This window comes from Euleptes europaea, chromosome 6, assembly GCF_029931775.1.
Source record: "Euleptes europaea isolate rEulEur1 chromosome 6, rEulEur1.hap1, whole genome shotgun sequence".
Lineage (NCBI taxonomy): Eukaryota > Metazoa > Chordata > Lepidosauria > Squamata > Sphaerodactylidae > Euleptes > Euleptes europaea.
The window spans coordinates 35,675,680-35,736,627 of NC_079317.1; the positions used below are offsets into that span (position 1 = coordinate 35,675,680).

Genomic DNA, 60,948 nt, shown 5'->3' on the forward strand with positions numbered 1-60,948 from the left:
TAAAATGCTCACAACATTACAGGAACTGACCCTTTTCAGCCAAGTATGTATTTTCCTTTTGTCCCAGTTACAGGAAATCACAGGAGTACTGTGCTTCTGGGAACCACAAGGGGAGCTTTCAATACAGTGTTGTAAGATCAGATAGCAAGTAAACCTAAGCTTATTTTCACTCCCAAAGGCACTTAATATAGAGCCAGGCTGGTTGTTCCCAATATGCCTCTCATCTATGAACTTTTATTAATGACCACTGGATAAAAGGTAATTCAAGGTGCCTGCTATTCGCATGTCTCGTTTCTCACCTTCCAATCAGATGCATAAATGTATTAATATTAATGTCTCTGTGTGTGTAAAAAACACATATTTTGTAGACTCAGTCCTGTAATTGTAGATGGCCCTTCCAATGGTCCCCATGGTCAGTAGTCACAGCTGTTCAGGCTGCCATGATTAAGAATACTTTCCTGGAAATAAGCCCTGTTGAATAAAATGGGATTTACATCTGAGCAGACCTATTTAGGATTGCTCCACTAAGCATTGGATCTCTCTTCCACCAAGGCCTCTTACTCAGGGCCATGACCATTTCCCAAGCTACCTCACTCTTATACTTCAACCATGCAGGGAATCAGCCAGCATACAGCTGTACAAGATATGCTTCTTTAAAACACATGATTAATTCTCATGCACAAGCACAATGGAAATGAACAGGAGCTGCCCAAGAAATCACAAGGGTTTGTCAAACAAGAGACCCTGACTGTTGATTGTGCCCTATCTTCATTAGTGTGCATGCAGCAGGTATTACTGTCTCGTCCAGCGCCAATTACCATCTATATTTTCTGCTTCAGGCACCAGGATGTCTTGGGCTAATCTTGCCCATGCTCCTTGTTGCTGTAGGGCAGAGGTTCCCAAACATTTTGAGTCATGGAGCACATTTTAGGAGAGAAATTAATCACGGAGCACTAATTTTCACCTAGCACCTATATACTAAACCAAATAACAGTACTATTTTTCTTTCCAGTCTCTTCACAGAGCACTAAGAGATGTTTCGCGGAGCACCAAGTGCTCCATGGAGCACAGTTTGGGAACCTCTGCTCTAGGGCATGCAATTATTATTATTATTATTATTATTATTATTATTATTATTGCAGGACACTGCTGCACTCATTGTGAAAAGACAGCTGAGTTAACTACATGGACTATACTGGTCTTGCTCTGGTCTCTGTGCACTATGTCGACTATACAGAATGAACAACATGGCGGGACTAAAGGGACTGGAAACAATGTCATTCAATAGCCCTTTGATAACCCAGCATTAGGATGGTTTTTGCTCAAGAACACATTCACTCTTTAGCTGAGCGCCATCTCTGTTTCTAATTCTGTACTCTCCTGGCCACAGAAACAATAGCTGTGTCACAAGGATCTGAAAGAGGCTCAATCTCGTTCATTTCAGAACCCAGCATGAAAATACACTGATAATGGCATACATCTGTTGTAGCTAAAAAGAAACAGATTGGAATGCAAGATGTTGGCTGTTCATTTCAGATACGATTACAAACAGCAATGGATAGCAAAACGCCTGAATGTAATCCAGAGCCAGAAGAAGTCATCTGTTGTCTGTGGGAGAAAATCTGCCACAACACGAATAAAGATCTCAGCACGGCGTATGATACGGGTTGTTAACTGTGCAGACCAGAACAGATTTACACTCTTCTAAATCTGTTGAAATCAATGGGTTTAGATGGGTCTAATTCTGCATAGCATAAGAGTATAAATGTCTTTTCTCATCTGTTTTTACAGTGTTAGAAACCTCTTGAACCTTTTGCAGCTAAGTTTTGTACGGTTGTACCATGTTAACGGGAAAGCGAAGATCATTTCCCTGTAATAAGCAGCCACAAAATAAACTAAGTTTCTGCTTGGTCATTATTCTAACATTCAGCCTTCAGCTGCAGCTTATATTCCCATTCAAACTATCAACACTACCAAGGAAATTACTTTACTGTATTAAATATTATAAAGAAGTAAGCACTGGAAACACTTTAATTTTCATAATTTTGGTACAGTTGCCACTTAACTTGCGGGGTCAAGATGCTCAAAATTTGGGAATGGCTGGAGAAAAATAATTGGTGGGGGGGTAATGTTTACCCCTCTCCATGTAATGCCCTTCTGTTGCCACTTGATCACACTCACCCAAGCGGAGCTTGTGATCCTCTTGATCAACCCTGTTTGGGAGCCAAGGGGCTTGTGTTCATACTTGAGAATCTACAAGTGTAGTTGGAGGAAGAACAATTACCCATGTCAACACAGGCAAGGAGTGTATTATGGCAGCAGATTAAGATATAAAGGAGGAGGTAACACTTCCTAAATTACTTTCCTCTCCAGTCACGGTTCGCTCTTTCCCTAGGGCCACCTGCAGATTAACAGCTTAAGTAAAATACTGCTGGATCAGAACAAGGGAGGCCTTTGCTTTCAGTTTTTCAAGCAGATACCTCTGGGAAGCTTGCCAGCAGGCCACAATTTTACTCTGTGCTCAGCATCTGGTATTTAGAAGTACACTGCCTCTACACTTAGATGTTCGTTTAGCTATCACTGTTAACAGCCACAGTCCAGTAGCACTTTAAAGACTAACAAAATTTCTGGCAAGGTATGAGCTTTCATGAGTCATAACTCACTTCTTCAGAAGCCAGAAATGTTGTTAGTCTTTAAGATGCTACTGGACTCTTGCTCTTTTCTACTGCTACAGACAAACACGGCTATCCATCATGGTTAATAGCCAGTAATATATTCTGAATTAAATAATTATATCACTTAAAAACAACAACCTAAATTTGATTTTTAACCGCCATCACCACCCATTGGAAGACAAATTTATTAGACCCCCCCACCCTACGTACATAAGTGCTGTCAAGTCGCAACTGACTTATGGCAACCCCAGCAAGGTGCTTTTAAGGCAAGTGAGAAGCAGAGGTGTTTTGCCATTGTCTTCCTCTGAAGAGTCTTCCTTGGTGGTCTCCCATCCAAGTACCCACCCTCTTTACCTTCAGGCAGGGAGGAAGAATTTCTTGCATTGGCTAATCACTTTTCCAACGGCCTAGAAAGGGGTAACTCTGTTTAGGACGACCCTGTAAAGATCTTAATGCTCATGTCCTCCTTTATGACTGACACTCCCAGCACCATACTTTGGGAAAGTGACAGAACACTATTATTGGCTCACACCACAACAGTTGTTGCTTAAACTCACCTTGAACTAAACATCTGTATACTGTATACACATATACCTGATTCATTTAAATAGAGGGACCTCTTTTATAAGAACAAACTTTTTTTTTAATTTTCAAAGTTTATACTCTGCCTTTTTGCCCTCACAAGGACCACCAAGGCAGTTTAGGTTTTACTGTTGAACTGACTGAGGAAATTATTGCAGACTGAAGACCTGAGCCTTTCTTCCAGAGCTCCTGTGCTTGTAAGACATCCTTGGAGAGTGGAGGAATTAAGTTTTGAGGACATTAACCATGGACTGGTTATTTGTTCCCATGATGTGGTAGGCCACAGATGCCCCTGGTATTGTGGCATAAGCTTTGTGGGCTGAAGTCCATCAGATTCTCATAGTAAATTACCTTTAGCCACAAAAGCTTGAAATTAAAGATAAACACTGTAGATACCTCCTGTTTCACTGACAAAGGGATAATACATAAAGTCTATGCTGAAGATCTTAGTGTTTGCCATTTCCCGCTGATTCATCTGACAAACAACATTCTAAACATATAGGGTATGGCAGTTTCCAGATGGGAACTGGGGATCCCCTGGAATTACAGCTCAATCTCCAGCCTTCAGAGATCAGTTCCCCTGGAGAAAATGGATGCTTTGGAAGCTTGACTCTATGTACTCCACCGAGGTCTCTGTTCTCCCCAGGCTTCACCCCCAAATCTCCAGGAGTTTCCCAATCTGGATCTGGCAACCCTACCCCCCATCCCCCACCAGTGGCCATGGGGGACCTGGCAACCCTATAAACCTGTGTTAATGACATATTCAGATTAAATATTTTCTATTTACAAATGCAAAGGGCCAGTCACAGTGTCGTGACTTTCAGTGCCATCATAAGTACAGTTACATCCTTCTAAGACCATTGACTTCAACTCTACTAAAGAAGGCACTGATAAGCCATAAAAATACATCACGGCTCAAAATGTTATCACCTGCCTAATAACCGACTAAACTTTAAATCAAAAACATATTTTGCAGGACTTGAGCAGGACTCTGAAGAAGTGGCATAGAAACATTTCATATAAATTAAATAAATTAATGAATGTACAGCCTTAACACTTTTTTGGGCAAAGGTTGATTTTACAAATGTATATTTAATGGCATAAAACAGCAGGCGTAAGCTGTTGGACTCTGGCTGTTAAGATAAGAATTAGCTCCTGTTACATTTCCTGTAGTTTTTGTAGCTGAGCACTACTTTTATCTTAAGCTAATATTGAAATTGTTCAAGACTTTCTATTCCTTGGCTCCACCATCAACCAAAAGGGAGACTGCAGCCAAGAAATTAGAAGGAGATTGAGACTGGGAAGGGCAGCCATGAAGGAGCTAGAAAAGATTTTGAAGTGTAAGGATGTGACTCTGGCCACCAAGACTAGATTAATTCATGCCATCATATTCCCTATTACTATGTATGGGTGTGAAAGCTGGACAATGAAGAAAGCTGATAGGAAGAAAATAGATTCCTTTGAAATGTGGTGTTGGAGGAGAGTGTTACAGATTCCGTGTACTGCCAAAAAAACAAATCAGTGGGTCATAGATCAAATCAAGCCTGAACTGACCCTGGAAGCTAAAATGACTAAACTGAGGCTGTCGTATTTTGGTCACGTCATAAGACGACAAGAGTCACTGGAAAAGACCGTCATGATAGGAAAAGTTGAGGGCAGCAGGAAAAGAGGAAGACCCAACAAGAGATGGATTGACTCAATAAAGGAAGCCACAGCCTTCAATTTGCAAGATCTGAGCAAGACTGTCAAAGATAGGACATTTTGGAAGACTTTCATTCATAGGGTCGCCATGAGTTGGAAGCGACTTGATGGCACTTAACACACACACAATATTGAATGATAAAAATTGATTTTGTCATGCTATCAAGCACAGCCCTTCTGGCATTCATATTTCCTACAGAATATAGGTGACAGTCCTCAGACACGTTAACAGTTTATTTATTTCGAAACTGGATTTTATCCTCATTTTTGCCTCCTAAAAATGATTCTGCATCATTGAAAATGACAAGAAGTTCTTTCTACAAGGAACAGTAGAAAATTATTAGATTCAAGTTATATTCTGTTTTTTACCATTTTGGAGAGTGATAAGAGAACACCCTTTTGTCGTATTTATGTTACGGCTGCAGTGGACAATTCAATTCAAGATGTACAAAATAATTTATTCATTCATACAGTGCACAAGCAAGATATACAAAGTAATTTGTGGCTTATTTCTATCAACCAAACTCCTTTAGAAATGCAGGAAAGTATTAATCTGTAATGATCATGCTATTATCACACAAACACACAGGATATGCCTTCTCCAGTCCGCTTGAATTGGTGCCATTAACACAGTTGCTGAACATATTTCAAAGCCATATATCGAGTGCTTTTTCATTCCACCCTTCCATCAAGGTGCTGAGGGTGGCCAACATGGCTCTCTCTTCTGTCCTCACAACAACTCTGTGAAGTAGGTGAGGCTGAGGGAAAGGGACTGGCCCAAGGTCATCCAGAAAACTTCACTGCACAACATTGAGTTGAACTCAGGTCTGCCAGATCTGAGCCTGACACTCTAAACACAAGACCACATTGGCTACTGGAGCTGATATTGTCTGTGTAGCCAAGTGGGCTACATCAAGACCCTCATTCTTGTCCGCTCCCCACAACTCTTTAATGTATTAACTTGCTCGCTAATCCAGAGCTTTAATCCTTCAAGGAAGGTTGTGCAGTTTACCCTTGATGCTAGCACACTACCCACTGAAATGAACCAGCCTGATTTGGTATTTCCCCCCAAAAGGAAATTCTGCACTTCTTTTAGGACTAAATTTCAGCAATCTATAAATTGTTCTACTAAAATTGTGAACAATTAGTACTACAGTATGGGCCTTAATTAAATGCACATTGTAACTAAGGTAGGAAGAAGGGCCAAACCTTAATTGCAGGATATGCCTAATTGGGGGGGGGGGAACAATTTTTTACCAGTTCAGCAACAGAACATCCTTTGTTTATTCCTATCTTTTGACTTTCTCCTCAACTATGAAACTTGAACTGACAATGATTCCTACTTTAAAAAAAATTCTGGCCAACTATCCACATCCTGTGGGTACGATGTCAATGGGGAATCTGTGCACGTGCTGTTGGTATCCCATGTGCTGGGTGTTCCTAGAGATTCCAATTCAAGGAAAGCCCAATTATACCTTTGAAAAGGTCTAGGTCCTGTGCACAATGAGGCAAGTTAAACCTGCTCTGCAACTCCACTTTCCTGACTGGTGTCTAATCCAGTGAAGGCAATATCCTGCTCTTTTGCTGGCTGCCTATTATTTGGGAGATCCTGTGTTGTTGTTTTCTCCCTGTGGTGAAAAACTGGCAGATGGGGAATGATTCTGAGCAGGGAAATGGAAGGGAGGGAAAAGATTTGCCCCTACCAATCCTCTGCTTTCAATTTCAGCCTTTGATGGCTGTTCTATATTTTTTTAAAAAGTTGAGAAAAACCATGGTGTTGCCTTTCATATGTAGTATGGTCCTAAGACAGAGCCTTTTCAGGTACTCTCTTTTCACATTCCATTAGCATGCTTCCCTCCCTCCTTTCTGAACATTTCCAAATACTAATTCTCTCAAGACAGATAAAACATGTCTGTGAAAGAAACATGATAATGTGTTCCCATCCCCTCAAAAGTGGCACTACATACTGACTGTCCTTGTACATGAAGGTGGCCTCGCAATGTTCCTTATTCTTTCTTTTTTTACACCTCTTATCATAAGATATGGTAAACACATGAAGCTGCCTTGTACTAAATCAGACCCTTGGTCCATCAAAGTCAGTATTGTCTACTCAGACCGGCAGCGGCTCTCCAGGGTCTCAAGCAGAGGTCTTTCACATCACCTACTGCCTGGTCCTTTTAACTGGAGATTCTGGGGATCAAACCTGGGACCTTCCGCAAGGCAAGCAGAGGCTTTTCCTCTGAGCCACAGCCCCTCCCCAAACATAAGAACACTGCTGTGCATTCATTCTAGTCAATTTTAGTGCAATATCCCATCTCCATCATCGTTTTGATTGCAGTGTACATGCTGCAACTGGGAAATAACTGGGAAATAGTCTTTTTCTCACTGTTAAAAAAGATTCACAAGACTTGTAATGTGTAGATGTGTGTGGGACTGCTGCCATACAGGTGTAGCTCTACCCAAGATTAAAATCTCCCTTCCCCAAGGGGAGGCTGTAGGTGAGTTGGAGTTTGTCCATTTAATGCTTGTTCAGGCTATCACTCATTATTTTTGCTCTATGCTTTACAACAACTGATCATCAGAAGGGATAGATTAGCATTACGATACTTTAGTACTAGTCACTGTAGCTTGTGAGATTGTTCTGAGACCCTTATTTGGAAGATCAAGTGAATAAGGCCATTTATGCATGGCTATTTCCTCGCGATCACTCTGCCAACTACTTCAGGGCTTTGCTTTGATTATGCATGCATTTTCCGACCATTAGAGGTAACCTCGCTTTCCCCAGGCATCTTCCCCACATTTTCTGGATGTTGGCTAAACACAAATCCATACAACACTGGCAAAACACACAGAAACTCGTGGGGAAAGCAAGGTGAACTCTGACAGTCGTAAAATGCAAGCATAATCAAAGCAAAGCCCCAAAGTAGTTGGCAGGGTGATAGCGAGGAAACAGCCATGCATAAATGGCCTAAGATTATTTCTGTGTCTGATGGCACTGTTGAGGTTAGACTCTGGAGAGCACAAGCACTTGAAGTATAAGCACATAAGCTCCCCTACAAAAAAGTGAGTCTGTTGTGACATTTGGAGCAAAGGTAAACATGAAGCTATATGGTGGAGCCAGAAGTGTACTGTCACAGATGCCACAAAGCACACCCACAAATACATACATATGCCATGTGTGTGTTGTGTGTTAAGTGCTGTCAAGTCGTTTCCGACTCATGGCGACCCTATGAATGAAAGTCCTCCAAAATGTCCTGTCATTAACAGCCTTGCTCAGATCTTGCAAATTGAGGGCTGTGGCTTCCTTTATTGAGTCCATCCATCTCTTGTTGGGTCTTCCTCTTTTCCTGCTGCCCTCAACTTTTCCTAGCATGACTGTCTTTTCCAGTGACTCTTGTCGTCTCATGATGTGACCAAAATACTATAGCCTCAGTTTAGTCATTTTAGCTTCCAGGGTCAGTTCAAGCTTGATTTGATCTATAACCCACTGATTTGTTTTTTTGGCAGTCCATGGTATCCGTAACACTCTCCTCTAACACCACATTTCAAAGGAATCTATTTTCTTCCTATCAGCTTTTTTCAATGTCCAGCTTTCTCACCCATACATAGTAATAGGGAATACGATGGCATGAATTAATCTAATCTTGGTGGCCAGTGACATATCCTTACACTTCAAAAACATTTCTAGCTCCTTCATGGCTGCCCTTCCCAGTCTCATTCTCCTTCTGATTTCTTGCTGCATTTCTATGCCATACCACATAACAATTCCATGTTCAATGTATCTCAAATGGATGTGATGGGCTAGTAACGGAAGTGCCCCTTTAAGAAAAGCTGTCTGGATCTCACAATAGGTGAGTAACAAGTGCATGTTCATTGTGAGTGGGGAGAAAAATATTCTGGCAACATCCTCAGCCATAATCAGGTGAATGCCCATCCCTGGGCCAGGCAGGAAACAGATCTACTGCCAAGAACTGGGCTCCACCCATACAGTAGCAAGGAACAGAACATGTAATGACATTGACCTATCCCTGTAAGTTTCTTTAAGTCTTCTTAGGCTGATGTATTGTTTACACATAGTATGTGGCAAAGTTCAAAGTTATTAGTGTCAATGGGCAAAAGACGTAATCAAACACAGCTGTCTCTGAAAAGAACACTGGGCAGAACCAAAAGAAGAAGAAAAAAGCAGGAAGGCCAGGAGGATATTGCAGGAAAAAGACAGTCTGAGTACGGTATTATCTTTTTAATGAGAAAATGAATTCATATTGACGTATGTATAGATGATTTCATATTCATACATATTGAAAGCCATGAACCACTTGCAGGTGAGTGGCTACACACGAACCTGTATCAATACATAGCAACACAGAGATGTTTATAGAAATACAGATGTTCATACATATGTTGTACATGCCCTCCACACAAAGCACACATGATGTATGATTACACAAATGTTACCACACACATAGCAGAGTTCTTCAGCCCTTGTATAATTCCTTCACAAACTTCTATTAGCATACAATCTGCACAAAGATTGTCACAATCATCTTACTCACTTGGTTGTTTGCTCGCAACAAATTTACTTGCTTGGTTGTACAGGTGCCAGGGACCAACAACTGGCAACTACACTACACACAGAAAAAGAAAACCAACCCAACAACATGTATGTATTATTAAACATGATAATGTACTCACAGGTTCCATATTAATATCAACACAGAATCTTCTACACCCCCCATAATTCATGAGATAATATATGAATGGTATACAATGCATGTGTGCATATAAAAGATACCCATAATAACAAATGGCAGCAAACGTATCAGACCGTATGTAAGCACATAAAGCTATGGAATTGTTGTAGCCTACTGTCTTAACACAAGGTGTACATATTGGTCAGTGTGTATGCATAGTGCACATGAGTACTCTATGTGTATATGAAATCATATATGCATGAACATGCAAAACTGCACTATTTGATCGATATATGAGTGCAAGCCCCATCCTCATCCCTTCACGTAGTTTCTCCTCTCTTCTCACACCAAAGAAGTTCCGGACTAGCTAAAAATGCTTTTCGCTATTAAAAGAGGGGACAAGCCGAGAGCCTTCACTCTTACAAAAACATCGTGTACAGATATTGAAACGATTCCATCCTGTCCTGCTGCACGAACCCCCTCTCCAGCCTCATTGCTAGGTGGGCTCACCTGCTCAGCCCGGAGTGAAAGCTACCCCCACTAAAGTTCTGCGCCAGCTCCTGCTCGGCCAATCCCGGCTCTGTTGCCGAGGCTTAGCCGGCTCGCTGACGTTGCTATGGAGACGACGGAACGTTGGGCGCTCACAAACCCATTGACGTCAGTACGTCGTATCCACTGAAACCAGCTCGCGACGTCACTGCTCCTTCTCCCTTCCCCTTCAGAAATCGGTGAGCGACGCAGACTGAAGCGTCATCAAACTGGGAGGAGGAGGAGGAGGAGAAGGCGGCCCTGGTTGTCATAGCGGCGCTAGGGGGTGGGGCTCGGTCACCAAAGCAGTGAGAAGGGTAGGGCCCAGTTGCCTTGGCAACGGGAGCGCCTGTTTTGTTTTGGGTGGAGAGGTGCGATTAAGCAAAGTGCGGGCGCAGGGCAACGGGGGCGTTTGCGGGGTCAGGGACCCCATAGCGAGCGGGGAACGAGTTTGTTTTATAAGCTTTTAATCTGTTTGTGGCCGGGCGTGTTTCGGGTTTACTCCCCAGGCAACAACTGGTGAAAAGGGAGTCTTAATCCCCTTTTTCTCTCTAGGGCAAGGGTGAATATCGACAGCCTTCGCAACAAAACAGGGCAGGGGATGTCTGTATCTCTTCTACGACTAAATTTGGAGTGTGGGGTGATCCTGTTGCGTGCCCCCCCCCCCGCAAGAGAAACAGAAGGAAATATAGATGTACACAAAAGAGGGAACCCCCAACTCCGGCACAATCCTCAGTAACCACTCACCTTCGGGAGACTCGACACATTTCTCCTGTTGTTTCTTATGTAAGGCTGTAACTATAAGAATATGTTTCAGGAACTAAGCCCTACTGAGAAAAACGAGACTGACTTCCAAGTAGTCCTGCTTAGGCTTGCTCTCAACCAGCAGAATCTACTCTCCTAAAGTTTTAGAATCTCTCATTCAAAAAGATGAAGCAACAGGATTCAAAGCTGTGTATTGTACATATACTGATGTGTGATAAGGTAAGGTGTCCACATGAACATGCACTGTTTTCTAACATGTTGATTTTTATTTATTTAAAATATTTCTATGCGGACTTCTCGCCCAAATAGGGTCCCCAAGGTAGCAAACATCTAAACATTAAAACAGCATTTAAAATAAAGTATATATAAAATACTTAATTCAGTAAAAACATATAGACATACAAACACAACAAGGGAGGAGGGCCAATAAGAGTCACTGGGGATACGCCAAATTTAAAAAGCCTTCACCTGCCTGCAGAATGCAAGGATAGAGGGAAACAGACAAAGCTCCTTATGGAGGGAGTTGCAAAGTCTTGGTGCCATGACTGAGAAGGCCCTGTCTCTGTTGCCACCTGTCTAGTCTCAAATGACAGGAACACCTGAAGCAAGCCCTCCAAAGATCATGAGTGGATGGGTGGGGTTATATGGTAGGAGGTCCTTAAAGAATTTTACCTGATTGTAATAAATTTCAAGCTGTCTTTGTTAATTGAGATCAAAGCAACTTACAAGTACTAAAAGCAACCCTCATGAAATCTAAATTTAAAAAATGCATAGTATTTTTAATACATTCTTGTTTGCAAGTTGCTTCATTCTGTATAACTATTCTGCTGTATGTAGAACACATGGATAGTAGTTACCTCACTTATGAGAACATCTTGGTTTTTTAATGTCCAGTAGACTAGTCATACATTGCATAGCATAGTAGTAAAAGTTCTAGAATGCATTTTTTATGTGCCATAATTATCTTATTGTAATCCCACAATAAATTCTTCCTTAAACCTCCAGCCCTTCGAATCATGATAATTTCAGAATGCTTATGAGTGCAGAGAAAGACTTCAGAATCAGACACTTTAAAAAGTTCATAAGGCAGGTAGCAAATAATATGCATTTACGATCTTTTAAAACAACCTTTTATTTCAGAGTTGTGTTAGTTGAGGAGCTGACTCATAGTATGGGAACAGTTGGAGCTGGCAACACCGCATGTCTGCCACACACATACGGAACAGTCTCTAGCCAGATCAGGGAAGACCCACCTACAGGTAGTTCCCAGGATGACGCTACCAAGGGTGGTTGAAAGCACATATGTTAAGTGAGCTATGACAATTTAGAATGCCTGACAAACTTGGAAATGAATACTGCCTAGTACAAAGGGACTGAAGGTGTGGTTTTGAGATAGAAGCACCTGGGCACTGACCCAGTTTGGTAACTTTATGTATCTTATTCTTTCTTCACCCTGCAGGTGCCAGCATATTTTTTCAGATTGCTGTTGTGATTGTTGCTATATGTTTTATTCCAACTTTGTTTGATTTGGCAAGTAAATGAATGCAGAGTCAGTTTAAACTTGTTCCTGTACCACACCTAAGTACTTGTTCACACATCTTACATATGGGTTTTCCTTTACCCTGGATCTCTGGGTTGGCTGGGAATTAACACCAGCTTTTCATAGCAAACCACGAGTTCCCTAAGCTGTGAATATGCGACAGAATCAAATAATAGCAATCTGTAAGATGCATGATGATAAGTCTCTACTGATCCAATTTATTTAGAAGTTTGCCTGATCCTATAGTTTCTGGTCCACTCCTCCAGGGAAGACAGAGTAAGATTATAATATGGACTGCTAAGTAAATCCTCAGCCTCTTCCTACACTCCCACATGTTCTCCCTTAACACCGTGGCAAGTAAGACCACATCCAAATCCAAAATTTTCTCTATAATTTTCTATTCCACCAGCTTCTGTTCCTTAGCTCTTACCAGTCCCTGCTACTGTGCCTTTACCACCCTCTTGATCTGCAGACTTCATGTATTTATTAGATATTTATACCCTGTTTTTCCCCCCAATGGGAACTCAAAGCTGCTTACAACATTGTCCTCCCGTATTTTCATGCTGCAAAATGTGTCACCTGCTGATTTTTACAGGTCATGTTGTTAAAAGGTTTAAAAAGCAGGCCAACTGAAACCAGCTCCATTTTACTGTAGATCTTTCAGACTTCTTGGGGAAGATTAGTATGAACTCTCTTCCCCTCCCCCCACTGGTACAGAAAGTTCCCATTGGGTGATTATGTGAGTTTCTTATCTGGGCAACTTACTGTGTGGTCCTCCAGGCATCTAGAATGATGTTCTTGTGGGCTTAGAAATGTGCTAGAGAAGGCAGGGAACGGTGATGTGAATGATGCACACAACATCACTGTGTTTCCTTGCACAACAGACTTGCCCAATATGTAGCTGAATCCAGATAAAAGCACTTTGCTGGTTAGTTTGAGCAAAACGAGAAGTGGTAAAGATGTTGGATCCTGCGATTTAAGAGTTGTTTGACCTCTTTGTTCTGACTCTGTCACGCCAAAGGAATATGAATCTTTCAAAAATCGCTGCTTTTAATGTGTTTCTCTGAAACCAAATTACTTTTTAGGGCACATTTGTAAGTTTTTTTCTCAGTTATAGCACTTGATATACAATTAACTCAGCAGGGTAGAATTAGCAAACTACTTGAACAATGTAAACTTTAAATTTCCTAAGTGCAGTTTTTCTGCAATGTGCCTATTTGGTAAATCTGATCACTTTAAAAAAATTATAGAACTCAGATTGAACTGTAGATCTGAATCACAAATCACTATACTACTTGCATCATGCCTACTATAGAGAGAACTGCTCTTTTAGTGGATAACCTTTCATCTTTCCTACTTACAGGTAGATTGATGGTCCCAATGAGTGTTATTTGCACTGTTTGGGAGCTGCATGTGCAGCCTTTCTCTCATAGAGCAAATACAGTGTAGAGGAAAGGAGGATAGCCAGGCCACAGGGTGCAGAGTACAATTGTCTTCACAACACTGCTTGTACACCAACTGACCAAACCAAAGGGGGGAGGGGATGGGGTCATCTGGATTTAGGAAATTTGGATATGGCAACCTATGTCTGATCAGCATGTAGCCAGGCATTAATGGTTCGGTGCATGTGTGTGTATATATACATCTGTCCTGGTTATGTTGCTACAAGCTGCATTTGAATGAGAAGATAAGGGACGTGAATGCGATGGAAGGAAGGAGGGCTGCTGAGCCAAACAAGTGACAACAAGAAGTCTGGCTACACATATTCAACTCCTTCCAGAATTGTCATAATTATTAACAGATAGTTATCAAAGTGGAATGAAACAATAGATGGAGATCAGCACGAGCTGTCCCTGGATCTTATTTTGTTCAACATGTAATGAAAGGTCAACATGTAATTTTGTTTAACATGTAATGTCAGATTAACACTTGATAGAAAACTGGGAAGACTATAAAAAATAAAGCATTTTAGAGGTTAAGCTAAAATTAAAGCAAAACTAATCTGAACTGGTGAGCTGGATTGATAAGAAAATGAAAATCAAGAAAATGAAAATCAGAACTGGCAATTTGAAAAAAATAATCATATGTATATAAACAGTACAAAAAATTAATAAGATGGGGTGGATAACTGGCTAAACCGGAGCACTGCCAAGAAAGATTTAAGGCTGCTACTCAGTAGGGAGGGTCTGTTGTGGGCTTCTGTCTCTACGTCTCGGCGCCTCCTTTTCAGAGAGTTTCATAAGCTCTGCAGACCTTGCCCCCCTGTTTCTTAATTATATTGCATTGCATGCTTAGTTTTTCAAAAATGGCCCCTATACAAAGGCAAATGTGATAGAACAGGCCATTTTTTGTGTCTGGAAGCCATTTTTAAAACTGTGTGGCAGCACAGAGAGCTCTGGTGTTCCAGTGGTTAGAAATAATTATTATTCTTCCAAGAAGACTCACTATATGGCTTCTTCCAGTAATTGCCTAGATAGCTTCCCAGAGCTCACTGCCTCCTAGCCATTCCTTGGTAAGTTTCTTCCCAGCAGCTGGTTGCATATGACATAACCTTCCAAAGGTAACAATTCCAGAAGAGTTGTCCCAGAAAAAAATAAACAATTTGGATTATTCTAGCCTGAGCTTTCTGTGACATAAGTGACTAGAAGCCTTTCTCATAAATTAGGCGTTTCACAAGAATAAATTCCCGTGTTTTAACAACCTTTACCATAATTTGTACGGAGAATGTGATATTCCAGTTCCTGCCCCTTTAAAAATACCCAGGCGATATTAAATTATGTACCCTTAAATATCTCATGAGGAAATATGGGTTTTGCCTGGGAAATTACTGGAACTGTAATCAGGACAAGAGTGATCTTTGCCAGAGGTGAAATCCAAGAAGCCCCTGTGCTCAGAGGAAAAGCGCATTGACAGGATTAAAGCTTATAAAAAAATACATTCGGCATTTTGTTTGTAACACACTTGTTTTAGCTTCAGAGGAGCTGCTGGGTTTTAACATGTATAGAATATGGCTCATTCACTCCTAGCATTAAAGCAACATCGTACTATTGTCACTGATTAATGTAATTATTCCTTTACTGTGATTTGCCAAGGTTGTTTGATACCATAGAAACCATTTTGAACCATAATGGTGTTTTGTGTATGGGAAATTTATTCAATGAAGATTTGTAAATTGTGTTTTTGGTAGCTGGGCAGAACCCGAGCTTCCTTTAGAAACACAGTAAGATCTTTCTGTTTGGTGGTTCTTGTGGGTTATCTGGGCTGTGTGACCATGGTCTTGGTATTTTCTTTCCTGACGTTTCGCCAGCAGCTGTGGCAGGCACCTTCAGAGGAGTAACACTGAGGGACAGTGTCTCTCAGTGTCAAGTGACTACCATATTTTTCGCTCCATAGGACGCACCTTTCCATAAGACGCACCTAGTTTTTAGAGGAGGAAAACAAAAAAAATCTTGTTTTCCTCCTCTAAAAACTTGTCTTATGGAGCGAATGCCAGCTGGGCGTGTGCGTGTTGGGACGGCATGAGCCGGTGTTCCCCACCCCGACGGCCAGCTGGGAGCCGGGCGCGGTGCACAGAGCAGGCTGGGCACGTGCGCCGGCTCGCTCTGTGCGGCCCCACCCACCTCCCAGCTGGCCGTCGGGGTGGGGAACGCTGGCTCGCGCCGTCCCAACATGCACGCGCCAAGCTGGCATTCGCTCCATAAGACGCACGGACATTTCTACTCACTTTTGAGGAGGAAAAAAGTGTGTCTTATGGAGCGAAAAATACGGTATATATTACTCTTCCTACACACTTGACACTGAGAGACACTGTCCCCCAGTGTTACTCCTCTGAAGATACCTGCCACAGCTGCTGGCGAAACGTCAGGAAAGAAAATACCAAGACCACGGTTACACAGCCCGGATAACCCACAAGAACCAATGAACTCTGACCGTGAAAGCCTTCGACAATACTTTCTGTTTGGGTTGGTATGAAAAAATCTGTCTATTTCAGATGTTGTTGGAGATTTCACTGTGGAAATTATTGGTCTTTTACAGAACCTGGTGTTAAATATCTTGTCTTGTTTGCTTGTGAAAGCTCGGAGATTTGGCTTGTGCTCCTTGCACATGTGTCTGCATGGTTGCACATAGGCTCACAAAGGCCCATAAGCCATATTCATGAAGTATTTTTTAGATTTACATATTTATGTGCTTCTTTGGTCTGAGTAGCAGATTGATTCTTTGTGCAATTTGTGGAGCTTTGTCTTGTTATGATATGACTTCTATATAGCTTCATTTTAATTGACATGCTATTATGTGCAAATGTTTTGTATTTATGCTAACTGCCATGAGCCCCAATTACTGGGGAAGGGGTGGGATAAAAATTGAAATAAATAAATAGTGCTGTAGCTTGCTCAAAAAATGTATGGATGGGAGTAGATTGCACCTAACAAAAAGCCAGGATGCAAGACCCATCTGTAAAATGCTGCTTTTCTGTGTCTGTAAAAGAGAATGGCATCATCCAAATGATACGCACTCAGCACTCCGGTGTGCGCACACGCACAGAGTACTGTTCAGCCTCTGTGAGAAAAAGCATGTGGAAATATTTGATGCTGATTAACTATATTTGAGCCAAAGAGAGAAAGCATACAGAGCAATGTGGGTCATGGCTAGATGCTTTATATAACCCAGAGCCACAGAGAAAACCAAAATAGCTGCCTCCCTGCTGCTCAGCTAGTCTCCTCCATCAAATGTGGATAAAATTAGAGCAGGCAGTGACGCTCACCTACGTCTACACAGGGACTCCAGGGAGATAGAGAGAAAGCCAGCCTCAGAGCTCTGCCATCAGTGGCAGAGGCTGCCAGAGTATTCAAGCAGAACCTGTCACTAGGGCAAATGTATGCAAACCTTTACGGTGGGGAATGTTAAGAGTAAATGGCTGCTTGCTATTTATGTCAGAGCAATCCAGGAGATGTACTCAATTCATATAAAATTATATCTATTTAATGTTTGCTTCCAGAAATACTTTTGAATTACTGTTGTAATTTTTTTAATTAAACCTACATTTGCAGTATTGGTCTCTGTACATCATATAGGTTTCTCAGATGGTGAAGACAGCAGGGAAGTAGCTAGTTTAAATTAGTAAAGGCCCTTCTCATCTATGCTCCAGAAAAGTGATCCCTGGAATTGGGTAAAGGTTCTGTCTAGTTCAGGCCTTTAGACTTTCAATTGCATAATTTTGAAAAAGGTAAGTATGCAATGAATATAAAAGAGAACAAAACGCCCAGGCTAGAGCGAGCATTAGATATTCAGATCCATATTTAGGCACATAAATAAGCTTAAGGCTGATTTCTCAGAGATGCTGGCCACGCTTCTCATAGCCTTGAAAAGGGCAATGATCAGTACTTTGGAAAATCAGGTCAAAGCTTATTTCAGTGCCTATATATGGCTTGAAATGTCTAACACCAAGCTTATACTTTGCACATTTTGACATTAGTGTCCTTTGAATAGACTAGTAGTCACAGAATGGAATGTGAATCATAGAGTTGGAAGGGACCACCAGGGTCATCTAGTCCAACCCCCTGCTGAATGCAGGAAATTCACAACTACCTCCCCTGGATCTGAATTACAGATATTATTTCTGGGGAGAGGGGGGGACCAACAAGTCTCCCTCTGGTTCTACCACATTTTTAACCATCTCTCCCTCCTTTAATCTTGGATGTGAGCATCCCTTATTTCTGACCCTGGCAATGTACCTTTGGCTCTATGAGTCACCCCCAAAATTTAGGAGCCAGACTGTTATCAACCTTCAGAGTTTTGTATTTTAATTACCATATTTTCAAATTATTGTTACCACAAAATCTATCCTAAACTCTTCGCATTTTCTCATAATTTTATTAAAATTATGACAGAGAGTTATAGTATATAAATAAATAAAGCGAATCCCCGGTTGTCATCACCACAACAAAACGTGAACCTCTAACCCCAATGTCTCCCCAAATTCTCATAATTTTGTTATTGCTTTAAAAAACTATTTAATGGGACATTAGAACCAGTCTAGAAAGCAGCTGTTTCAGAAATGAATTCGTGTATGACCCTTGAATAACGTCAAGTTCACACGTAAACAAGCATGGATTGTGGACAAGAACAAGTGAGGAACAGCTTTGCTATGGCTCTGTGCTTGGAACCAGGATGGGGTTGTCCCTATGCTTGCAAGCCCATAACAAGTGCTCCGAAGATTTTACCAGTTGCTGCTTATTTTATTTATTTATTTATTTGGAAAATTTATCTGCCAACCTGCCTGGGAATGTAGCTATTAAACATTTATTTGTTTGGTTCTTGTAGGTTATCCTGGCTGTGTAACCGTGGTCTTGGTTACTTATGAGAAAAGATGGAATGGTTCCTGTGTCTCTGCATCGCAGTAGAAAAGTTAAAGAACAAAGTAGATGTGCTTTCTTGTTCCAAAGTGTTTCCAATCTCCGGGTCTGTTGAAATATTTCCTCCCCGTAGAGGCGTTCAAAATATTGTCGAAGGCTTTCACGGTCAGAGTTCATTGGTTCTTGTAGGTTATCCGGGCTGTGTAACCGTTTATTTGTTTATTAAGAGAGACAGAGAAAGAAGCAATTACAAGAACTTCATGTATGACATAAAAACACAATAAGGCATATTCTGATGTGGAATGATAGATAAGTTTTGTATTTCTACTGAGGTTAGCTAAGAGACACTACAATAAAATAATTGCTGAAAATTCTAGGCAGCACCACGAAAATTTCTAGGCACTGTGGCAACCCAACATCTGGGATTTGCCAAGCCTCACCTTATCAATTACATCTGGCTGGAACTCTTAAGGATGGCTGAGATAACTGCAACCAGCTTGTTGACTGGACTGGGCCAGCTGGGGCCTCTACTGTATTTATCTGTTTGGTTTAACACTCCTGTTGGTAGACAACTAGATACTCCATAGGAAACTCACAAAGTTTGATGAAGATGAAATGAAAGTTGTGGTTTTCAGTTACATTATTTGTTTGTTAGTTTATACCTTGCCTTTCTTCCCAGTGAGGACTCTAAGCAGCTTTCAGTATTGTTCTTCCCTCCCCCATTTTATGCTCACAACAATCGCCTTACAAAGTAGGTGGCGTTAAAGAACAAGCCTAACTGGTCCAAAGTCACCCAGTGGGCTTCCATGGCAGACTAGGGATTCAGTCATGGATCTTCCAGATCCTAGTCCAACGTTCCTCAACAGCATACCACCCTGGCTTTGACGATGAAGTGGAGGCCTGATAGAGACATAAAGTTATGAAACACTCTCTTCTGACACACACATGAGAACCTGGAGTAATCCCTGCTTGCATTCCCAGCACCTAGCAATCTATGGAGCTGCTGAATAAAGAGTTTTTGTTCTTAGGTATCCGTCCCATACCACTTTCATTAAAGTTGGTAAGATGGTGACCATAGAGACCATGCACCATGCAAGCTTTATCCCAGTGTGGGGTCTGTCAGTGGCAGCATGGTCATTTCCCAAGCCAATATTGCAGATAGGGTTGCCAACTCCAGACTGTGAAATTGGAAGTGGTGCCTGGGGAGGGGAGGGAGCTCAGAGTGGATGTGATGCCATAGAGTCTACCCTCCATAGCTGCCATTTCCTTGGGAGGAAATGATCTCTGGGTTCTGGAGATCACATGTAATTTCAGGAGAACTGGCCCCACCTAGAGGTTGGCAACCCTAGTTGCTGCCCCTTACTGTAGGATAGCATTGAAGCAGAAATAGGGATGATAGTTTCCAGGTAGGACCTGCATTTCATCTGGAATTTCACCTGATCCCTAGACTACAGAGATCAGTTCCACTGGAGAAAATGGCAGCTCTGGAGGGTAGACTCTACAGGCATCACACCCCTGCTGAGCTCCTTCCCCTCCCCAAATTCCAGCATCCTCAGACTGTGCCCCCAAATCTCCAGGAATTTCCCAACCAGGAGTTGGCAGCCCTATGTGGAAACTATCTCACCCGCCACATCTATTTGAATGCTGTTGACAACATTCCAAGATGCAGCAGCCATGACCCGAGAGCCCATGTGGTAAAATGGTTAGAGGAGAGACCCAAATTAAAATCAGCCCAAACTACCTCACAGGGTTGTTGTGAGGATGAAATGGATTAGGGGGGAATCATGTACACTGCCCCAATCTCCTTGGAGGAATGGTGAGGCTGTAGCTAATAGCTATTGATAAACCCTATCCTCCATTACTTTTCTTTTTGTATACTGAACCCATTGCACCTTGGTGCTGTCAAGTGGATGAGTCCATGTTCTCATGTCTGTGAGAGAAGAGTTCTTTTTCCTCACGGTATTCACAACTGTAAAAACTTCTTTTTATTTCCCCACCTTGTCTCTTTTAAAAAAAAAACAGAAAGCCCCCACATTTTTAATTGAAGAAAAGGGGCTTGGGAAGAGATATTGATTCCCATGGCCAACTAATTTTCTTTAGACCCACAGTCTGCTGGCTCTGGTCAAGTAGGTTTTGCAAGTTTTTCAGATAATACAAAAACCTCTCAAATCTTTTTTTTTTTTTTTTTTTTTTACCAGAGGTGAAAGTTGGATGAGTTTATATTCTACAAGCAGCAACTCCTCTTTCAAACAGCCATCAATTCTCTGGGGCAAACCCCCCAAAAACTCTCATGTCCATCTTCAAACCCAAGAAAGTACTCTGACTAGTTCCTATGACTAGTTCTAAGTGCTCAGCTATATTTGTTGGTGGAAAAAGAAGCAAGATGATTATTCATACAGTACAGCCTAATTTAGTGGAGGGTCTTTCCAGACAATGTGGTTTTCTGCGGGGGGGGGGAGGGGGAGAAAATGCCACCCAGCATGTTCTTCCATTTTGGAGGGATTGCTGTTACCTTGCATTCAATCCACAAAATGCAGTTGCTTAGAAACAGCTATTCTTGTTAAAGTGTGAAAATCACACTTGTTTTCCTGTGAGGATGGTAGCTGAACCTATTTATTTATTTTAGGAACGTATCCTTCTCCACAGGGTCTCATGGACACTCAAAGTGTCTTGCAACATATAATAATATTTAATAAATCACGATATCACAACTACCAAAAATAGGTACCAAGAGCCCAAAACATTAAAACAGCCTAAAAATAGCACATCAGAAGAAGATAAAATAGCTTCACAATTTCAGCCTCCTCACCCCATGCGTGCTGGAATACAAAAGTCTTCAACAGTTCTGAAAGATAAAAATAGGCCTGGTCTGCTAAACTTCTTTGCAAAGAAAGTTCCATTGCTGAAAATGTCATTGTCATTGTTCTTTCTGTCAATCTGACTTTAGATGGGAAACAGTTTTGGAATGAGGCCCCAACCAAAGATCTGCAGGACCAGTCTCACATGGGCTAATGGCACAGGCACTTACTGAATGATGAGCCACAGCAAGGTGCATTGTATGTCCCTCCCGGGCCTTTTGAATGCTCCACCGTCTCAAAAAGCTTGTTGTGTTTTGTGCTACTTCAAAAGCATGCAAGTGAAGTTTTACTTTTTCTCATAAGCCTCAATTATCAGGTGCTTGACATAGCCACACTGTTTGTCCACAGGTACACTATAATTTAGAGAGCCCCATGGCACAGAGTGATAAGCTGCAGTACTGCAGTCCAAGCTCTGCTCACGACCTGAGTTCTATTCCGACGGAAGTTGGTTTCAGATAGCCAGCTCAAGGTTGACTCAGCCTTCCATCCTTCCAAGGTCGGTAAAAGGAGTACCCAGCTTGCTGGGGGTAAAATGTAGATGACTGGCGAAGGCAATGGCAAACCACCCCGTAAACATAGTCTGCCTAGTAAACGTTGGGATGTTATGTCACCCCATGGGTCAGTAATGACCCAGTGCTTGCACCGGGGACTACCTTTACACTAGAATTTTCTGCAGCTAGTTATGCAAACATTCTTAAGCAGGAAAACCATGGCTTGGTGAAGACTCCCAGGTGTGTGCATATGCAGATTAGTGCTTAAAGATGATTACTTTAAATGGGAAAAACTGGTGTACCTGCACAAATAGATGCTGTGTGAAGTGGCCCTCCAGACTCCAGCCACTCTGAGTTTCAAGTAGCCTACACTCAGACCTCTACCAGCCTCCATCCCCTGAGGACCCACAGTAGTGTCTGTCCCAAGCCTACAGCCTTTCAAGATTTATACAAAAAAATTACAAAATGGATTGCTGCCGCAGAGGAGTCAATGCTCCACTGTGAATGAACTTGTCCCATCCAATAAAGATGCAGTTTCACAAAAATCCACAAATATTAACTCATCCCTTGATTTGCCTGTGGATGATGATCAGATAGATCATAAAGGTGATAACTGGTATATATTTTATGCATATGGGGAGGAAGAACATCTATATTTATCTTGCCCTTCCTCCAAGGAACTCAGGGTGGCATGCACAGCTCTCCTCTCCACTTCATCTTGTTAACAACCTTTTAAGGTAAGTTAGGCTGAGAGAGTGTGACTGGCTTAAGGTCACCCAGTGAGCTTCATGGCTGAGTGGTGATTTGAAGATAGGTCTTCTGGGTCTTAGTCCAACCATGAAAGCACCCTGGCTCTCTACGTTTGTGACTATGGTTTTTGTGTAACTGAAGCTTAGGAAATGGCAATCTCATGTATTTTGGAGAAGCAAAAAATTGCTGTAGCATGGTCATAGGGGAAGCCATGCTTTCCTGGTGGAACTGTCTTCTGAGAAGGTAGCAGTGGTCCAGCCTAGGAGGCAGCAGGCACCTGGTGCACCCTGATGGGTGAGACAGCTGCCAAGGGCAACAGATGCCCCAGTCATCGAAACAAAGCCCCAATGTGAGTTGCCAGCCTGCCCTACATCTGGCTGAAAGTATGAGAGGAGGGCAGAGGGCAAGGTCAGATGGCCAAAGGGGGTGCAGTGAGTAGCAGGAACCGGGAGGGTAAGCCTTCCTACGTAACACCTCTGCCCACATACAGATGGATCTTGCAGAGCTCAGCTATGCTAGCATTAGTCAAAAACAGCAAGAGTCCAGTAGCACCTTAAAGACTAACAAAAATATTTTCTGGTAGGGTATGAGCTTTCGTGAGCCACAGCTCACTTCTTCAGATACAGCTAGAATGTGAATCCATCGGTCTTTAAGTAGAGGAACAGTATGTAAATGTGAATAGCAGGCTTGATTGGATTAGGTGTGATATGCAGAAGAGTCTGTGATGTCCAGGGGAGAGATGGGTGTGGAGAAATCAGCATTGGTAATGGGCCATGAATGCAAGGTCTTTATTCAGCCCAGGTAAATGCATTGACTTTAGTTTGAATATCAACTGTAATTCAGCAGTTTCTCTTTCCAATCTCCCTTTAAAATTCCTTTGTAAGAGAACTGCTACTCTTAAATCTGCAACAGAATGTCCTGGAAGGTTGAAATGTTCACCCACTGGTTTTTGAATACTGTGGTTTCTGATGTCAAACTTATGTCCATTTAATCTTTGTCTAAGAGACTGACCTGTTTGTCCAATGTAGATTGTGGAAGGGCATTGCTGGCATATGATGGCATAAATCATAATGCTAGCATTAGTTACTGTGACATATTATGATTTAGCAGTGCATAGGCCTGTTCAGTTCTCTCTGTCCTGTTGCAAAAAGGAAGGCAGTTTAATTGAGATTTGAATAAAAGTTCAGAATAAAAATCTCAGATTAAAAGTTCAGATTTCCCCCCCACCAGGACCAAGTATGTTTTCCCAGTTCACAGACATTCCAGTAGTCCCCCCCCCCCCATTAGATAGGGGAAAGGGGTTTTGGTCCAGTAACCTAAAGAGGAACTGGAGAGTGTGAATGCCTCACTTTTCAAGCCTTGTACATATTTCTTTACAAATTTGGTCCCTAAACCCTCAAAATAACTCCCTATGGCTTCTGGTGCTTCCTGCACAAAGAGGAAGTGGAAGCCTCTGATACATTCAGCCAGAGCAGAACCCTGTCTACCATCCAAGGGGATTTCAGTTTTGATAATTCTGCTGGAAATCCCCCTTACTCTCTCCTGCTGCCCCAGTAGTCTACTGACTCAGTGCAATTTGCAGACAAATTAGCTTGAGATGTCTGTCTTCAAGTGTCATTTTCAGTGGTGCTGGTAACTTGAGGGGCTCCAAAAGCTCCTCCTAGCTATCCTACAGCATAACATCCTCTTGCATTTTACTCCTATCTGTCTGCCATGGTCACTAACACTTGTCCTATTCCAGGAAAAATAATCTCCATTGACACACCTGTGATATGCCTGTTGACTTAAGAATTCATCAGAAAGTTCTTCCCCTTCCTGTTGGTTGCAGCTGTACTTCAGATCCATCTTTGACCTCAAGAGAAATGTCCTCAAGGTTATTTGCATCAAATGCATCCCATGCACATAGGCAAAATAAGATGGCTCTGAAACAGTAGGGAAAATAAGATGGCTCTGAAACAGTGGACAATCTGTTGGCGGGTTGCAGCATTTATTGGCACCTGCAAAATCTGATACATGCAATAAAGGCTGCAGGAGTCTTGACAGGAGTGCCTTCTGGATTCATATCCAGAGAGCCACCTCCACCATGAGGAAAGGCCACTAATCCTTGCCCTGCCTTGAAACCTCCAAAGATTTGCAAATGGGCTTGCAAGGGATGGAAGCTGTAGTGCATGTATATAAGTTTGGGGTTAATTTCTAGGTAATAGCCAATGCTTGAACTGTGGAGGGGGGATGAGGGTGGTCTGACTGCCATCACTCAGGTGCAAATCCTTGAGAGGGCTGTTGTCCTTTTAGGGGTTGGCTAGGCTAGAATAAACCCGAGGTCGGTGTTGCACTAAACACACTAATTTTTTGTGCCTAAGGGCAAAGCATTTTATTGCCTACCAGGTGGCTGCCACAAATCTCTCTTTAGATGCTTCAGTCCAGGACACCATTCTAACAATAGCTGATATGCATTACTTTTCTCAGTTTTCTCAGTGTCCTTTTGTTTTAAGGACACTTGGGAGCTAAGCAGGGTTGGCTCACATTCAGTACTTAGATGGGAGGCCACCAAGGAAGACCAGGGTTGCTATGTGGAGGAAGCCAATGGCAAACCACCTCTACTCCTCTCTAGCCCGCACTGCCCCATGCCACTCAACAGCACAATCTTCTTTTTACCTCAAACCAACTTAGCTGGTGAGTCTAGCTCTCCTTACGGAACTTCAGAATGCAGAAGTACCCCATCTGGTCTAAGTCACACTTATTGTGGTTTGGATGAGGCACCAAATGCTGGAGAAGTCTTACTTTAGAAAAGATATTAATACTGCTTCTCTCCATGTGCCACCCTGGTTTTTTGTGACTTCCTGTGCTCGTTCAGTGTTTCCCATTCCTACCTTTTGCACACTGATCTCTTCAGAGTATGAATGCAGTCTGCTGATTCATCAGTATTCATCAAGCGAACTTCCCTTTTCCCTAGAGGAATATTTTAAATAACTGAACATTCAGACTGCCACATTTATCCTGTTTGTGGAAAACCAACTAATAGATCCCCCATCTTCAAGCCGCCTACAGCACTAGGGAGACCCCAGGTGTCAGATATTAAATATGTGTATCTGCCCTGATTTTGAACGTGCAAAATGTTATTTTCCGCCCTTTATCTAGACAAAGCACAAGTTGTTGAAAGGGAATATTAACTAACATGCACCATTGGCGGTAAAACACCCCCCCCTTGATTGGCAGAGGCAATATAGAATACAGCCCTTTAGCACTACCTGTAATATAGTCTACCTTGATATGTGTTGTTGAAGTGCACTGGCTATACATGATTATTTATATCTTGCAGGTGAATTTGGTTAGATCTCTGAGGTTCTAGTCCAATATACATTTGTTGTGAGTTTCATTGAACTCATTCAGGACTTCCAAGTAATTATCCATAGGAATGGACTGCATAGGTTTGTAATGGTCAAACTGTGGCTTGGATGCAACAGAACATTTCCACCCATGGAGCACAACTTTCTTGCCTCCCCCTTCCCATTGCTGCCCCAAATGCCCCCCAATACTGTTCCTTGGGGACATGGGATCCCCAAAAAAAGCATTTTGGAGGTCATTTGGGGCCGGACTGGGAGGGAGATGAGAGAATCAAACATGTTGTGTTGGATCCAAGCCTATGTCTGCCTAGCAATGCAGTCCTAAGCAAAGTAACACCCTTCTAAATCCATTGACTTTAGTGGACATTGTACTGTACTGTGGAGAATGCGCTAATTAATTCAGATTAATGACACTAGCTTTTGTAATCAAAGGGTGTCCTTACAGGGTTTTTTTTTTTTTTTTGTACAGTAACTCTAGAATGCATAGAGCTTTTCTGAATTTTGGTTTTTGTTTTGTTTTTTTGCCATGAAGTACAGCCGGATTATGATGACCCCTTGTGGGGTTTTCAAGGCAAGAACAGAGGTGCTTTGTCATTGCCTGCCTCTGAGTTGCGACACTGGTATTTCTTGGTGGTCTTCCATCCAAATACTGACTAGGGCCAACTCTGCTTAGCTTCTGAGATATGGCAAGATTGGGCTACCCTGGGCTATCCAGGTCAGGTTAAAGTTGTTATAGGTGCTGGGGAAAGTGCATTTTACTGTGGCTGTGTTGGATGTTAGGAAGTGAGGCCTTCTAGAGCAGCAAACCCAACTTTGGACCTACGGTACTTCATTCAGTCTGCACATTTCTAAAGAAATACGTTTTTGCAATGATACTATAAATCTCCAGTATTCTTTCTTCAATTCTCTGTGAGAGAGAACTGGTGATTTATAATACCTTGCCGAGGCTTCCCTGATGTTCCTCGTTGTTTGGGTCCCCGTTGTGGAGAAAAGTGGGGTATAAATGAAGTAAACAAATTAAAACATGAGATTCCAATGATAATGAAAAGATACTCAAATTGCATTTCACACTTATTCCAAGCTTTATTAGAGGTTAAATTTATTTGGATTCTCAAATTGCCCAGCAAGCCCATCTAAATTGTGATGTTTCCATAAGATATGTGCTTAGGATCTGAATTTGTTGAAGAATCTTGAGGATCTAGTAAAGGATCCTTATAACTGGAAGCACTAAAGGAGCAATAATCTAAAGTATCCCATTCCCATCCCTTCCTGTGGCATAAAAACTTGTTCTGAGGGTCAGATTACACAATCCTATCATTTCCTTTAATGTTAAAAAGCCACTTGTGAGGAAGAAGAGTTTGGGTCAGGGGTTAAAATATTGGTATACCTACTGCAATCTGGTCATAAAGCATAGATAGTAAAATGGAAATGTTGTCTTTTATAATTCCAGGTAATCTAAACAATGGCTACATTTGTGAATTTAACCACTTATTATATGTTAATTTGAGACATGGTTATAAATTGTGTAGTATTGAATCCCCCAGCAATTAAATGCTTACTATGCTGAAAGGTACACTTCATTTCTGGACCTCCAGAGCAGCTTAGTATCCACCATGTTGATCTACCTGGCAAAATCAATCTAACCAGACAGGAAACAAATCAATAATTTACTACTCAGTGCAGAAATTCTTTTTGCAGTTAACGTTTGGTTGATTTTGGTCAAAGTCCTACAAAATAGGACCACACAGCCAGACGTGGCTTTGAAGTTCACATGGCTGAGTAGGCAAGCTGATATTAAGCTAAATAGAAACTTGCTTGTTTAGCAATGATAGCAGTAGCAGTTTTTAAAAAGTTCAAACTGTGCATTTCTCTCTTTCTGTGCAGATACAGCTTTGCAGGATTGCATAACCTTTTTGATTTGTTAGGTTGGCTATAGGTTTTTATGGGCATAGAATGTCCCTGCTTCTCTCCCTCCTCCCAGTGTGGCTATGTTGGAAGGAGCAGAGCACAAGTTAATCACATTCTTTTTAACACCACTTTTGCTGGCACGGCTAAAAGGAACATGAGTCAATGCTCTACTCCCCCCATCAGAAATTTGGGAAATTGTCCTGGAGGGCTGTGTGATAATGGCATCAGTAGAGCTAATAGGATGCAAAAGAGCTGTGTAACTTCAGGAGTCCCTCCCAGAGGGAAATGGGAGATCATCGGAGTCTCTTGGCTGATTTCCCACTTCCTGATGGGAGGGGTACTGGAGAGTGTCCAACAAGACTTTTTTGCTCCTTTTCCACTACCAAATGGGAGATTACCCTAGGAGTCTGTCCAGTAGCACCTTAAAGACTTACAAAATTTCTGGCAGGGTACGAGCTTTTGTGAGCCACAGTTCACTTCTTCAGGTTGCCCAAGAGGCCCCTATAATACAACAGGGTTCTATGGGAGGAGCAGCCATTGAATTCAGGGTGGAGCTGTCTCTGAGCAGTGTCTTAACAGGTGTCTAGACTATGCTAGTTCCTGACATTGGACCTGTGATTTTTTTCAATTGCTAAAGTCAAGTTAGATCTTCTAGCTAAAGAGGATATCTGCAGCATTCTTAACAAACTAAGATACAAATGTAAGGCCTGTGTAACTCATCTATAGCCACCTTTTTTCTTTTACTATTTTGAGGGCTGCTTCACAGATACCTGTAGCAACATAGGTTTATCTATAGGCAGGAGTGAGCCTCAGACTTGGGTGTCTTCCCCATCACTTATTAACATGCATGAAAGAATTTTTAAGTAAGCAAAGGAACCTGTACACTGCAAAAAGGAGTGAAAAGATTATGGTGTGTGTGTGTGGGGGTCTTACTCGCATAAGCATTTACCTGCATAGATCACAGTTTACATTAAAGGTCCTATACCTGGGAAAGGCGAGAGCCTTTCCCAGGTATAGGAGGGTTTGTTCCTCTGATGCCTCATCTATAGTCCACATACCTAGGCCATGAGTGAACTGATCCAGAGCCACTACAGAAACTCACTAGATAGACAAGAAAACATACTATGTGCCAGCATAAATATTCAGTTTTATTTTTCTGGATTATAGTTTGACTTGGTTTTAAACACCGCAGGCTACATGTACAAAATGAGAGGACACCATGTGCCAGATAGAAATAATGATGCAGCATTGCACATTAAAATGAAGGATAAGAATTGGTGGTAGTGCATATTTTACCAAACAATCTTCTGAAGGGATGTTCATCAAGTGAGATATTAATCAAGGACACCGATTCCTGTCCTCATATTGTGGCATGCCTTTCCTGTATAGCTCTCTTCTGCCTGCTGTGATAAGAAGCACTTAATGTCTACTTTACTAGGAGTATGGCAGGCTTGCTGTAGTACTGGACTGCCTTGTCTATAAAGGAAAATCCAGTTGAAAATAATTGCCCTGCTGCAGGAAGAGCTCACCATCCAAAGGTATGACTGCCGACTTAGTCTGATTATACAGAAATTCAGCGTCACCCTAAAAAAGGGAAATAACTTTCTGGAATAGTTTTGTTAAGTCTTCAAGGCGCCACTGGACCTCAGTTTATTTTTCTGATTGCGTCTTTAGGTGCAGGGTCCAGTTTTAGTGTGGTGCTGTGACCCGAAAAAAACTTGAAATCTTTTACTGAGACTTGCTTTCACCTAGAGTGAACTTACTTTGGGTCAAAATTCCTTTGGTGATCCCCCTCCTCGCTCCAATTTTCGAAAAGAAACGGGGCTTGTTTTTGGCGGCCCCTCTTTGTTCCAAACGATCAGATCTCACCACCACCACCACCCCTTCATTTTTATTGCTTCTCTTCAGGGCTGAGGCCCGCCGCTCAAAACAGCCACCGAGGCAATGTCGTGATTTCTTTGGGGGGGGGGGACGGGGCCTAATGCCACCACCTCCCCACTCAGCCGCTGTCCCGGTTGGCCCAGCGGCCTCCGGCCGGCCCTGCCTCCTTCCCTTCCTCACGCAAGCCGCGCCGGGTCACGTGGCGCGGGGCCGGGGCGGAGACAGAGAGGCCGGCCTGCCTGCGTCGGTCTGTCGGACCAGCCGCCATGCTGTTGCTGCCGGAGCCCGGCGGCCGCCCTCGTGCCCGGCAGGCCTTCGTCCCGCTCCTCCTGCCTCTCTTCCTCCTCCTGCTGCTGCTGCCGGGGCCCGCGCGGCCCATCTCCTTCCAGCTGCCGGGCAAAGCCCGCAAATGCCTCCGGGAGGAGATCCACCGCGACACTCTGGTCACCGGCGAGTACGAGGTGGCCCCGCCGCCGGGCTCGGCCACCGGCCCGTCTGCCGATCTCAAGGTGCAAGGCGGCGGGCGGGGAGGTTGCGGGACTCCCAGAGGGCGGGCGGGCGGGTGGGGGGACGCCCACTCTCGGGTGAGGCGGGAGAGAGCCGCCGGTGGGCGTGGAGCGGTGTCCGGGGGCGGCGCGTGGGCTTCCTCCGCCGTTTGTCGTCGGCCGTTGTTCGGCCTTCCCGGCCCTTCCGCCGCTTGGGACACGTCAGCCCGGCTCGCGTCTCCCGATAAGGCGGAAGGAGGAAATAGGCCCAGCCCTCGCCCGAGTGTGTGCGCGGGGATTGCATGGGGCGCAGCGTGACGCCAGGCGCCCACTCGGCCCCGCTCCTTGTCTCCTGTGCAACAGGTTGCCTTCCGTTTTTGGAGCGCTCTCCGTGATTCTGGCTGTCAGCTCTCCTCATTTGGCCATCTTCATTTTCTCTCTCTCTCTCCCCCCCCCCCCATTCCTCCCGTTTTGTTCTTCACGTGAGGTTTTTTACTTCCGCGTAGCCACTGCAACTTTAGAGTTTGCAACACTTCAGGGCCAGATTTAGGTATAAGCTAAACAAGCTATAGCTTAGGGCCCCACTCTCTTGCCCCCCCCCATTTTTTTAAAGGAAATGATAATTATTTCACTATTAATATACTTCTTAATTGTATTTCAGTTCAACAATTACTTTGATAAAATACATGTTTTGTTATGTTCAAATGGCTTTAGATGCCTATTAGGTCCATAAATTACCATATAGCATATATTCAACACAAAAAGCAGCAATTTGTTGTTGACAAAGGACAGCTGGACATATAAAGGGCCCGATTACCTTCAATACCTTAGGGCCTCATCAAACCTAAATCCGGCCCTGCTCCTGAAGAGAAAGAGCGATCTGAGGCCAACCTTCAGAATAAGTGGCCAACCCAGATCAAAGAGCGGGCGTTCATTAACGATACAGGAGAACGATTGTGGGGTCGCTTGATGAGTAATAATGCTTAGCATTTATACAACCCTCTTAGTGCTACATGAACATTATTTTGTTGAAATGATTGTAACAGAATTAAAATGGGTCAATGTGAGAGAGGAAGGTTCGCCCAAAGCCACTTAGTGCAGGGGTAGGCAAACTGCGGCTCGAGAGTTGCACGCGGCTCTTTGGCCCCCTCTGGGCTGCAGGATCGCGGCCGCCCACCTGAGAGAAGCCACCTTCCCCGGGCGCGGGGCGGGGGGGCTGGCTTCCTTCGGCGGAGGATCGGGGCTGCACGTCATGGCGGAGAGCCTGGCATCCCTTCCCTGCCCCGGCCGTGCTCTGGCACACACAGAAGTCCCGCAAAAGTTCTCCGCCTTTCTGCCAGCCCAGAGCCGCCGCCACGCCTGGGGGGGGCAGATCTTTGCAACGTGCTGGCCCGAGCACCGGGGAGAAGGAGGGAGGCCCCGATCCAGCACACACACACCCTCCCCCGCCTTCCTCACCTGCAAGCTCCAGTGCGTCCCCCTCGTGGCCTGCCCTTCCCTTCCGACGCTGGAGAACACCAGCGAGAGGGGAGGGGGGGAGGACACCCCTCCGCCTTCCTCCTCCTCTTCTTCCTCCTCCTCCACCTCGGAGGCCGAGGCACTGAGGAGGGGCTGACAGGCGGACATTAGGCCAGCCGGGGAGGGAAGGAAGGAAAGAGCCCTGGCGGCGAGAAGAAGGAGGAGGCCGAGAGGCGAGCGCGGGAGGCCGAGGTGGCCGGGATGCGCCAGGGCCGCCACCGAGAAGTCAGTGGGGGTCGGGGAGATGCAAGGCCATTGTTCACATTAAGTGTTTGTCAGTCATTGTCATGATTTAATGTTATGGATACCTTACTTACAATTTAATTTTTATCAATAAATAAGATCATTATTAAGTATGATATCAAGTTTTATTCAGTGTACCTATAGTTTAATTAAGACTTAAAACTTTAATTAATGTTTATTAAGTTAATAAACAGTGTACCTACCCATATAGTTCTTCACACAATGCGTGGTTAAATGGTGGGACTCCCTGCCCCAGGAGGTGGTGATGGCTGCCAACTTGGAGGGCTTTAAGAGGGGAGTGGACCTGTTCATGGAGGAGAGGGCTATCCATGGCTACTAATCAAAATGGATACTAGTCATGATGCATGCCTATTCTCTCCAGGATCAGAGGAGCAGGCCTATTATATCAGGTGCTATGGAATGCAGGCAGGACAATGATGCTGCACTGGTCTTGCTGGTGGGCTTCCTGGAGGCACCTGGTTGGCCACTGTGGGAACAGACTGCTGGACTTGAAGGGCCTTGGTCTGATCCCGCACGGCCTTTCTTATGTTCTCATGTGTTTACTGCGTCTGTAAATCTAGAGAAAAGTTTGCTCACATTGTTCACATTAAGTGTTTGTCAGTCATTGTCATGATTTAATTTTATGGATACCTTACTTACTTTTTTCCATCCTCAGAAGCCATGTCTACCCACTGGCTTTCTTGGCGGTAGACCTGGACTCCGAGGAGGGGGAAAAAGTCCCCCTTCAGAGGCCAGGTCTACCAATTGGCTTCTATGGGCCTCCGGAGGCCAGGTCTACTGCCAAGAAAGCCAATGGGTAGACCTGGCCTCCCAGTGGGACTCAGCCGGAGGCCAGGTCTACCAATAGGCTTTTATGGCGGTAGAACAGGCCTCCAGACGAGGACTCCGGATGGGGAGGGGGAAATGGCAGGGACTTACAGTTTAATTTTTATCAATAAATAAGATCACTATTAAGTATGATATCAAGTTTTATTCAGTGTACCTATAGTTTAATTAAGACTTAAAACTTTAATTAAAGTTTACTAAGTTAATAAACAGTGTACCTACCTATATAGTTTAAGTTTAAAAAATTTGGCTCTCAAAAGAAATCTCAATCGTTGTACTGTAGATATTTGGCTCTTTTGACTAATGAGTTCGCTGGCCCCTGACTTAGTGCATTCAGAGGCAAGATGTGCCGCAGGAACGTTCTGCCCTTGTACAAATCTATGGTGAGACCACACTTGGAATACTGTGTACAGTTCTGGTCACCACAACTAAAAAAGGATATTGCAGAGCTTGAGAAGGTGCAGAAAAAGCAACCAAAATATTCAGGGGGGTAGAGCAACTGCCCTATGAGGAGCTCTGAGCTTGGCTTTGGTCGGGGAGGCCAGGGTATAAATTTGATCAAATAAATAAAATAATAAATAAGACACTTAGGGCTGTTTAGCTTGGAAAGAAGGCAGTTAAGGGGAGATATGATAGAGGTCTATCAAATTATGCATGGTATGGAGAGAGGACAGAGAGAAGCTTTTTTCCCTCTCATAATACTAGTATGCAGGGTCATCTGCTGAAGCTGGAGGATGAGAGATTCAAAACATAAAAGGAAGCATTTCTTCACACAACGCATAGTTAAATTGTGGAACTCCCTGCCCCAGGATGTGGTGATGGCTCCCTACTTGGAAGGCTTTAAGAGGGGAGTGGACATGTTCATAGAGGATAGGGCAATCCGTGGCTACTAGTCAAAATGAATACTAGTCATGATGCATACCTGTTCTCTCAAGGATCAGAGGAGCATGCCTATTATATTAGGTGCTTTGGAACACAGGCAGGATGCTGCTGCAGTCGTTTGTGGGTTTCCTAGAGGCCCATCTGGGTGGGCAGCTCTAGTGATAATGCAATATCTTGCACTCTTCATGTGACATGGAGGTAATGCTACAAAGACACTGCCATCAACTTTATGAAAATCTGGAACAGGGACCTATGCCGTTGTATATAAGGATGAAACATCTTGCTGCAAAGAACCAGAGGTGGCATTGTTGAAAATAGTACCTCCATTTTGAGCCCTCATCCCACCAGTAACATCGATTTAAATTTATCCTATGTCATATTGACAATATGTTGCATGATAGAAGCCAATAATATGGGGTGGAAGGCCAGTCCTGGGTGCATGTTGGCGGAGGGGGAGACTAAAATCAGGCTGCTATTTTTAACAGATTTCTGTGTTCTTTGTGATGTATAACTTTGCCATTTTAATTGCTTTAGGCAGCTTACAACAAAAAAGAAACAATAAAATGTGATAATAATAATTACAAGTAAAAGGCCAAAGTAATTATCCAGGTAAAAAGTGCAAAATACTGACTCAGCTGTCCACTCAAGTGTACCTCATTTTAAGATGGCAGCTACTTCCTGCAAATTGGAAAAAAGGAACTCTGGAACTCAGCCAAAGGTTTGCTGGATAATGAGGCCTTGTATAACCATTCTAGTCAAATAATGGCATTTTCACACTCCCTTTGAAAGACCATTCCAAAAGATGGGTGACATGACCAGCAGCTCTGAGCATTTTATGAAGGCCAGCTATACCTCCCTAAATTGCTGAGCTGTCCTAAAATGATGAATGATTATATATGTATATATGGAGAAGAGGCTCTTCAGCTAGTGATTGGGGCAAGGATTTTGCAACCATTAGAACTTGCCGGATAATACAGTGTGCTCTCTCTCTCTCTCTCTCTCTCTCTCTCTCTCTCTCTCTCTGTCTTTTTATTTTTTTTTGACAGTGGCTATGATAAGGTTGGAAGCTTTAACTAGAGTTGTAATATTAAATATACTTACTTGGGGATTAGGCCCATTACACTGGTTGGTTTGCTCCCAAGCAAGCTTGCATAGGATTAGGCAGGAAGTCTCGCTCAATGCAGTGTGGCTTAGTTTCAAATAAGCATACTTGGGATTGATCAGAAAGAGTCCTATGAATCAGGAGCATGTATGAAGCCAGTCTTTAGATAGGTATTAATTGTGGTATGGTTAAATGCTGGGGATGCGGTATTGGTAGGCAGCAGAATGTGATAAGATTGCATTATGTAAGTACCGTACCACAGTATGGAAGGACACAACTTGAGGGTTAAAGTGACTAGTGTGGGTCAGTGTGAAAGGACAATGTGGCAGTGTAGTGGTTCAAACGTAAGACACTTTTCTTGCCTGTGATTCTCTTCTTTCTGGTAGTTTAGCTGAGAGCAGAGTAGATACCGGTAGGTACACTGGAAGGACTAGGACTATTGTGTCAATACTGGGCTTTGTAGAAAACACAATATGCTTATGTAATATTTTTTCACTAATTGTTGTAGCCCTTCTCAGTGGGCTGTGTACTTTACAACGCTTTCATCCTTTCAATAATTCTGTAAGGAAGGTTAATTTGGTGCTCCTGAGGAGCTTCTCAGCTAAAAAGATAATTCCAGTCTGTAGCAGCAAAATAAAGCAAGAGTACAGTAGCACCTTAAAGACTAACAACATTTATTCTACCATAAGCTTCTGTGAGCCAGAGCTTACTTCATCGGTTCATGAAGTACTCATAGAGAATCAAATGGGAAATGGTTGAACTAGTGTTCATCAAGAAGTTCAGACTACCTCCCTGCCAGGCCTCAACAAGGATGTGGCATTTCTTACTCAGTATAGATTTCTTACTTAGTATCAATCTACGTATATGCTTACAGATGTTAATTAGTTCAGCTATTCTTGAGGTAGGCAGCCCCTGGCATGTGTGGTGACAGTGACACCCCCAGACCATTTTGCTTGGCCCCCGGGGGGACAGATCTGTGTCTAAGCAGCTGAGGCACTGGCACACTTCTGGGCCAGTCAGTGTGGATGGCAGCAGGCATGGCTTATGCCCATCATTGGCTCTCCTGGACCTGCACAACCACTATCCGAGTCTAAGGTGAAATTCCTGAGATGCTGACTGTGCAGCTGGGGCTTGACTTGCTCTGAACATATCTGGCCAAGTACATCCGTCGTCACACACACACCCCATTTTGTGAGCTAGTACACCAGCATCTTTACATATAGACATTTTTCAATACTTGGTCCAAAAGGATTGCCTACCCCAGCTTTACAGGTTTACCTTGCACTAGACCTATTTTATGTGAATCCTCCTCCTTTGTGTATCTGTCAACACTTGGGCGTGGTCATCATTCACTCTGAGTGGATTAGTTACTTGTTTGATTGGGTATTGTTTTAATCTGGTCTTATTTTTTAAATACCTGATATGCACACACCTTTTTGTTGTCTGTAGTTTGGAGTGTAAAAGCATCTGCCTGATGGCTGAACACTTGGTGCATCTCATGAGATGAGTTCTGACTCGTGGAAGCATAAGCTCTAATAAATTCTGCTAGTCTTTAAGGTAGCACTGGACTATGGTTTTATTTTGACGAAATTAAAAAAGAGACCTATTTGAACCATACGATTCTGGGACCAAACCAGACATCCTGCACATTGTTACACCACATGGGTCCCATACATTATCTGAGTTGTCAGAGCTCAGGTCATGATATTGTCGAAGGCTTTCACGGTCAGAGTTCATTGGTTCTTGTAGGTTATCTGGGCTGTGTGACTGTGGTCTTGGTATTTTCTTTCCTGACGTTTCGCCAGCAGCTGTGGCAGGCATCTTCAGAGAAGTAACACAGCTGCTGGTGAAACGTCAGGAAAGAAAATACCAAGACCACGGTCACACACTCAGGTCATGACTTTGTCTGATGTGTGCCATCCCTTCCTGCCGGTTCCTCCCCCCCCCCCCCCACCCATGGCATTTCTTCAATAATTGAAGGAGGGTTTAGATTGGACAAGTGTCAGATCAGCAGCAGGCTTCATGCACACTCTTCTGCTCATGTAGGTTGATTCTAATCTGAAAAGCACAGATGCTTCTCATTCTGGAAGCTTCTAGGGTCTCCAGCAGGTAGCTTGTGCGTTCCCTAGAAAACTCAAGCAAAGGTCACAAAAACATCTGCTCTGGGATTTTTTAAAAAAAAATCTATTTCATAGGGTTTCCCCCCCTCTTTGGTGCTTAGCTGATGGCTTCATTTCTGGTGCTCCTCCTACTCTTATGTTCAGTTTCTAGGACGGAACAAAACTTGGTAACCTGCTGGGAGGGGGAGTAGTTCAGTAATTACACAGAAGCAGCTCTTATTAAACAAAAGGGTGGCAACTCCTATTCCAAACCATGATTTTAAAGCCAGAGAAGCACTGAAAATAAAATATTTTCATGTTTATAAAATGCCTTCAACTGTGCATGTTTTAAAGAAACAGTAGCTTGATGGTGGTGGATTGATTTCCCCACTCAGTTTTTGCTAGGTTAGTGTACTAATCATTCCATACCCTTTTGTCTGTCCTTATTTGGGGCCTTGTGGCTATGTATGTATATGTACACTTTCTCTCATAGGACTTTTAAAAAAACTCCTCCCCAAATCTTAGACAGCAGTACAGATTTGGAGGGGGTTTGTGTGCGTGAGTGAATGGTACTGCACTATGCCTTTATTGTACAGCATTAGTTTGACAGGTTGTTATTCTTTGCAACCTAGGTTTAGCAATAGCCTAAACTTATAGGATAGTTGTAGTACCTTAATGACCTATTTTTATTTATTTGTATTTATTTAGAACATTTATGCCGCCTCTCCAGAAACCCGCAAGAGTTAGCTTAAAAAATCAGAGTAATAAAAACAAAGCAATAAAAGATACTAAGTAAAATCCAGCATTAAAAAAGTCTCAGCCCAGCATGAAAACATAATCATAGGAACAGACCCAGACAGTTTAACACAACAGTTTCCAGGCTAAAGTAGTATTTAAAAATATATATCAATTTTCACATAAGCTTTCTGGATTAGAGCCCACTCTGTCAAATGTACATTTATTTATTTATTTAAAACATTTGTATGCTGCTTTCCACCCAATTTAGGGTCTCTAAGGCAGTGAACAATCAAAACATTAAAACAGCATTTAAAACACACACACACAATTGTATCTGAAGCAGGTCCTCTGAAGATGAACAGTGTCAGGTAGGTTGGTATGGGAGTAGGTAGCCCTTCTAGTATGCTGGCACCAAACCATATAGGGCTTTAATAGTCAATCTTTACACCTTGAATTGGGCCTGGAAGCAAAATGGGAGCCAGTGAAGGTGGAACAAGACTGGAGTGACATAGCACCTACAGCCCACTCCTGCCAACATTCTGGCTGCCACATTCTGTACCTACTATAGCGTTTGGCCACTCTTCTGGCCACTCTGCATCATGCATCTCTAGTTCACAGGCTTATATGTGAAAATGAAAATGTGTGAGTCTTTTTAAGGTTTTTTCATGACTCCTCCTGTTTGTTTCTGCTGCATAAAACTAACACCTGGGAATTTGCAATCTAAATCATTACTATGGCAGTATATCATCTCCACTCAAATGCTGAAAGGTGAAAGCTTAGTCTTGTTTTGAAATTCATGTCCTCCAGATGGCTACACTGGTGCGTTGAGTTCTGTACACCTCAGCTTAGGAACTTATGGCTGGATCTTGACTTTGGTACCTATTTGCAAGTATTTCCAGAGCAACCATTGTGCCTGCTAAGCAGGAATGACATTTCTCAAGGCAGATGATTTTAGGACAACTCACACAAGTGCTTGTCTGTCACAGCTAGGTACCCCGGCTAACCTAGTGATTACAACTAATTTTCAGAGACGAGTGCTGTGTGAATTCTCTTGTCCAGAACAGCATATGTTCCAAGCAGCTACTAGCTAGGATCAAAATTTCCGTTATAATTGTTCTTTGTTAGCATGCCATTTTTGCTGTCTTCACGGTTGCTCATCGCTTTGTTGCTTGCTCTCTGATTGTGACATCTCGGCACTTACAGTTACGCTTTCTGTTCTGGAGGAATGTACCAAATGTGCCAGTTGACTTCATAGCGGAGGTTCTTTAATGGCTGTCGTCCCACTTGCTCCCAGTCACATGTGGGCTCTTATTGTTCAGGCCAGCAGTGTGGGGAAAAGAGTTGTACTTGTGGAGGAGGATGTTACTGCGCATAATGCTGGAGACTCGTTGCTCCCCCACAATCGTGTAGGCTGACTCCTGACAATTTTCCCTTCATGTACTTAGTTTCGCGGGCAATGTTCCTAGCTGTCTTATCAGCAATAAGTCATTTGATGCCAAAAGAAAAGAAATCAAGCTGACCTGATCTAAGACCTGCTTCTGGGCATACTTCAGCCGATGTTGGGAAAGAATTTGCTGTGTCTGAATGGTGCCTTCTCTATACAAAAACCACGCTCAGTGATCCTCTAATAAATGAAACCTGTGCTTTTAATATGCTTCCGATGATCCTGTAAAAGCCTGCTTTGTTTGTAAAAGTGCAAACATAGCATCTCCTGGAATAATTGGTTTCAATTACGCAATTGTTGTCTGTTTAGTGTAACTCCTGACTTGCTGTCCTTAGAACCTGCTGTTAATTTTCAGTTAGTTGAATAAATGCTCATTTTGTGACTTGAGTTCTACCCCCACTCCTTACTCTATTCTTCCTTCCCCTTTTTTTAAGAAGGCAGAGGTTCCCTTCTGTTTCAGTGGATGCTTGCATGGGAATGCTGTCAAGTTATGTAAGAGGCAAATGAGGCAGTCATTTTTGACAACCTTAATTGATCGGGAATTTAAAATCGTCATGAGAATCATCTCTTCAGCTATATTTGGGGCGAGGGAAGCACAGAAATGAAATGTCCCCAGTGTTTTAGAATGCCTTATTGTTGTTTTATTAACCAGATTGCTTCTCCCATTCTTCTTTGCTGTTGCAGATTACTGACTCGGCTGGGCACACGCTCTATGCCAAGGAGGATGCTACTAAGGGCAAATTTGCTTTCACCACGGAGGACTACGACATGTTCGAGGCCTGCTTTGAGAGCAAGCTTCCCGTGGGTGAGTGTAAAAAGGCCCAGATCTAGATGCTTCTGGCCTGCCTTCTTTCCCTTCTCTCTTCATAGAGTACACTTTAAGAGAGTCACATTTGGCTCTGCACCAAGGGTGTTTGCTTTTGCCAAGTGCTTTGGCATCTTTTGGACTGTGAGAGAGCATTTAATCCCAGGAGATTAATTTCCTAATGTTACTGGTGAAAGCCAGTTGCTGCATTCCTTCCCAGAAGTGCTTGCATTTTGAGCAGTGGTGAAATCGGAATTGGACTGTAATGTAGGGTGAGGCGCAAGGTGAACATGATCTCAGAACAGCACTTGTGGCTGTGACAGAAGCATAAATCTTTGGGTGAAGGCAGCCCCTTGATGTCTTTCACATCAGATGAAGATATGTACTCCTGCTGGAATTTTATTGGAAAGAGTGCCTGGAGTAACAGAAGATCTGCCTGCATACACTCCTGCCTGCATACACTCCTTCCTCCATCTCCCCAGCCAGAAAACAATGGAGGCGAAAAGGGACATTGGCTGTGCCAATTCTGACTTCTTTTGAAGGTGATGCCTTTGTTCCTTTTTGCACATGCCATGCCCAAATGGGATCCCTCCCTCTTTACATCGATTTTTCTGTACGTGAGAAGGGGAAGATCCTGTGTTTGCCCCTTGCCAGTCATTCTTTTGCTGTGTGGGACCTCAGTCTGGAGGTTAGTCTAGAGTCATTCACTCATGTGCTCATGCTCTGGTGGGCCAAAGCGGGTGTTGCTGTTCCAGCACTAGTGCACTGTCCACTCCTTGAAGGCGGAACATGATCTCTTAATTGTTTGCTAGCGCACATGGCTATAACAGCCAAAGGCCCCTTGCATTGGTGCATTCTGCCTTGACAGAAAGGAGGAAGTGTGCAATATGTTGGTGGTGTACCAAACCTTGGGGACAATTGCCTAACAAATCCTATAGCTGACATTTCCTGTGGAAGTGACGCATTTGCCCTTCTTCCTGCTGAATATTTCGGCTGAAGTTCAGGGTAAATATCCAATACATCTCCTGATGTTTTAACTGCTGCTTCTGATTGCTGACAGGCAGCCTTTGCTCCTTGCTGAGGCTTTGCCCCAAAATAGCCTTTTTGCTGTGTCTCACCTCGAACTCCTATGCCATGTGGTTCCTATATTGTGATCCCACAAAGTAACTGGGTGGGATCATAGTGACACTGAATTCCTTAAGCATTGTACAGTAAACTACATTGGTGTGAAATCCATTATGGCCCTTTGGAGGAGAGTAAGCCCCCTGACTGAGATGGCATGCTTTATGGGGCAGAACCTGGATTTAACATGAATGCTTATTTGAGTGTGCTTTGCCATTTGAATGGGGTGTCACTGAATTGCCCATGCCCCAATTGTGCATTTGTATTTCATACACTAGTAATTTCTGTATCACTGTAGTGCCACGTAATAGAGCTTGTATAAGTAAGAATTCCATTCAATTATGTAACAGTTCTTTTTGCCATCTGGATTGCCATGGACGGTTAGCTAAGAGAATTAGGTATGGTTCAGAGCCTGTGTTGATTAGCTTCCGAGTTATTTCTCCCTAAATATAGGCATTCCTGCAACTGATAGAAGTTCCTGATATCACAAATCCTCATAAATTCTTCTTTTCTGGCCATAATTGCTTGTTTGTGGGGCCTGTTATCACTTGATTGCTGCTTGCCAAATTTATCCATGCTGTCTCCATAGAGGCGATCAAGTTGAGTTGAGCGCCCATTGCCTCAAAGCTGTGCAAGCAATCTGCACTGTAGTTTGTACTTAGTGCCATTTACACCGGCTTTTTCTCCCCCACACCTCCTATGCTGTAGAGCTTTGACATTGAGCATGAGCTGTGCATATAGCACATTATGTGGTTAGCAACATGATTTCTGTACTTGAAAGTTTTGTTTCTAGAAGGCTTTAAACCCAGCAAGTAGTAAATGTGTATGATGGTGTTGCCATAAATTCAGATTGATCATGTCGAATATATTAGGTGCTGTGGAACATGGGCAGGATGGTGCTGCTGCAGTTGTCTGGGCTTCCTAGAGGCACCTGGTTGGCCACTGTGTGAACAGACTGCTGGACTTGATGGGCCTTGGTCTGATCCAGCATGGCTTTTCTTATGTTCTTATGTCTGTGGAGCTGACCTTCTAAAAAGAAGGTTCATGAGGAATGTCATGTTCTGAGGAAATCAACTCAAAGTTAACCCCAGGCAGCTTACTCAATCACCTCTTTGTGGTTCTGTGAAGTTTTTGACCTGCTGCTGAGATGATGCTGTGGCAGCAGTAATTGTACGGTTGTGTCTGCCTTGGGGAGGCAGATCCATGACAACAGACATTTGGGCCAGGTGGGACCAGAGTAACTGGGATTTCTCAAGCACTTAGCCACAAAAATGGGGAAGAGGAAGTGAAAGGCACTGTACTTTGCTCAGAGCACTGTGCAAAGAGAAAAGTCAGCATGCAAGACGTAAGGAGCTCCTCTTAATGAGTTTACAGCTAGCAGAGTGTGCTTCTTGTACGTCATTTGGGGCTTGGAACCCAAGATGGTGCATTATCAGTTCTCTGCTTATAGGTGTCCTAACTTCTTGCAAGTCTGTACAGAAGATCCAAGAAGGAAGATGGCATATGTCAGATATTTTTGTTGGGTTATCTGTTAATTGGGTATCTTAATTCCAGTTTTGCATCATTTAGGCTGTAATTCCATTTAAAGTTAAATATCTAATGCCTAAAATTTCATTCTTAATAGCAACCTCATCTTCAGAGTCAAACAGAAAGCCTTTCTCCCTGTTTGGGCTTGCCTGAAGTTGTATTAATCTCTTTCTTTTAAAGGGTTGTCCCACTGGACTGATAATTTCAAATTGCTTTGTACTGTTTTCAACAAACCTTGGTCTCAGTTATATGTGTGTTTTGCTAATAAGGGCCAAGAACCTTTTACCACCAGATAGTTTAAACTAGTAAATGTGATCTTTATTTGTGAGTTTCAGTCCTCCAAAATCTGGGAATAGATTTTGCTGGATTCCAGGATCAAATTGGAGTTAAGGGGAAGCAAATTCACAACTAAAGCAGCAAGAACCTCAGATTGCCTCATCAGTCTGTACGCACTGGCCCTGCTTTTACATCACCCATTGCTCTTGAATTGGCTGAAGGGCAGGGTTTGTGCAAGAAGGTTGTGCAAACTAGTTTTCATATGAATCCTGTGTTCGAATTGTAGGGCAGCTTATTTTGCAGTGATGGCAGAACTTATTCAGGCAAGAGAGAAAGGCTATGTTCAGATGTCACAGCAGGCTCTAATTAACCTGAGATAGGGCAGGAGCAGAGGCTCACATGAGCACCCACCACCAATCATGCAAAGCATGATTAAGAATTTTTTTGTTTGAAACAAGCTTTGATTCCATGAGGCCCATGAAAGCAGGAATCCAGCTTGAAAGCAGGAATCCAGTTTATTTACTCCACCCGGTCTGGATTAGCATGGTTTACAGTCCTGGCAGTGGGGAGGGGGTGTAGTTACAAACCAGGCATCCTTAACTGTTCTCTGTGTGAGAATAGAAAGGAGGCAAATGGTGCCAACAAGCCATGTTTAAGCACAGCTTAGTTGGAGCTTGTTGTGACACCTGACTGCAGCCACCGTGGTGTGTAAATGTTTCTCTTTTGAAGGGACAAGGACCACTTGTGTGTTATACTGTGAAGTTTCCTGCCAAGCGTATCTTGCTTGTTTATCCATGTTTTAATTGATTTTTTTTTTGCTGAGCCAGTCACACATTCGAAAGTTTCCTAAGCGATGGTGTAGATTTCTGAGGCTTCTTGCTATTTTATCTTTTAAAATCTGTTGTCCAGTCATTGCCTGCTATTTTTGCCATGTGTTTGGCACAGTATAGCTTAAGTGCAGTTCTTTGTATCTGTTTCCTCCATCTCAGCCTGAGAACACAAAGCTTTACTAAACTTTTGGCCGTTTAAATTGTAAGTATATTATTTGTCAGTAAACTGGAAATGTCCACATGTTGTGTGGCTACCGCCTGCATAGCTGTAGTGGCCATTTAAAGCTAGCATAGAAACTGATGGCTGTCGTTGGGTTGTTCAACAAGCATGAAATCTTAATCTTGGATGATGTTGGAGTAACACCATGGGAAGTGCTCCCTCCCCCATTTCCACTAAACACTAGTATTTCTTTTCCCTCCCTCAAAACTGAATCTACTGTGCTGTGCTGCCACCTTCCTGTGAAATAAATCCTTCTTGGTATGGGGAAGGAGAGGAGTTGCTGAGTATGATATGAGACACAAGCATGGACCTAATTTATGTGGGTAGAGAGGGGACCGAGAACCAGTGTGGGGTAGTGGTTAAGAGCGGCGGACTCTAATCTGAAGAGCCGAGTTCAATTCCTCAGTCCTCCACATGAAGCCTGCTGGGTGACCTTGGGCCAATCACAGTTCTCTCAGAACTCAGCCCATGTGGAGGCAGGCAGTGGCAAACCATCTCCAGACATCTCTTGAAAACCCTGCAGGGTCACCATAAGTCAGCTGTGACTAGACTGTACTTTCCACCACAGAGGTGGGACCTGGTCAGTTTACATTAGGCTCAGTGTGATTTGCTTCTGCATAGGAGCAGGCTATAATTGAGACTTCTGAAAAGTTGCTCTCACTTTCTGTTTGCTGTCTTTTAATTTAGACTTTCTTACCTGACTGGTGGAGAGTCACAGTCACAATTACCGTCAAGCGAAAGAGCCACATCTGCTTCCATCCCTGGCATAAGGCCTGAACCTCAGAGAGGTTTGCAGCTTACCTGTTGCTTTGGAACTGCCTGCCAACCACAAGTCCCACCAGGCAAAGTCTTGCCTACTTTCCTGGAACAAGGAGGAGGTGCCACTCTGGGGAACAGAAGAGGCTGAGCCGCTGAGCATCACTGCCCTAGAACATATTTTCAGTGGCAGGATTAAGCCTTGAAGAACCACAGCCAAGCTAACATATCTTAGAATGGAGAGCCTGGGAATAAACCGAGTCCAAGGAACATTTGTTTAATTTGTTAGGGCAGCTCCTTCAAATACAAAGAAAGGGGTGAGTGGAAGGTCATATCAAATGATAAAGCCTTTGGGGCATACAAGAGCTGGTAAACAGGAGGAAAGATAAGCCCACAATACAAAACCAGTACAGGTATCAGCTCAGTTGTTCAGGCATGAGCACTGAAAACTCATTTCAGGCTGAACTGAGGTGTGTGTGCCTTCACGTCATAGCTGACTTATGATGACCCCATAAGGTTTTCAAAGTAAGAGACATTCAGAGGTGGTTTGCCTTTGCCTGCCTCCACGTGGGCTGAGAGAGTTCTGAGAGATTTGTGACTGGCCCAAGGCCACCCAGCAGGCTTCATGTGGAGGAGTGGGGAATTGAACCCAGTTCTCCAGGTTAGAGTCCGCCACTCTTAACCACTACATCACTCTGGCTCTCTGAACTGAGGTAGTTCAATGAATTAATTTTCTTAAAGGACCAGGCTCCTGCTCAAAATAAGCTTCTAACAGGAGACTCTTTTCATTCATTAATTCATTCATTCAAAACATTTTTATGCCATCTTTCTACCCAGTCAGGAACATGAAAATATTTCACCAATTAAAAACAACATTTAAACTTATAAAATAATTCAATAAAAACATGTAGATATACAACAAACTGTTGATCTGCCTTGGTATCCTGGAGGCAATTTTTATACTCACTGTAGGTGACCAGAGCACTAGGCTCTAGTGGTAATTCGCAAGCCATTGGTGGAGAAGGAAAATGTGGTGTGGGGGGAGGAGGACAAATATTAAAGGAGAGGGTTCAGGCAGTAAATACAGCAGTGACACAATGTTTCCGTTCCTAGATCCTATCCCACTGTATATCCTATATATAGGTCTTGGTAGATTGTCCCCAAATGCCAGTGTTGTCTGCTGGCTGACATCTAACATAATAACTCATTCATGGCTAATTATTTCATCTCTTCAATCCAGTCCTTCTCTCTGGATTTCTGTTTGTATTTCCATTTGAATTGAATTAATCTTTGAGCTTCCTCCAGCTGCTCTGAATCCAAACGGTTTTCATGCTTCCTTATTGCTGGGGGAGGGAGGGAGGGCACTGGGAAATCACAGCGCCTTGTGTCCTGCACACTTCACATGCTTAGTTGCAGCTTGTTCTTACTACTTTTGGGAGCTCTTCCTTCAGCCAGTCCTGTCTGCAGATTTCCCCCCCCCACACCCTGTGATTTTTGGGCACAGCTGGGCTGCCTCTCCAGCCATCCAGGGTCTTGTATGGAGAGGAGAACTACAAATCCTTCCCTAATGCGGTGGGGGGCGGGTGGGAATTTCCTGGCAGGCTGAGCTCTGCATACAATGAATCCTTTCATTGCACTTCCAGGAACCGGGCGGATGCCAGACCAGCTCGTGACCTTGAACATGAAGCACGGAGTGGAAGCAAAAAACTATGAGGAGGTACATCCCTGCTTGCTGCATGTGATCTTTTCCCGGCACTCACATGATACTGTATGTGGGCCTGGGGCTCACAGTGAGAATCTGCTCTCTCAGCCATTATGATAGCCTGCCTACACCCCGATTTAGATCTCATCTGGCGAAGCTTTAAAAAGTTGCTGCTCCATTTGGGGGCGGGGCATGCTCAAAGACGTATGTTTCAGCAGGAAGCAGATTTATATAGAAAATAATTACTTATTCCATTCCACAATCAGAAAGCTTAAATGGAAAGTAGGATAGTAATGTAGTCTCAACATGCACCTAGCTGGGTTGGGTGTTTTTTTTTGGGGGGGGGGGTTGCCGTCAAGTCACAGCTGACATATGGCGACCCCTTAGGGTTTTCAAGGCAAGAGACATTCAGAGGTGGTTTGCCATTGCCTGCCTCCATGTCACGCCCCTGGTATTCCTTGGAGGTCTCCCATCCAAATACTTGCCAGGGCCCACCCAGGGCGAGGGAGCAGGCAGTGGTGGCTTCTTGCTGTGTCAGCTGAACAAGCAGGTGAGTGAGTGGTCGCAACGAGCAGCAGCCACTGCCTCCCTTGCCATCTGGTTTATGGTGGGGATTGTGCCCAGCGGCATCCTTGCCACCATCCCCAAGGAAGGCCAGCCGAGATGGCTGCTGCTTACCTCTGTTGCCTGCCTGCCTGGTCAAGGAGGCAAGCAGTGATGCCAGCAAAGAGCGACTGCCTCGGTCTGCTTGCATGGTTATGCTCCTTGCCCTCAGCCTCTTGAACAGGTGGCTAGATCTTGGCTGCCCCTACTCACTGGTCCATGAGAGTGGATGAGTGAGTGGCAACAGCATTGTTCCCCTCCCCCAAGTCCTTCCTGCGGCAACAGGGAAGATGGAAGTGGAGCGGTGCAAAGGCGGGGGGGGGATCCAGTTCTCATTACTGTAGAAATGGCAGGCAGCTATGACTGCTAAAGCTCCATAGCAATGGTGGGTTTGAATCGGCATTGTTCAGCCCTCCCAGGGTGACAAAGCCTCGGCATCTACTCGACAGGGCCAGTTCCCCACAGTTGGCCATTTCCAGGATTGAAATGTGGTTTGTGGGTGTTTTGCTCTGCCTGCTTGGGTTGGTCAGCCACAGTAGTTTCCAAAACTGTGTAGTTAAGCAAACTTTGTAAAGTGTGCTTCATATGCGTGTGTCTATGTGGAAGTCATCTCTGTTAGAGAAGAAATCACGTATGAAGTAGTGCTAAGCAGTTATCACATCCTGGTTAGCTGGAGGTCATCCCCTCATGTCCACTCAGACCTACATGCACATAAGGAATGTGAAGATGGGTTGTTGCTGGTTCTTACTTCCTTCAAAGATTGCTAATGCTATCAAGGTTCCGCTTGGACTAGAATCAGCATTCCACCACAAGAGAGAAAACATACAAAGTGTAGATAGATCACGATGGGTAGCCGTGTTAGTCTGTCAGTAGCAGTAGAAAAGAGCAAGAGTCCAGTAGCACCTTAAAGACTAACAACATTTCTGGCAGGGGATGAGCTTTTGTGAGCCACGAAAGTGCAGATACTTGTGTCAGTGTCATATGGTAGCTCTGAATTTGTCCTGCTTTGGTTCTAGTCCATCTGAGTCCCAAATTACTGTTTCATTGCTCTCTCATGCATGCTGTCATGGTACCAAAACTGCCTATGTGCACAAACACTTGGAGCGTACATAATGAAACGGGAGTTCAGTGGCCTCTTAAATTTCTTCCAGCATAAGCTTTCATGAGTCAGAGCTCCCTTCATTGGAGGTATGAAATGTTCAAACGGTAGGCAGATGTATATGGACAAAGAAATATCAGTTCTGTAGTGTACTTGTAAAGAGTTGCAGTACCTTACTGTCTACCTGTAGTGGACGGAAGGAACTAGTCATATCTGCTTGGCTACAATTTATTAACCCTATCCACGGTTGTAATACCAAAGGTTGATATTTTGTCAATACATGAAGCTGCAAGTTTCTGAATTGTTTTATTACTTGTATGGGACACTTGAGCAGAGAATAGATCCCCCTGAGGAAGCTTGTGTGAAACACATAGGGGTACTTTGTTTATTAACTTTTATTCCCTTGCACCAATCGTTGCTTTTTGTTTCTGTTATACTGAACCAGACCATTGGTCTATCAAGGTTAGTGCTATCTACTCAGTGGCTCTCCGGGGTCTTCCACATCACTCCCCACCCCAGGACCATCCACATGCAAAGCAAATGCTCTACCGCTGAGCCCTGGCCCTTCTTTGGAGCAGTGGCTTCTCCTAAAGATTTTCCCCCATTTTCTCAGGGTTGTTAGTAACTCTTCAGACATGGAGGAGTGGAGCTGAGGCTATAAGGGAGAAAGAGAGAGACCCCCGGGCATGTCCATCGGTAGTTTTAAGGCTGGAAGGGAGAGTGAGAGACTTTGGACTCTCTCTACAGCATGGAGGGTTTTTTTTAATTTGCAAAAGACAATAATAACTTGTGCAGAGTCTGCAGGTTGGCATGTGTGCTTTGTTTCAAAAACTGAATTTTGTCAGTGTTTTGGTTGTTTGTAGATCCAAGGTGCTTCTTTCAGTAGGTTTCCCACTGATGGGTACCACTAAATATGAAGGGGTGAGGAAATACTTGATAGAGGGGGGAATCCAACTGGTGCAGGGATTAGGGGCCACTGTTGCTGTTCTGACAAAGTGATCTATGAAAGCTTATTCTGAATGAAAAGCTGGTGGTCTTTAAGGTGCCGCAAGACTCTGGCTTTCACTGCAACGGATTGACATGACTGTTCTGCTGGAACTGATGTTCTCATGTCTCATTTGCTGGGCTACCTATGCTGGTTCTTTTGGACTAGGAAAAATTGGCATGGAGGTCAGCATGGCTTGTGTATGTCAGTTGAGCTGATTTTAACAACTCGCTAGTTGTACAGGCTTTCTTTCAGAATCTCCCTAAAGAGAGAGAAGACCATGATTTACAGCTCACCTTGGTCCTGTAGAATTGCGATGCAAAGTCTACCTGCGAGGAACAGGGCTAGGAGCTGCTTGATACATAAGGTTCCCAGGCTGTTCCAGGCTTCTTTACAGAAACTTCACAGATGTTCAATATTTTTCCTCTGCTAAACAGAGCATTTGTTCTTTGTGTTTCTTTTTCCCTCTTTTTTTGGGGGAAAGCTAAGCTGAGACTTGTAGAGTTCTCCAGAAACCACCAGATTTTGCATGGCACAGTTATGGCTATGTAGCTGCTTAGGAAGTTTTCTTATTCTTTAGCAGTAAAATGTAAAGGCACTTACTGAAAAGACCTACTATAATATTGCTAAATTATAAAAGCCTCCTGTAATTTTTGTGGTTGCTGAGGTTTGGTTGCCCCCTAATGGCCGTACAATGAACAGTCACTGCTGTAGTAAATTTACGGTCTTGTGTTCGTTTTATTATTAATGTTATTTATAGTCCTTTGTGAGGATCATGAAAACCTATGGTTGGTTTTAAAAGAAATGGTTGTGCCACAGCATCTGATTGTTTTGAAGGTGGGAGGCAAAACAGAGAATGCTCCGGAATGGGCAACTGTTGTTCTTTGCACTTTACGGAAAGTCTATTCTTAGATGAGCAAAGCTATTGGGCAAAGCAAGAGCCACGTGCAAAAACATTTCTTAGGCTAATAGCCACACCTTTCATCCCTACTTATTTCCATACCCTGATTCAAATATATGCTTATGTTTAAAGTTAACTTTGAAGTGATAGATAATATCTGAATATGTATAAAAAGTGCCCACCAACGGGTCCTTAAGCTAGAAAAAATAAATACAGTGTGCCCACAACTCTAGAAAATCACTGCCCACTCCACTAGATAGGAAAATAATATAGCCATGGCAATCTGGAACAAACCGACTGCGACAAAGGAGGGAAGTACAGATATCCTCCCTCTTCTCCTTTAATGGTTAGTACATGCAGTAGAGGGAAAGGAATCAGGAAATCACTCAGTCCCTTGCATGTGAATCATCTCAGTGCCTTTTCACTCATTAGAAAGACACTGGGAGGTGGGATCAGGTTTATCAAGTAAATACTTCCTGTAAAAGATTTAGGGACTTGGCTGTAATATGTAAACAGTGGTCTTAAGTCTTTTCAAACCTGGGGCCCCCTTTAATCCTTTCATGCAACACAAGATCCACTTTTAATTTTCTCATTGTATTTGTCCATCTGCCACCTTCTCTAGTGTTACTAGTTGCAAACAAGATTGGGGTACAAGTAGCTCTCCAATTTTGGCAGGTGCAGCGTTTTGAGAGATGAAAATCCTTTTTTCTGCTCCCAACAAACCCACAGTAATGGCCATTACTCCCCCCAACCCCAAACTGCTGGTCCACTGCTTACGTGGTCATAACTTCTGGCATTTGGTAGTCCTCCCCACTGCATTCCTACCAAAGTGAGATTTGGATTCTTGGCTGTTTCCCTCAATTCTGTCTTCGTAGATGGGGAGGGAAGGAAGGAAGACCATAGTAGTATTGTTATAGGGTTAAGGTAAGAGCCGCTTGTTCAATGCTGGGAGTATCTTCAGGATATCTGAGCTAACATTTGTTCCAACTTCTTGCCCACAACATTTTTAGAGGCAAAAGTGGAAGCTTTTGGTCCTATAAATGCCCTCTTCCCATGTATCTTTTTGAAGGAATCCTGTGGCTGTTCACAACCATTATCTCTCCTTTGTTCCTGGCACCATTTATGGAGGCATGATATGATACAGCACGTACTATGCATGCAGAAGATCCCACCAGGCACCTCCAGTTACAGGGATCTTCTTGGGTAACAAGGGCTGAGAAAGACCTATCTCTGCCAGAGACTCTGGAGAACTGCTGCCCATCAGAATAGACAGTATTGAGCTGGATGGTCTGTCTAGGTATAAGGCAGGTTCATAATTTTGTGTGTGTGTATGTTGTATACTACTTTGCCCCCAGTGATCTAGGGTTTCTGGGTCATGATCCTGTCATGGCTTCATGTAAGACTGAGTTTAATATGCAAAAGGGGAGTGTTGACCCACTCTACCAGTTGAGAGTAAAGGCAAAAAAATTGGCAAAGAAAGGTGCTAGTGGCCCCTTTTCAGTTCGTGGTCTCTTTCTTTGCCAGATTGCTAAAGTGGAGAAGCTGAAACCCCTGGAATTGGAGCTGCGGCGTCTAGAAGATCTTTCAGAGTCTATTGTGAATGACTTTGCCTATATGAAGCAGCGAGAGGAGGAGATGCGGGACACCAACGGTAAGTACTTGCATGCATCCCAGTTGGGGATAATACCCCTGGTCCCACATCTAGGGACTGATGTCGTAATGCATACCTGATGTTAGGTCTGTTGTCTAGATGAGTGGAATAATCCATCTGTCTCTAGATGGATCACCTTTCAACTTTTTTTGGGTGCTGCTGACATTTTGCCACTTTAAATATTCGATACAACTTGGCCACTATGCTGATCAGTCCTAACATGTTCTTCGTAACCTCCTGCAACCTGCTGACTTCCTTCTCTCTCTGTTCTCAGTTGAATTGTGACGTCTTCCTCTTACTGCATACGATCAACCTGATCATACAAGAGAACTCAAATACTGTTTTTGGCATAAAATTGGCGAAATAGTAAATTTATATAGATATCTTCACCTGCATACGTATTTTTGCAATGCATGAGTACTTTTGGTAAAAATGGGGGGGTTTGCTGTCTCTGAGTGTTGTGATGGGCAAGAGGTGCGTGCGTGAGAATGGTAACAGGAGTTGGGTGCCATAATGGAGGGAGCAGGTTGTCAGGCAAGGCAGAGAGGCTGCACATCTGAACACTGAGGCCTTTTGTAGACACTGCCTGCATTAGCTGGAAGAGCTAGGATTTTGACTGGCAAATTTTGTTGAATGAAAGCAGAGCCTTCCTGGATTCTGTTGTGTCCATACTGCTCAGAGTGCTACATTAACTTTCTTTATTTATTGACACCTTTTTTTTGGGGGGGGGTGTCTGTTAATTCTTCAGTGCTTCAGATGAAGTACTAGATCCATCTGTACACTGGAGATGAAAGGGCTTGAGATTGTTAATGTTTCTTTCAAGTGAGTTTTTGGGTTTGTTTTTTGTTTTGTTTCAGAGTCAACCAACATCCGAGTATTGTACTTCAGCATCTTCTCAATGTTTTGCCTCATTGGACTGGCTACCTGGCAGGTCTTCTACCTGCGTCGCTTCTTCAAGGCCAAGAAGCTGATTGAGTAAGGGCAAGAGGGCAAGTGTCCCGTCTTTGAAACCCCAGCAGAACAATGCGGAGACCCAGCAATGACTGTTCAGAGCTACTTCAGAGTTGACCTGCCAAATGAAGCTTTTCTTGCAGGAACTGGCCTCGAAGGGAAGGGAGATAAATTCAGCACACAGAACAACAGAGATGCTTCTGAACTATTATTGGATACAGTTGGGAGGGGGTGGGAGTTGTGGTTTTAAGGGACTGTTGGGCAAGGATGAAATAAAACATTCTTGGAGATGGTGACAGTTGGCGTTCGCACTGTCTTTTCTCTCCCTTACAGCTAAAGTTAGGTGACCTCTTCCCGTTATGTCACCAAACTGGTACTCGAAGCCTCTTGGAACACACTGAAATTGTTATACTTGCAGCAGTCTTATCAAGTTACCACACAGAGTTTTTGGAGGGAATGGCTCAGATGCACGGGGAACCAACCCTTCAGTGAAACAAATCTTTTTGCAGATGTTCAGTAGCTACACTTCTGGCTAGGGGATGAAATGGAAGAAACTATTGGTTGTCAGGGTATGTGATATTTCTGTTAGAGGCAGGAAGGGCACAGTTGAGAATAAATGGATCATAATGCTTAGAGCATGGAAGAAACCCTTGGTGGAGAGACTTCTCAGGCGTTTGGTCTCATTCTTTGGGGAAAACACTTTTCTTGTTCTGAAATTGGTACTACAGTTATTGGAAGAACTTTGGATACTGTGAAACTCTTCCTTTAATGGTAAGAAGCATCTGCCAGATGCATACTTGAAATGCGTGCTCAGGTTTATCCCTGTGCTGGGGAGGGGTTGGGGGAGATGACAACTCCCTGCTGTAATAGCCAATTTAAAATCTTCTAGAGATAGGAATAAGACTGCTATATGGTCAGTTGCAAAACTGTATTGTAACAAGACTTTTGCTATGAAACTACAGTTTACAACGACAGTTTACGGGGCTTACAGCAGTGGCACAAATATTTTGAACGTGGCGGTTCTGAATCTTAAGTTGTCTGTTCCATTGGCCCCATACAATTTACCCTACTAGTTAAATAGGGGTCTTTTTGTGAAAATGTTGTGCAGTAGTTGGCAAGGTAAAACTGTTCTAAATTGCCATGTCATGGTGCTGAATAGGCCACTCCTAAATTATTTTTTAAAAAATCATAAGACTAACAAATATCTACACGCTCCCCCCCCCCCCAGATATCTCCCCATCCCTCCAACAAAATAGCTTCTTGTTTCTGGAAACATTCATTTCTTGTTTTGATCTTAAATCTTCCAGAACAAAAGAGGCAAGACTGTAGGAAGAGGTCTTCTCTGGCTCCCAAAATTGCCAGGTTTTAGATTTGTGTTGCTCAAGGAGATTCATTGTAGAGAGTAACAGCTGTGCTGATAAACCTTGGAACGTCTTCAGATGTTACTTCCCTTTTTCTCCTTTCCCAAAACCAGGGCTCATTCACATGCTACAAAAACATTTTCTGGAATTCCGTGTCTTAGGGTGTGCTTGGGTCTAATTTGGATTGGGGCTAAGGTGTATGGGGAAAGGGTGCTTAAGCCTCCCCCCCAGTGCTGTTTTCCCCACCTGAAATGACTTCAGAGAGTTGCTGTTTTCCCTGTTGGGGCAATTTGGGGCCATCAGTACATAAATTTTTCCCAGTAGGGCCAGTATGGTCTCCCCAAGGCCATTCCAGATTAAGAAAAGGGCGACAGAGAGAGCCTTAAACACTCTTTTGCTGTGTGCCCGCAATCATGAATCAGGCATGTGCCTTGGAAGCTTATTACTCAACATGATACTTTTGTAATGTGTTAATCAGCCCTCAGTGCTATTAATTTTGCTTGCAAATGTCTGCTGTGGCTTTTAAAGTCAGATTCCAAGGCCCATCACTTCTTTGTCTTTTGGAGCATTTGGAAGCTGTTACAACAAATTTTTAAAAATAAACTATTTAACAGCAATAACAGTGATGCTAGAGGGTTGCACTACATGAGACACAAAGATACTTAGATTCCTTATTTGGATCCAGTTGCACATCTGCAGTAGCTTAAAAGGGGGAAGTCTGTTTTGGAGCAGTATCATATCCTTTCTTTTCAGTTTGCCACTTCGTTGCCAATCAGGAATTATGACTTTGGGGTTGGTAAAATGAGACTGTTTCGCCTTAACTGCCTTGGTTAGCTTGCTCTAGCTTTGCTCCTAACTCTTGTGGTATAATTGCTGCCAAGTAGAACAGGCAGTGAAAACCTGTACAGATTTATCTGCAACTGTCAGATTGGGGAATTGTCATTTTTTCTCCTCAATAAATGTTTTTAGGAAGAAAAAAAATTATTTAGAATGGTGTGTCTGTGAATCTCTCATATTCTTACACCTTAATTCAGTTAATCATCCTTCCTGCATCTGTGGCTTAAGCAGCTTATTGCTTCTACATCATTTCTCAGTGTACAAAATATGCAACAAATATGCAACCCTATTTATTTTCCCCCCACCAGAGGTCACCAGCCTTCTCTTTAATGAGAGCTGCTTATTACCAAGTTTTGTTCTGTTCCAGAAACAGAACATGGACTAGGAAAAAATGAGGCAATAAGCTAAGCAGCACAAAGAAATATCTTATGCAATAAAACCTTAAAAATAAAAACTAGGGTTGATGGTTTTATCTTTTCCTGTATCTTCTAGACAATGTATGAGCTACTTCGTAGCAGCTAGTGAGCTGCTGGTAGTTCATCTCCAATCTTCTGTGCAGAATTTGAAGAAAAAAATTCCATTTGGAGGGATTTTGCCATTCTCAACATTTGTTCTGAGTATAATATCAGATCTTCATTAGGAAAGGTGCCACATCCCCAACTTCCTTGCCTGGTGATGGATTGGAGGGTAATTTGGCCAGGGATGGATCCAAGGGCAACTTGGAACCACCCTCTGATCTGGAACCCTCATCATCATCAGAATCTGTAGCTTGCTGTTCCAATTAAGGACCCATCGGAATGGAGAGATGACCTTGCTGACAGGGCAAGGAACTGAAGCTGGAGGGTAAATAAGACGGTGGGGAAGCAGAGAGTTAAGCGTCATTCTCGTGGGAGAAGGCACAACCCCCTGCAGAGACCAGAGCTGCTCCAATAAATTCAGTGTGTTTTGCTAGATTACGACCCCTCCAGAATTGGTTCTTATGAGCATGTCAACCACAGGTTCACTTTCAAAGTGTAAAATTATCTGTCCCCAGATATATTATTTAATCTTTACTTTGGTGAGCTGATGAGGCTAACCTTATGAGGGTCACCCCTTTTGGGATCCGACTGCCGACAGTTTCCCTAACCACTGATGGCTCTTTGATGGGGGCACATTATGGAATTTCATTTATTCAGGGCATATGGTCTGCTCATGAATCCCAACTTCATATTAATATCTTGGAACTCAGAGCAATCTGCCTTGCTCTCGCTTGTTTTACAGACATACTTTGGGACAAAATCATACAAGTTCAAATGGACAACACCATTGCAATGTTCTACCTGAACAAAAAAGGCAGTAGAGTTTCCATCTTACTGTGCACAAAAGTATCCAGGATATGGACTTGGACAATATGGCACAAGATACACTTTCAAGCCATCCATATTGTAGGGGCGGACAACAAGCAAGCTGACTTGCTGAGCAGGGTTTCCCTACCTCATCATGAATGATCTATTGCCATTTGTGACATCCTATATTCCATGCATGGTGTTTCCCAGACATAGACCTATTTGCCACCAAACACTACGGGAAAGCTCACTCTCTTCTGCTGCAAGGTCGGCCACGACCCTGATTCCCTGGGCAATGCCTTTCAAATCCATTGGGTGGGAACGTTTTTCTATGCCTTCCCACCAATCCCTCTACTAAGCAAGGTCCTTGCAAAGATGGCTCAAGCAAGAACTTCTGCTATTGTGACAGTGCCTTTCTGGCCATGTCAAATGTGGTTTTCCCTCCTGTCCTGGCTCTGGACCTCCTGCATGAGGGTTCATTATGGTGTGTTCAGAAACTACAGCTAACTTGTGTGACTTAAGCACCCTCCCATATGACTTTTATCTTCAGGGGTTTTAATGTCTTAATACATTCCCGTAGAAATTCCACTTGTAAATCATATGCCTATAAGTATCAGAGATTCACTTTGTGGATGTCAGGCACTGGACATGTGGCCTCATTGTGTCCGTTACCTCTAATTTTAGATTATGTGTTACTCCTGAAGATGTCAGGCCTTACCTCTTCATCGGTTAAAGTACACCTTGCTGCTATCTTTTCCTTCTGTGATTTTGTTAGATGGCAACACAGTTTTCTTGCATTTTACATCTAAACAGTTCCTGAAGGAGTTACACAATCTTTACCCTGAAATATGAAAATATAAAAAAAGAATACATGGGTGGTAAAACCCCCAAAATGATTGAAGCAGCACAATGTAACTTTAAGAAATGCAGCAGCCCTTGTGAGGGTTGCTAGGCAACCACAACAATATTTCCAGCCTTCAAGCCTTGGTTTCAGTCAGTAAAAGGCAAAGGGAGGGACAGGGCCCTTTCCTGGTCCATTTTGGCCTTGGACAGAGTACTCATAGGGGCCAGGAACCGCAGTAACCACTGGCAGGCCCAGGGCTCGCTACTATGCAACAGCAGCCACCATACAAAAGCCAGCGTGGTATAGTGGTTAGAGTTTCATATTAGGATCTAGGAGACCCAGGTTTGAATCCCACCTCTTCCATGGAAGCTTACTGGGTGAACTTGGGAAAGTCATACATTCTCAACCTAACCTAACAAGGTTGTTGTGAGGATAAAGTGAGGATAAAATGGAGGAGAGGAGAATGATTAAAGCTGCTTTGGGGTCCCCACTGGGGAGAAAAACAGATGGGGAGAAAAACAGATGACTCTGAATATAAGGTGTCCCCTTAAAAATGTTGTGCACTCAAACAAAGCTATAATTAGGGGTGTGCATTTGGCTAAAGCTGAACCGGGGGAAAAAACAGAAAATACCGTTTTGGTATGTTTCGACTGTTTTTTACTGGTAAAAAAATGGCGACAACAAAAGGGAGTTGAAAAAGCAGATCACAAATAATGCCAAATTTGGCATTGTTCAGGGCTGCTTTGGCCCCACCGCCATTTTTTACCCCCTTCCACCTCCTTCACTTACCTGCTGGCTGGGTCCGCCAATGTTGGAACGCAAAACTGAAGGCTGGGCTTGCTGGGAGCGAGCATAGCCTTCAGTTCTTCCCCATCAAAGCTGAACTCCATGTTCGGCTGGGGAAGGGGGGAACGCAGAACTGAGGGCTGGGCTTGTTCCAAGCCAAGCCTTCAGCTCCGCACCTCATAACGTTCAGGTTTATTAACCCCAAACATTTTGATTTTTTGGGGGGAAAGCCAAATGAAGTATTTGGCTTTTTCAAGATTTTTTGAAAATTTCCAGGTCTATTAAACCCCAAACTGAAAAATACTGAATAAAAGTGGGCACAGTCCTAATTATAATTGGACATAATTGTAACTTGTATGCAAATGTAAGACAACCAACCCCCTCTGTTTTTTTATGGCATACCTGTGGGGGGAAAACTAGTTTTGCGTTTGAGAAGATGGGGGGTGGGTAAAAGATAGGTTTGTTTTTATGTGTGGGAGAGAAAGAAGGAAGCAGAGAAAGGTAAGGAGATGGGGGCTGCCAGGAGATGGAAAAGAGGAAATGGTGTGGGAGGTCAATACAGGGGCAAGTGAGGTGCCTCCTATTAGTCCTGGTAGGTTTCACATCATGCAGCTGAGCCCAATGACTAGCAGCGTGCAACTCAGCCTTAGTTTTCCCAGATAGTGGCTGCCAGGGTGAGTAAAGCTGAAGACTGGAACACATAAAGGCTGGTGGTTGGGAAGGGGAGAAGGAAGCAGGAAAAGGGGAAGAGGCTATATGGGCTTTCATGAATAAGAAATAGTAGGGGAAAGAAAAATGAGATGCCCCCGGAAGTCCTTGTGGGTCCCCCACTTGTTAGGTATCTATTGTGTGAGGTTCCACACAATACTTTGTTCTTTCCATGAGTACATTGACCGGGACTGAAATGTGTATCAGTTCCAATCTATCTACTTACAGCGGGAAAAAAGTGTCACTTCTAACAAATTGTGGGTTTTCTTAAATTGATACGTCTTGATGTTGAAAAATAATTCTTGAAAGAAGTCTTAACCCATTCAGTGGGGTTGTGGTAACTAGATACATACTTCACCAGCCTGTTAATACCACCTTTCGAGAAGCATGTGAATTGGGCACAGTAGGTAACTACCCTTCTGACATCATCCCATTTCCAATCACAATGAATGCCCCTGAAGTGAAAGAAAATGCTAACAAAGTGGTTTGCTATCTGCTAAAAGGCAGATTCAGCTAGTAAATTCACACATCCTTATCAGTTTAGTCTCCTTGTAAGTGCAGGTTCCAACTAGCCTGTTTCAGATCTGCTTTTCCTGTGTTTTGATTAGTGCATAACAAATTGTGCCTCAGGCTGTGTTTAATTAGATGAAGTCTAAAAGCAAACCTGTTGGGTCTTCAAGAAGGGAAATTCCCAGCATCTTCATGTAGGATGCTCATTGCAAGCCCTTGCTTGAAGGTTTTCAAGCATGTAAACACTGACAAGTTCTATCTGCGGTAAACTGAAGCAGAGAAGTGTGAAATAGGAATATGACTCAAGTTCCAAGGAACATGTGTTCTTTTATATTGCTTTCCCCCAACTATGAAAAATAAAACTGACTGAAATTACTCAGCTAGAAAATGATTAATCCAGCACTGCTTGCAGCAAATACTTCACTAGATCATCTTTTTTTACGTGCCTTGCAGTTTGTTTTCAAATAGTCTTTGAAGTTCTCTCTCTTGTAAGGCTTAACAGCATTTTATTTATTTAACAATCTTATCCTGGTATTGGAATGGGATCATGCTGATATTTTACTGTGGGTTTGCAACTGCTCTTGGGTGTGCATTTGACTAACAATAGTCTGGAGCTGTAGATTCAGCAGTATTTTTTTGCAGTTTCTCTTGAGATGCTTGAAGGAGAAACAGGGTGAGTGCAGATACTACTGATCTCATGGGCAGACAGAATTTGATAGAGTCTCCTTTTTAAAAGCAGCATCCTTCACATACTTGGCTTGGGATATGGAATAACATCTTCCCATTCTGGGTCAAAGCAGAAAGAATCAGCAGTAGTGTCGAAGGCTTTCACGGTCAGAGTTCATTGGTTCTCGTAGGTTATCCGGGCTGTGTAACCGTGGTCTTGGTATTTTCTTTCCTGACGTTTTGCCAGCAGCTGTGGCCGGCATCTTCAGAGGAGTAACACTGAAGGACACTGAAGGACAGTGTCTCTGTCCTTCAGAGGACCAAGACCACGGTTACACAGCCCGGATAACCTACGAGAACCAATCAGCAGTAGCTTACTTCCCTATGAAGTGACAGTACAATCTGTATAGAAGTGAAGTATTTTAGTCCCACAAAGAGCAAATTGAAAACAGTTGTGCATCCATTTATACTGAGACTTAAAAAATTATTTTCATATTCCTATTTCACACTTCAGGAGCCCCGTGGCGCAGAGTGTTAAGCTGCAGTACTGCAGTCCAAAGCTCTGCTCACGACCTGAGTTCTATCCCGATGGAAGTCGGTTCCAGGTAGCCGGCTCAAGGTTGACTCAGCCTTCCATCCTTCCGAGGTCGGTAAAACGAGTACCCAGCTTGCTGGGGGTAAAGGGAAGATGTGGCAAACCACCCCGTAAACAAAGTCTGCCTTGGAAACGTCAGGATGTGACGTCACCCCATGGGTCAGGAATGACCCGGTGCTTGCACAGGGGACCTTTACCTTTTTATTTATTTCACACTTCTCTGCTTCAGTTTTCCACAGCTAGAATTTATCAGTACTTACATGCTTAAGGCAAACTGTCTTCCATATAAAGGTTTTGCTTCATATCTACTATCCTATATAATTTCAGATGTCTCTTGCACAACATTATATGAGCAGAATGCCTAAAATTCAGAATCTTTTGTTGCAATTTGTCTTGAAACAGAATGGACTAGTGATACTTTTGTTCACAGCAAATCAATTTTGAATGACGTAGTTTTGTGCAAT

General features: G+C 43.4%; 1 protein-coding gene across 1 annotated transcript; it reads left to right on the forward strand.

Moving 5' to 3' along the window:
• The first annotated feature begins 20,509 nt into the window (after positions 1-20,509).
• On the forward strand, positions 20,510-53,010 carry TMED10 (transmembrane p24 trafficking protein 10). The gene is given in 7 exon segments (XM_056851849.1): positions 20,510-20,529; positions 30,211-30,283; positions 30,286-30,576; positions 40,109-40,229; positions 46,604-46,677; positions 51,775-51,901; positions 52,759-53,010. Coding segments are annotated over 7 exon segments (828 nt in total). The 3' UTR covers positions 52,881-53,010.
• Positions 53,011-60,948: the final 7,938 nt, after the last annotated feature.